The 72,089-nt window shown below is 35.8% G+C and overlaps 1 protein-coding gene across 1 annotated transcript; it reads left to right on the forward strand.

Moving 5' to 3' along the window:
• Positions 1–7,828: 7,828 nt before the first annotated feature.
• LOC148952200 (uncharacterized) lies at positions 7,829–46,176 on the forward strand. Its single transcript, XM_089088875.1, has 4 exons — positions 7,829–8,001; positions 36,471–36,757; positions 38,246–38,629; positions 45,898–46,176. Exons 1-4 carry the CDS (start codon positions 7,952–7,954, stop codon positions 45,954–45,956), a joined length of 780 nt encoding a protein of 259 aa, XP_088945001.1. The 5' UTR covers positions 7,829–7,951; the 3' UTR covers positions 45,957–46,176.
• Positions 46,177–72,089: the final 25,913 nt, after the last annotated feature.

Raw genomic sequence — 72,089 nt, forward strand, 5'->3', positions numbered from 1 at the left:
ACACAAGACTAGAAAATACAATGCTGAGCTGGAGACTGACTTAAAAGTGGCCCCCTTCCCCCAACCACCAACTATTGGGCTTTCTCCAGACCGAGTTGTTTTCTATAATCTATACAATCCACTCGATCTGAAGTAGTGTGCTGACCGGGTGGTAGTCTGGTAGTAACCTCACAACTTTCGAGCGTACATAGACTTTGTTCAATATGGTGGACATGGCCTTTTTTTTACTCGAACTGTATATTTTCTATATTTTAAAGACCGAATGGCAATGAACTTCCCTCTTGGAACTAAATTATTCTCTACACAGTTCCTATAAACACTCATATTGAAATTTTCCTTTACGTAGTGTGAAGGTACCCCCTTGCAGACTTGTTTGGATTCCACACAATACACCTTGGACCAGGAAACACACCTTTGGATACCAAGTCGCTCCCAGTCTCAGATTTTAAAATTAATAATTGATTTTGGGCCTGACGCTTCACTGGCTCCGGATAAATGGACTCATCCCATTTGGTAAAGTCTGTTCGGGTGCTAATGTGCTTACCATTTTCCAAATCTTCCAACAGATTCTCTGTTTTAACTTTCAACAGGAGTGAATCAGTGTCTCCTTAATACACTTGAACTTGCCCCTCCCCCTGCCAATGGAGCTTGTACACATTATCATAAAATTCCAACATGAGTTTTTTTTTAATTCCTAATATGGCACTGCCGGCGGCATTGTTTTTATTTAATTTAACAGTTCTTTTTTTTTCTATATAAAAGAACCATATTGGGTTATGTTTGGAAAAAGACCTTGTTACTTCTATTCAGTAGCTATTTAGTATTTTCGCTATGTGCTATATTGAACTAACAGGACTGACTGACCCGCCCTCGCACTGGTCACCCCCATGCTTTGTTTTTTAAGGGCCATTAAATAGCACAGTTACTTTACAATTACTTTGTTTTGAAATGAATTTCCCCATCCTGGAGCATCATAATTATACTGATGGGATACAATCTCGTTTTGAAATTTGTAAAACGGCTCCTCTCCGCTGTTTTACCCACTGTTGTGATATCTGACTAGGATTCAGTAAAAAAAACGTTGCGTCAGTTTATCTTTTTTGTTGTTGTGAATCCGTAACCAAACACTTATCCAATAGTTCCTTCTAATGGAAGGAAATTCAAGGCTCCTTACTTTAAGACTTAAGAATGAATTGAATACTCAGAAATTTTTGATTTTGTGCTTTGTTTTGTTTGCCACCATTTTTCCAGTCGTCCCGAGAAACTGCTAGAAAAAGGGCTTCCTATACAGAATGTTGCTAGTGGAAAGACAGTTCTGCTACATTGAATCAACATGATGGCAGTGAAAGAGATAGGAATTGTATGTCAGTATGGGCAGAATTTAAAATAATGAGTACTGATACTTCGAGATGTGTAGCGAATGCCTTAAGCCAGTCCAGATCTCAATAGTTACCATTCTAATTCTTAACCCTTGAGTTATCTGCATGAAGTAAGTTTGACTATCCCAGCATCCGCTAAACTGAGCTGTTTCCAGTAATCTATAATTTAATTTCTCCTGTTATTTTAATTAGTCTAAATGAACTTTGGGTAAGTAATAAATTAGACCGAGTCCTAACCTCCCAAATTTTTTTGGAACCTACGCCTCTAGATAGACAGGGATGGAATCATTGCTTAATAAAATTTTGCCAGATATGGCTTTTTTAGTCTCCTTATGATCCAATTGTCATCAAAGAGTGACGAAGGAGCAACACGAACTTCGTATCTGAAGCAGTATTTTTCTGGTATTCAAAATATTCCATTTTTTACTGGGTTTTAGCTATTGCTATAACCACGGGAAAGTATTATTCATGTACGTATTGTATGATGATTCTTTTATTTGATTACTTTTTGGTTATTAGAGGCTGTGGTTTGTTCTCGACTAGGCTGTAACTTCCACTGAAACCATGACAATTTTAGTTACTATGGGCCGTGGTTCGCTCTTTACTAGAGTTGGATGCATATTACACACAGAAAAAACCTTCGGCCTTTTATTAGCGGGACAAGAGCATTTTACTGTAACATCATTTATGGCAGCAACCTACGATTACAACGTCATTCTTCATCTTGTATACGAAGATGTAGTTTTTTTTGCCAAAAATTTGATTTTATTTTCAGTACTGCGTTTGTTGATTACAAAAGATGCTAGCCATTGCAATTTATTTTAAAATGAGCTCTTAAATAGCTCTCTTTGATCTTTCAGTGCCCTGCTAGAAACGGAGGAAAAAATGAAAAAAAGGAGAACTCATAAGTGCTTTCCATGAAAAAAAAGATTGTCCTTGTTGTTCAAGCGAGGGGACAGTCAGTTTTATGCACAGGGTTTTTGGCTATGGCAATTCTAATGGTGTACTTTTAATTTCCATACAATTTTCTTTCAAAATAATTAGTGTTGGGTTACTATTGGTCGAAGTTCGTCCTTTACTAGACAACAAGACTTTTTAGCCTATTCCTTTATAGTTTAAACTGCCTTAAATTGCAACTTAGATCAATCTAAGGATTGCTCCTTGTGAAGCTCAAGAGTTGATGATCGAAGTTGTTTTCAGCGTTGTTTAGTGACCTGTTGCATTTGGATGACCAGTAGCTTCACAATCGAGTTTACACTCCATCGAGGACCATACAGAATCTAGACTTCGTTTGAAAATATCCAAACGTCCGGTAGTAACTGTGTCTTCAGAGTGTTTGTTCAAATTGTTGATAACTCTTAAGGAAATTAATTGAGTGTGGACCTTCGTTAGGGTAGACTGTTTAAAAAGTTTCAGCCAATGAATTAAGACCAATAAAAGAATTAAGACCAATATAAGGTTCTTTAATTAAGACCAATAAAAGGAAATAACGCTAGGAGCGTGTTGTCCTTCATTAACTTGTAGGTTAAAATGGTATCACCTCTATTTTTCCTGTAAACAAGTGTTGGGAGGTTCAACTTAGTAAGGTAAGAAAGCTGCCACATGCCAGATATCATTTTGGTGGCAGTGGATAATTAAAAAACCTAAAAACAGATGTTCCTTGTCGTTCAAGCCAGGGGGCTTTCAGCTTTATATACACAGCATTCGGCCATGGTGATTCCAATGGTGTATTTTTAATCCAATGATGAACTTTGTGTTGAAAGCAGTGTCTTTCTGGTTTTCAAAATATTCCGTCCTTTACTGGGTTTTAGCTAGCGCTGTAACCACGGTAAGGTACTATTCATGCACGAATTGTATGATGATTCTTTTATATGTTTATTTTTTGGCTACTAAAGGCTGTGGATTGTTCTCTACTAGGTTGTAGCTTCCGCTAAAACCATGACAATTTTTAGTTTCTATGGGCCGTGGTTAGTTCTTTACTAGATTTAGATGTGTATTAAATACAGGAAAAGGACTTTCCTGTGTGTTTGATCTCTACTAGCATCATTAATAATAATGTTAAATAGAGTAAGACCCAATACTCTTCGCTGACGAACTCCCCTCAAAACTTATTTAGAAAAAGAAAGAATACGGTTACCAAAGTCATCAAAAAGCTGAACACACTAAGACCACTGGTGAAAAAAAAATAATCAAGGAACCAGAGTGTATCTCGAACAGTTTTTTTGACAAACTCTGTCGAAAGCTTTAGAAAAGTCAAGCAGAATCATGTTAGCACGCACCTCAGTAACAAGTAACTTAGTAATGTGGTCATACGATTCAAGGAGATTGACATCAACAGATTTTTTAGACCGAAAGCCTTGCTGTGAGTTTTGCAAGAGATTATTTGCTTCAAGATGCAGAATTGACTATTTTTTCAAGAACCTTAACAACCTAAGATGTCATACTTACTGATCAATAATTTTGTACAGGGTTCTCTCTATCTTTCTTAATACTGGAATGATCTGGGCAGTTTTCCAGTCTGGTGGTAGTCTAGAAAGATTCAATGATAAGTTGAATAGCAAAGAAAATAGTGCAGGATACTAGGATGAACGCAGTCAGGACCAGCACATTTGTTAGTTTTAAGGAACGTAAGTTCTTTTAGAAATATTGTATCAGTAGCTAAAATTGGCTCCATCTCAAGTGATGCATCATATGCAGGAGGAGGGGGAAAAACAGTGGTCTACTGGAATCGGCTGAAAAAACAGATGAGAATTGTTGATTGACAAATTTCAACTTTCAGCTCAGGATCAGCAAGAAGTTGACTGTTGTGCAGGATATCAGGGACTAAACGTCTGCTGCAACATTTTTGACAGGCCCAACTGAAGTTAATAGTTAATTAAAGTTAGCATCATTCCCCAATAAAACATAGAAAGTGAGTAGTGAGCTGAAATGAGTCTGACAGCTTTTTAATATAGGTAGCATTGGAATCAGGGTTGCCAACTGGACATATTTTATGTCCAATGGACATATTCCTGTGTGCCGGGACACAATGACATAATAGGGCAAAAAAGGGACATACTTTCGAAATTTGGGACATAAAAGGGACATATTTTGCAAATTTATGACATAAAATAGAATATTTCCCGGCTGGATACATATTTTTGTAAAGAAAAAATGTAGTATTTCACCAAATCAGTATTTAAACTACTTGTCTAGCACTAAGTTTGCTTAAATACCTATTTTTTACTAATTTTTTTCAAACGTTTTTATTTTTACAAACTTTATTATTTTTCAGAGTTAATACTCTTGAAATTCTTTTCAAGTTTGTATTCTTTCATCTATAAACGAATTTATTTATCCTTGCTTTTACGCTACAGTCAAAAAAATAGGCAAGCAGGCACCTTTTACGTTAACAATTGCTTCCGGCTTCCAGTAGTCGGGCAAAAACATCTATCTATTTATCAAGTGTAACTAACTGAGAATGAAAAGTTAGCAATTAATACAAATAGATACTTGATGATCTGGAATCAATTTTGATATTAATAGATGTACCAAAAGATTAACTTATTGTGCTGATTCCAAATATATACTAATTTTTAAGTTTATTGTTACCCATTAGTGGGCCTGACAAAAATTTGCTAAATTTTTGAAAAGGGTGGAAAAACACCCCATAAAAGTCAAAGAATTTTAATGGAAATCACGCCATCAGATTCAGCGCATCAGAAAACCCTACTGTAGAGGTTCCAAGCTTATATCTATAAAAATTAAATTTTATAGTGTTTGCCGGAAGAAGCATCACGGATTCGTGTTTATTTATTGTTGTTGCTTTTTCCAGGGGTGATCATATTGAACCAAGGGTACTAGAATTTCGCAAGAGGGCTCGCTCAAACGAAAATTAAAAGGTCTATTGTCCTTTTTCAGTGTCCAAAAAACCGGAGAACAACTAGCCCCCATCCCACGCCTTTTTTTCCTGAAAGTCGTCTGATCAAAATTTTGAGATAGCATATGAATGGATATGTCTTTGGAGATGACATGACCCCTCAGAACCACCAGAGGAAGGGCCACAAGTTATGAGATTTGCCCATTGTTTACATATAGTATTTGTTATAGGGAAGTATACCGACATTTTCCAAGGGAGGAAGGAGATCTTCTTGAGATGGATTTTCTATGGGGAGGATTTCCCATTGGGATGGAAGTTTCTGGGGGTGAACTTTTCAGGGGATATTTTACATGGGGAGACTTTACCAGAATTTATATACAGAATATGTGTTATTTGTCTTTTTTCTTGTTTTTGATCCCATTGTACATGTGGAGACACTTTGAGGGAAATCTCAGGGGGATGTTTTCAGCGGAGTTAGAATTCTCTTGGGATCCTTTTTTTTTGGGGGGGGGGGGGGTTCCACGGGAGAAATTTCCATGGGTGAATTATCACCAGTATAAATTCTCCATTGGAAATTTCTGGGGGATAAAATTTCCAGGGGGGCGTGTTTTCCAAACAGGGATATTCCCCAATGACCTTAAAAAGGATCTGAAACTAAATGAATACAAGTCTTTCTTCAAATAAAAGTATGGTAAGGAGTATTTTTAAGGCAGAATCGTAAGCAAAAAAATTTCTGGGAAGGATTCGCAGCAGGGATGGAATTGTCTGGGGGTAATTTCCCGGCAGAAGAATTTTACATGGGAGGAACTTTATATAGAGGATTTTTTCGTGGGGAATTTTTCCACAGAGGGGGTGAATTTCTTAGGATTATCTGAAAAACGATAGGATTATCTAAATAAATACAAAAACTAGTTTTTTTCTACCGAAAGTAAGGAGCGACATTAAAGCTTAAAACCTACATAAATTATTCCTTATATGATGGGGGCTACTCCCTCCTCAGTACACCCCTCTCTACGCTAATGTTCGACCTTTTGTCTATTTTTTTTAAGAATGATTCTTGAAACACAAGGAACGTGTAATTGAATCAAAATTTTTTTTTTTAAGTTCTTGAAAAGATTTTAGCGTGAAGAGAGGGGTATTGAGGAATGGGCAGCTCACTAATATATGGAATAATTTTTGATTGTTTTAAGTTTCAATGTTGTTTCTTACTTCAAGTAGAAAAAACTTGTTTTTTTATTTAATGAATGAAAAAGCGATAAGGTTACACTTTATTTTTTACTTCTGACCAAGGCACATCGTGTAGAAAGGGTTGTCGTTGAAACTTCGAAGGCGGCTCGATTGGAAATTGAAAGTTTTAATAAGAATCAAAAGTGATTGGACGGCAAACAGCCCCCCCCCCCACGCCCGTCATTTCCCAAAACATGTCCAATCAAAATTTTGAGATTGCCATTTTGTTCAGCATATATTAAAAGTTTCAGTAATTATGTTTTTGTGGATGACCCCCTCCCCTCCAAAAAAAGTTTGAAGGGCAAGGGCTACGAGTTCCCCATTATTAACATACAAGATTTCATTGGAAGGGTTGGTTTTATAAACTTTGGAGGGGACTCACTGGATTGAAAATCAGATGTTCTAGTGCTATTTTTAAGAGTCAGAAGTGGTGAGAGGCAAACCAGCCTCCCCCCTCCACCCAAATCTTCTTTTCCCTAGATGCATCCAACGGAAATTTTGAGATAGTAATTTGTTAAAAATGGTCAAAAGAGCATATAACAATTTCCTCAGCGTTTACACAACCCCTAAGAGCCGTGGGACAAGGGTTGTAAGTTATGCCCCAGAGGCAAATAAGGTTTTATGGAATGGGTAGTCTTAAAAACTTAAGATGGGGCTAATTTGATTTAATTTTAATGCCCTTTTTAAGAGTAAAAAGTGATTTGAGGGCAGCCCCCCCCCCCCGCCTATCATTTCCAAAAACCAGCATCCAATCAGAATTTTTTGACATCTATTTTGTTCAGCATTGTTCAAAGGTCCAGTAATTATGCCTTTGGGGATGTCACCCCCCCGTGATTGAAGGGCAATCCAGCTTGCCTAGCGCTCCGCGACGTCGCTTGACTCCTGGATTTTACCTTATGGCATGCGAAAGAAATACTCTGATTTGCATAAAGCTACCAAAAGAAGTCAAAATGCTGACCCTCATGCCGATCATACCTGTCAAGTAGAGCTCTCATAGGAAGATGAGCCTTAAGCTCCCACAATTAGTTTTTTGCTGTTTACATGTTTTCATGACTTTTGTGCTTTCGCACTAGTTCATTTTGTATGGATGTACTAAATGAATCTTTTTCGTTTCCATTATATTCGATGTTAACTGACCACTTTGAAAGAGGTTACAAGTCGTACAAAACTAGTCTCTAAAATTTTAAGATGGACATATTATAGACAAAATATGGACATAATTTGGCTGAAAAGGACACATTTTTGGATGCTCAAGGGACATATTCATTGACCAAAAAGTTGGCAACCCAATGAGACGACACACACATAGAGATGACACACTCACAGAGACGACAAACACACAGAGACGACACCGACACACAGACAGAGATGACACACACAAAGAGATGACAATTGGAATACTTCACTTCTTGGCAAGAATAATCGAATTTAAGAAACATTTTTCTCCTAATTTGATCAGTTTTTAAGCTGCTTAGATGGTGAAATAATGGAAGATAAAAATTCCGAAGATAAAATTCCCACATCCTTACAATTGAGGTAAGCTGTTTGGTGTCAATGCACTCAATCCCCTCTTCTGAAGGAAACTAATAAGAAAAGAATAAGCTGGTATCATTTGATTTCTGTATCATTAGGTTTTTCTTTCGAAATATAGCCTAGGCCTAGCGGTTATTACCATGAAAAAGTACCCCTTCCCTTTATTCATTCAGATATATCCATAAGTGACAGGTTTATTCATTGCTTGAATTGTAGTAGGGTAAAAAACGAATATCCAATTGAGCAAAATTATGTGAAACTAAAACCCTCACATCTTGTTACCAAAGAGGAATTGAGAAGAATTGTATATATTAATGAATAGCTAAAAATCTAGGTAAATTTTTACCAAATCATATTATTGATTTACAAATAAAGTGAATATACCATTTGATGTCTTTTTTTATGATGATTACAATTATAACAATCATTTCTATTGGAAATGAATTTTAGCCCCTCCCCCTATATATGTCAATTCAGGATATATATTTGCACATTTGGGGGTGGGGGTTAGGTTAGGGGGGGGGGGGCTGAAATTCATTTCAAATAGAAATGATTGTTATATTCATAATCAGCATAAAAAAAGGCATCGAATAGTGTATTCACTTTATTCCTAACTCAATAATATGATTTGGTAAAAATTTACCAAAATCTAAGCTTTGCATCAATATGGTTATTATTCAAATTATCTAAGATCAAACACTTGAAATTATTAGTTAATTGACTTACCTACAGGGACCTCTTTTTGAAAATACCTATTATCTTATGTTGATGTATATATCCTTTTAGTGTTTCAGTTTTGTTCACATATCAACAGAAAGCTGATTGTAGGCTGATTTCTTCTGATTGTAGAAATGTAACTTTTATTGCTTGATATTTATTTGTAAATCACTAATATTAAATACAATTTTTCTTTCCAATTGATTTTGAAAACAGAGACCACTTTTTTAATTTATGCTGACAAACTATTGGTGAAAATTTGATCAAGAAGGCAGGATTCTTGTTACTGCTCTCACATTGCATCATGCTGTAGTAAAAAGGGGTGGTCCAAAAGCCCATTGCTATTTTTCTGGAATGCCAAAGGAAAGTGGCATTTCTCAAAAAGAGGTCTTTTACCCTTGTACTATTCTTTCATTAATGGGTAAGCCTACCCATCCTTAACCTTTCAACAGCAGCACCAAACTATTGTCAGTGTATGACCACTTCTGGTAAAATTCTAGATTATGGGCATTGGTTCTAATTTAGTAGTAGGCCTCTCTTGAAGGAAACACCATAAAATTCTGAAAACCACTTAGAAGAAATTGTAAAATAGGCTACCCTACTTACTTGTATCATCCTAAAATGCATCACTGAACTACCACCATCCCCCATAATGGTTAAAATATTTCCCTGCAAGGTATATAGCCTGTCTAATACATTTTCCATACATGACTCTTTTTGGTATGTTTGGGGTAGTTTACATTACTGACCTATAAATAAGGTGAATCTACAACTCAATGCTTTCTTTTATACATCTCAATGCCTTCTTTAATGCTCTAAACAAATATTGTCATTTAACTTAGAAATTCAATTTTAAGCCTTTTATGGACCCTCAAAGATGATACCCTTTTCTCTTATTTTTGGCTATATAAAAGGGCTTAAAGCAACAATTTGGTAAATTTTTTGCAGATCATATTATTGACTTACAAATAAAGTAAACATACTACTCAATGCCTTTTTTTATGCTCTTTCCAAATATAATAATCATTTTTGTCAGAAATCAATTTTACCCCCCACCACTATATATACCAATATACCAATTCAGGGTATATATTTACACATTAGGGGGGTGGGGGGAAAGTTTAAACTTACCTCTCATTTACATCAGAATTAAAATTTACCCCCACCCCCCTCATGTGCAAATATATACATGGGCATAGGCAGCATATTATGCAGAATAATTGCAGCTAACACAGAAAATTTTTCTGTTCTTCGTTTTGTTTATCTTTACTTCAGATATTTTTTCAATGCCATTTGCCCTAGCTGCTTAGATTGGTTGTGTCACGTATGGCCAAGGTTTTTCATTTTCACCCATACTGCTGAAAACAGCTTTTGTAAATAGACTCATTGCACTTGGACTAAAAACAATACAACTTCTCCTGAGGCTAAAATAGGCAAACTGAGACAAAAATTCCTCTTAAGGAATTCTCTCAGACTTTTGATGTATCTAGATCATATATATATATATATATATATATATATATATATATATATATATATATATATATATATATATATATATATATATATATATATATATATATATATATATATATATATATATATATATATATATATATATATATATATATATATATATATATATATATATATATATATATATATATATATATATATATATATATATATATATATATATATATATATATATATATCATCAGCATAATTTAATAAAGACAGATCTAGACCAAGATACAGAAAACCAGGCTTAATCACTTGCTGAGCTTGAACTATACTGTTATTGTAAAAAGGTGGCAAAGAAATAGCTCCTTGATGGATCCCTTTTCAGACTGGGATAATATTAGAAAAAATTTTCATCCCACCTGGTAAACTAATCTTGACCTTTACTTTAAGTTTTCAATACAAATTGCGGAAATTCAACTACCAACTTGTCAAGACCACAGTTATTTGCACTCAGCAACAGCTGGCTATGAAGACCAGAGTCAAACACTCAACTTACATCTAAACCCAAAATAATGATAGATTCACCAGTCTGATCACACTCAAGGAGAATATTACAGATGAGGTGATGCACAAGTTTTGTACTGCTACCGTTTTTGAATCCAAACTGGTTGCTGGGTGAATAACACACTTGGTTTATTTCCTCAATAACCAGAATTTATAAAATTTACCCAAAATTGGGGCAACAGTAATTGATCTATGCAAGCTGTACTATGATGGATCCTTTCCCTTTTTTTATAATTGGATTGATGATCCTAACACAAAACAAATTGGGTACTAAATAAAATCCAAATGTGGGCACAAGACTAGCTACTTGAATTCAACACATCAAAGTGCAGTGTTCTTCACTTTGGAAGCAACAATCTCCATCACCAGTATAGCATGTCCGATCCCAATTCACTGGCTATCTTAGTAATAAAGACAAGTCCCGACGACAGAGATCGAGGAGTGCTGCTAGATGAACAACTGAAGTTCCACGGCCACTGGCAACAAGCAGTTTCAAAAGCAAATTCAAGCCTTGGTCTCCTCAAATGCACTATAACCAGCCGCTCCCATACAGTCTTTCTAAGGCTCTATAAGGCTATAGTTAGACCCGTTCTGGATTTTGGTATGTGTCTCACCTCCCCTTCTTATAAGAATGACACCAGTCTAATCGAAGGAGTTCAGAGACGTGCCACAAAATGCATAGCTGGCCTACGAGATCTCACATACAACAAGAGACTGGAACGCATGCAGCTGCCACCACTCGTCTTCAGACGCTGCCGTGGTGATATGATGCTGACCTACAAGTATAACACACAACCAAATAACCCCCTCTTTACCAAACATTCAAGTCAGCACCAGACAAGAGGACACTCACATAAGCTGTCAAAACATTTTGTTAAAACACGAGCGTGGCAACACTTCTTTTCTGAGCGTGTTGTCAACGATTGGAATAGCCTTCAAGCTGAAATGGCGACTGCACCTGCGGCTGCGTCCTTCAAGTCCAGACTTGACAAGGAATGGAATAACAAGCCATGGAAATATGAGTGGGGCTGTCCGTCCCACTCAACTGACTGATGCCAACTTTATCATAATGAGTGTCTTGCTAGGAGGCTGATGCCGCTTGTCATACCCAACCATGTCGCATACTCAATCCGAAGTTGCTGTTGTGTGGTGGTGTCAGCTCTGTACCACTGAGAATGGTCTTTACAGGCCATACCTACCTCGTGGCCACCGCTACCGAGTGGGCTTAAATTGCATCTCTCCAGCAGACCTCTCCTATGGCGTGTCACTGGGCCCTAACACAGTGACGAATTTTTGCCATCATTTGACCCGGAGCACAACAGATCCAGTATGGACCTTAATTTGCTCCAAAGTGCGAATTAAGGTAAGGTAATTAAGGTAAACCACATGACAAAATCATTTGGTATAGTAGAGTTAAGTGCTCAAATAGCAACAGACTGCCATTCACTAGATGTAAGCCACATATATTATCATCTTCCTTTGAATATATCTTTTTTATTTTATTGATGGCATCACAAAGACTGGAGACAGATACTACAAAACCTGTACTTATGGTAGGATCAGAGAGCCTTTTGTCAAGTTCCTTTTTTAAAGCCCGTTCAAGCTGAGGATCAGGTGCAGAGAACTTGGAAGTGTAGGAGTCAGTCCACTCTTCCTCTGAGGGACTTGTATGGGGAGGGTTGGAATGCTTTTCTCTTCTGTTATTTTTCATAAATTTCCAAACCAGGGAGGGGTTGATTTTGATACAAGCACTGTTTTCTTTTATAATACAAGCACAATGCTGAGCTAAGCATTGACTGAATTTGCTTTTTGTATACAATCAAATTTCATTTACTGTACCTACTTTAGGCCTACCATTGTTGCACCACAGCTGAAACCAAAACCATGACTGACAACAGGCTTCACAAAGCTCAGGGTTTTCATTCCACTTTGGTATTTTGGATCCAATCTGCACTTTTTTCATAGGCACAGTTGTCATTTCTGCCACTCTCAATGTGTACACTATTTCAGAGCAATAGGTAGTCAGCAACAACTGCATGACAGCCTGACTTAAGCCTGATCTAGGCTGCAATAGGGGGTAAGACACTTTGATTTTAGACAATATGTTGTCACACATTGAATGGTAGGTAGGAACATTAATTTTATCCCACTCTTGTTTCATGACCCAGCAGTTATTATCCTTGCAAGGAATGCAAGGATTAATCAAGCCAACCCAGAATTTATTAAACACATGTAAGTGGTCAGAAACACTGATTGCATTGGTAACACAGGAAATCGCAATCAATTTTGTTGAGACAAAAAAGCCAAGGTTGGATATAGACCCACTATTATGTACATATATAAATGCCAGGTGATTGTTCATTACACTGAGTTCAGGACAAGAACTAAGAAGGATCTCTCTCCTAGAGCTCTTAGTATCACTAAGGTTACAATTCATATCCCCTGCAACAATAGCATTAAGGCCTTGTTTCTGTGATCTTGCTACATCATTTGCAAGCTTACTGCATGCTATGCTGAACTTTTGCTCTAAATTTAAGTCATGGTAATCATTTGGTATGTATGTAGAAAATATAGCAACATCTAGCAGCTGAAATGACACAAATGAATCAGAAGACAGAATTGGTATGGGCAGACATTCAGCATGAACAAGCAGAGCAACACCACTGGACAGTCTTCCTCTCTCACTAAATACTGCAGGAACACTGAAAACTGTAACCAAACTGTCGAGTTGGAGCAGGTCTTGTCCTTCTTTCAATAGGAAATGTTCCTGTAGACAGCGCATTACAATCGGCCATGAGCTGACACAGAAGAAGTCTTCTATTAATCACTGAACCATTCATTTTCCAGGTAGGGATTTTTAGAGAGCAACTCATTTGAATAGCTTCTGTGCAACAGGGCACTTATACACATAGCATGGGTGGTTAGTCTTACCACAGAGTGCACACTTCAGGGGCAACTGGAAGGGGGTGTCTTTGGAGTTTTTATGCAGACCAGCACACTGTCAGTATTTCCCTGAATTCACACAGTTAGCAGCAGTGTGGCCAAATGCCTGGCATTTGTAACACTGAGGGGGAAGGAACTTATATTCTGACACAGGTAGCCACTTGTAGCCAATCTTAGGTAAAAATTCTTACCAACAGAAAAAATTGATTGATTTTAATCTTTTGCATGAATTGATAGATAATAAAGACTGGACCCCCATTTTTGATTCAAATGATGTTAATGATGCTTTTTCTTGTGATGCTTTGATGCTTGTTAATGATGCATAAACTGTTCTATTATAAGATATGCTAAAAGAAAATATTTTTCCAATAAATTTTTACAGTATAAGTCAAATATGAAAAAGATATGGCAGCTAATCAATGAAAAAATCTGTCCCAATCATCGTTCGAGTTCAAGAGTTAATTGTCTTGAATTTGATGGTTGAAAAGTGACAGATCCAAAAGAAATTTTGGATGTTTTTGGAAAGCATTTCAGTACTATTGGGTCTAGGATTGTATCAAGTACAAATAGACAAGAGAGTCAGTCAACTGATTTTGTTGTTGAAGATGAAGCACAGAACTCATTTGATTTTTCTGAAATTGCACCTCAGGAAGTTAAAGGGCATATAATGAAACTAAAGCAAAGTTTTTCATTGGATGATTTTGGGTTTTCTACACAAATTGTCAAACAAATAGCTCCTAATATTGCCCCATTGTTGGCACATATTTTTAATTTGTCTTTACAAAATGGAGTTTTTCCTGATCTTTTAAAAAATGCCCATGTTTTAGCCTTGCATAAAGGTGGTGCTTCTACAGATCCTTCAAATTATAGAGGAATTTCACTGTTATGTTTTTAGTAAAGTTTTGTACAAAATTGCTCTTAAGCAACTTCAAAATTATTTATGTAATAATAAAATATTGCATCCTTTGCAGCATGGATTCATTAAAGGAAAATCAGCAGAACTAGCAGTACATCAGCTTTTAATTGAAATAAATAATGCGCTGGACACTGCTCAGGGCGCCTTGGCTATATTCTTGGATGTGGCCAAGGCGTTCAACTCGGTGGATCAAAAATTGAATGCCATGATAGTAAAAATGGAATCTGATCTAAGTCATTTTCCATAAATCGTGGGGTTCCTCAGGGCTCTGCTTTGGGTCCTACCCTATTTCTTCTCTTTATTAATGATTTGCATGAGTTTCTTCCTATCTGCAAAATTGTTATGTTTGTGGATGATGTTGTGATTTTTCTTCCCATTCAGATTTAAAACAGCTTTTCCTGAACATCCAAAGTACTCTATCAACTACTTCAGAGTGGTATTGTCGAAACCTTCTTCTATTAAATGAAAGGAAATGCCAGTATATACTATTTTCACGAGTTGGTTCAGTCAATTCTGATGTTTTTTCTCTTTATTTAAATAGCGTGGAACTGAAACGAATACAACAGTTTAGATATCTTGGGATAATTATTGATGAAAATTTGTTGTTCCATGAACATGTTAAAACTCTATCAGTAAAAGTTTCTAGGCATGTTGGGATTATGTGCCGTCTCTGCCATGTTTTTCCGGTTAATATGCTCCAATCAATTTACTTTTCTCTGATCTACCCTTTTTTTCTACATTGTGTTTCAGTGTGAGCTTCAACATTTCCTTAAGTTTATAAACCCCTTCAAATATGGCAAAATATAGCAATGAGGATAGTTTTTCAAGTTGATAATAGTTCTTCTGTAGCTCATCTTTGGGAATCAGATGGAATTCTTTCTTTACATCAACATCCTTTCATTGCAATATCCCAGATATGTCACAATTACATTTTTGGCCAGTTAGCATCACATTTCCTTCGAATTTTCCCTCTTAACTCGCACCATCATTCATATCTGACATCACTCAGGTTCAATTTCTCACACGAGTTTAGGCGAACAACTAGAGCAGGATTTAGTTTGAGGCATATTGGTCCGAAGGTGTGGAATTCTATTCCCCTGGATATTAGAGAGTGCGCTGATTACCAGCAGTTTCGCAGAATGGTGAGGAAGATGATCTCTTAAAGTTGAGTTTGGTTTTATTTACCTTGTTTGTATTTGGGCAGTTGTCCAAGAGGCTTGTTTTTTTTTTTTCTTTTGTTGTTTTTTTGTTTTTTTTTTCTTTTTTTTCGTTTTTTTTTTTCGTTTTCATTTAAATTTCTAATGGTGTCTAATAATTTGTTGTAATTTTTAATGTGCTCAATTATGCCACTAGGCATGTGCGCAGGTGTATTTTGTAGCGTTATGTATATTTAATAAATAAAATATCTAACTATCTAGGTGGACTTTCTATTGCTTTTAGTAGGTATTCTTTACTTTCAAATTTTAGGCGGAAAGATCTGGATGACCGTATTTGAGGCACTTTTGTACAGTTCTGTAGACAACTCCGAGTGTCAGCAGTCAACGTTCTGGGGGGAGTATGCTGGATAGTGCCAAAATATGCACTTAATTTCACTATGGCATCTGCACCTTGGTTAGAGTTAGCTATAGCTTCAGCAAGTGTAGTTGTGTCAGCTTTGTCAGACATGACAACATGCCATTCACCCTTCCCAGGCTTTAAAGTGATAATACTTGAACTAGAACTGCCAGCTATAGAATCCAGAAACTCTTTGTGAGCATTGGGATTGTCAAGATTTTTTGGAGGATTCTTGATTACCACTGCATAAGTAGGCGTTTCAGGTACTATAATAGGTACAGAGGGCTGAGGGACAGTCTTGACACTTTTTTGTTCAGCAAAACTTTTAAATTCTATATCAAATTCATTTAACTTGCAACTAAGTATTGTGGCAGTTTCCCCTGGAATCACGTTTTTCTTGTCACACATATTGAATGCTTGCACAATGTCTTGGATATTGTTGCTATCTTTCTGTTGTTCAGTTGGTTGCATTGACATTGCAAGGGCCCACAACGCTTTCTTAGCCTCAACAATTTCTTCCGCCTTATAGAAATTGCAAGCGATTTTCGTAATCGAGTCTGTTGCACATCCCGCTTTTCTCGCTTTTAAAATAAAATTCAGCACAGGATTCAATATAAGTTTCTTGCTTGTCATTTTGCTATGGAGTGATTCTGGAGACATTGTGTAATGCCGAAATGTAATGAAATGCAAAATGCCGTGGATGAATAATATTCGACTACTGATATCTTCTGTAAAACAGTTAACAAAACCTGTGGGAAGTGCCGGTATCCAAATCGCTTATCCCCAGCAGTTTAAGGATCAACGTCCAGCTGGTACCAATACAGCTCTTGTGTTTGTTCCCGCTGTCTTCTGCACAGACTGTCACTGAATTAGTGAAAAATTGGATGAAATTTGGCTATTAAATTATTTTCTAGAATTTGAACTAAATAATTGCTTAAGACACAGAAATGTGTCTTCAGAAATGAAGACACAGTGATGCTACCATATTATTAATTAAAAAAATTTTCCGCAAAATAAGTTTTTCAAAGAAAAGTAAAGAATTTCATTAAACCGAAAATGTGAAAAAATCAAATCAAATAATCTATCAAACATAAAACTACTACAAATCACCATCAATAAATAAATAAAACCCAAAACGAATAAAAATTACAAGAACTAACCAAATCAAACTCGAAAGAAGCAGAAATTAACATGAATAGGGCTCATCCCTATGCCTTCCCAAGGCCAAAAAATAATTTGCACTTTAATGAAAAAATATAAATGTGTTTACTTTTATAACTTTAATTGATCAAATAATATTAACAATTTGATTACTAAATATCAGTATATGTATATTAAACTCACAATGCACATTCATTTTTGTTTATTTCAGTAAAGTGCAAATTATGCTCTGGCCTTAGGAAGGCATAGGGGTTTTGAGCCTTATTCAAGTTAATATCTGCTTGTTTTGAGTTGGACTCGGTTATTTATTGTAATTTCTGTTTGTTTTGGGTTATTTATAAATGCTGATTTGTTGTAGTTTCTGCTTGCTAGATTATTAAATTTTATTTTTGCTCATTTTTGGTTTAATGGGGTTCTTTACTTTTCTTTGGAAAACTTATTTTGTGGAAAAAGTTTTTTAATTAATTTCTGTTCATTTTATATTGACATAGCCTTTTCAGGGAAAAAGAAAATAATTCTTTAAATCTGTTCGTTTTTTTAAGACTTTATAGTTTGGCCTGCTATTTGTATGCTGGAGAAAAATTTTCTGCAATTTTTAACAACGTACACCCTTTTAAAAAATCTGGACACAAATAGTAGTGTTTAATTTAGTTTCGTACCTCCTCTAGTTGACCTGAAATAGAAAACTTGATACCATTTGCTAAAAAAATCTGTACTTTCTTTGATAGCTTGAATACACTTGCGCTATTTTGATTTGGTTAAATTTTAAGAGCAGAAGTAGCCCCGAAAGTCTGAACATAATACCCTCAGTCGTTCTTGGGATACTGCTGAGATGTCTTATTGGTAATTAGCATTAACACAGTGCATGTTGATTTAATCTTAAGGCAACATTTAGTTTTTAAGCATTATGGGCGATTGGGAGGGGGGGGGTGGGAGGGGGACTAGTTGACCTCCAATCAATTTTGACTATTAAAAAGGGCACTAACCCTTTCTATTTTCATTCGAATGAGCCCTTCTTGAAGTTCATAAGACAACGCATTCGATACGAAGTGCCCTGGTCGAAAAAAAAAAGAAGAAAACAATAGTAATACAATGTACCCACATCAATATTTACTATAAAAATTTCAAGCCTTCCAATCACTTTTAACTATTAAAAATGGCAATAGCCCTTTCAATATCCAATTGAATGAACCCTTTTTGAGTTTCTACAACAACGCTTTCTATACAATCCTTATATGCCCCCAGGGCATAAATTACAATCCTTGCCCTGAGGGGTGTGAGGGGGTTGTCATCCTAAAAGACCTAATTTCAAGAACTTTTATCTACGTTAAAAAAATTGCTATCTCAAAATTTTGATTGGATGTGATTGGGGAAATGGTTAGCGTGACTGGGGCGTTTGCTGCTCTCCAATCTCTTTCAATTATTAAAAAGGTACTAGCCCTTTCAATTTCCAATCGAATGAGCCCTTTTGAAGTTTCTATGACAGCGCTTTCAATAAAAACCTTATATGCCCCCTTGGCATAACTTACAACCCTTGCCCTGAGGGCTGAGGGTTGTCATCCTCAAAGACCTAATTTCCAGAACTTTCATCTACGTTGAAGAAAATGGCTATCTCAAAATTTTGATTGGATGTGTTTGAGGAAATGGTGGGAGTGAGAGGGGAGTTCTTTGCCCTCAAATCACTTCCGACTATTAAAAAGGGCACTAGCCCTTTCAATTTCCAATCGAATGAGCCCTTTTTTAAGTTTCTATGACAACACTTTCTATAAAAACCTTATATGTTCCAGGGCATATCTTACAACCCTTGACCTGAGGGCTGTAAGGGGGTTGTCATCCTCAAAGACATAATTTCTGGACATTTCAACTACGTTGAAAAAAATGGCTAAATAAAAATTTTAATTGGACTTGTTTGGGGAAATGGTGGGCGTGGAAGGGGTGTTAGTTGCCTTCCAATCACTTTCGACTATTAAAAAGGGCACTAGCCATTTCAATTTCCAATCAAATGAGCCCTTTTTGAAGTTTGTCTGACAACGCTTTCTATAAAAAACCTTATATGCCCCCAGGGCATAACTTACAACTCTTGCCCTGAGGGCTGTGAGGAATTTATCATCCTCAAAGACCTAATTTCCAGAACTTTCAACTACGTTGAACAAAATGGCTATCTCAAAATTTTGACTGGATGTGCTTGGGGAAAAGGTGGGCGTGAGAGGTGGGCTGGTTGCCCTTCAATCACTTTCGACTATTAAAAAGGGCTCTAGTCCTTGGAATTTTGAATCAAACAAGTCTCTTTTGAATTTTTTACAACATTGATTTCTATAAAAAACCTTATATCCCCCCAGGGCATAACTTAAAACCCTTGCCCTGAGGGCTGTGGGGGAGTGTCCTCCTCAAAAACATAATTTCTTATTGGAAATCAACTAAGCTGAACAAAATGGATATTTCAAAAATTGATTGGATGTGTTTGGGGAAATGGTTGCGAATTTCAGCATCTTACGCCTCTATTGTCACTTGCAAGTTCCGCTTCAATCGTCATCTCTTAGCTAGCCTGTCCAATTCAGTAGCCCTCCCGCATATATTGTTCATCGCCCCATTTTGGAAAATATTTACAAAATCTGAAAAGTCAAAAATCGGTTTGCTGTTTTTCCGTTTTGTAAAATATTTACTACGTCTACCACCTTGGCAAAGAAATTCACCTATGGTTAAAACATACAAAATTGCAGACCCAGAAATAGCTATCTCTCGAGTTATTGGAAAACATAATAGAAAAGTAGCTGGTCATGAGCTAGGCCCACTTCTAGTGCAATAACTTCGTCTGTTGTTGATTTTTTTTTTTTCATTCTTTTGTTTATTTTTTTCTTATTTATTCTAATATTTAATTATGTATGAATATGTTCATGTTTTATGTGTGAATTTGCTTTTGGTTTGTTTGATTTTGTTCCTGTTTTATACTTGATTTATTTATAATTAACCTTCTTGTTTGATATTATTGGTTTTGTCGATATTTATCTTGTATTATTGTTTTCTTTTCTTTTTATTTTCTTATATTTTGCTCCGTCCTTTTCAAGTTTTTGTAGATGGGTTTCAGTTAATAAAATATATATATATATATATATATATATATATATATATATATATATATATATATATATATATATATATATATATATATATGTATATATGTATATATGTATATATATATATATATATATATATATATATATATATATATATATATATATATATATATATATATATATGCTTTGTGTTATAAACTGCTTTTTGTTATATGTAATTAAATTCTTGCTAACAGTAGTTTAAAATCACCACTTATTCCTAGACATATTGAAACAAAGCACCCAACACTCAAAGATAAACCTCTTGAATATTTCAAAAGAAAACTAGTAGATATCAAGAAGTGCAGCCTTTCTTCTTTCTTGACTTCAAATAAAGATAGTAAAATGATCCTTGAAGCTTTATTTTGAGTAAGTTACAGAATTGCAAGATCTGGACAAGCACATACAATAGCAGAAAAGTTAATTGAACCATGCGCAAAAGATATCGCCAAATGTATGCTTGGGGAAAAGGCAGCAAAAAAATTGAGCTAATTCCCTTATCAAACAACATGGTATCATATAGGATTAATGACTTGGCTAATTATATGGAGAAATAAATTTTAAAAAGAATACAATTGAATTGTTTTGCAATTCAACTTGACAAATCAACAGATGTAACAAATGCTGCATTCTTGCTTGTCTACATTAGATATCTTTTTAGAAATTATTGTTCCAGAAGCTGTGCTATTTGCAAAACCTTTGACAATGTATACAACTAGAGAGGCAATTTTTGAAAAGATTAATGGGGATTTGAAAATAATGGAATAAGTCGGTCTTATTGTGCGGATGCGTATACAGATGGTGCAAAATTTATGACAGTAAAGGTTTCAGGTTTTGTGGCATGGGTGAAGAAGATCAATGAAAAAATTCAATGGACTCATTGTTGTATTCATAGATAAACTTTAGTATACAAGCATATTCCTGCCGAGTTATCTACTACGGTACTTTTAGTGATGCTGTGAAAATTGTGAACTTTATAAAATTGCATGCTATAAATTGCTGTCTATTCCATATGCTTTGTGAAGATTTTGGAAGTCTCCGCGTTTCTTTACTACTTCACACAGAAGTTAGATGGCTTTCCCATGGTAAAGTTTTGTTGTGTTTGTTTGATTCAAAGTCTTAAGTTCAAGGAATTTTTATTGATCATCTGTTTCATTTGTCTTCTTGTATATGCGACGTTCTTTGGCTGCAAAAGATTGCATATTTAGCTGACAATTTTTTGTAAACTGAATGAATTAAATATGTCTTTGTAAGGCAAGGGTGTTACTATTTTCAGTGTACATGATTGAATTGAGGCTATGTTGAAAAAGATCTATTTTTTGATTCAATGCCTGCAGATGAATGAGTTTGGATGTTTTGATTCTGTCAGCACTTTTTTCATAAGAAAATTCAATTAAGAAAAAATATTAAAAGTAGTATATGTGAACATCTGAACTATCTTCGATTATTCTTTTATGACTATTTTTCCACCAGATGCAATACATCCATCTCAAACAACTGGATATGTAATCCGTTTCAAGGAAGTGTAAGTTCAGAAACCTATCTAAATATACTGGAAAAAGAAAACTTTATCTTTAATTGACTTGTGGCTGAGTATTCAAAATGAACATTCTGTTCTGTCAAAAAAAAGCCATTGAAGTTCTATTACCATTTTATACAACATATGTACCATATACGAGAAAGGATTTTCAACATATACTTATCTGAAAGATAAATACAGAAACAGGCTAAAGGCAGAAACTCATCTAAGACTGAAATCAGAGATTCATCCTAACTTTGAATTGCTTTGTTCTATCAAACAGCCACAAATATCCCATTAAGAGTTTTCCAAGAACCAGTTTGTTAAATTTATCTTGTTTTCAATTTTTATAGCTGTCATTTTAGTCTTATTAATATTTTATTTAAATTTTTCATAATTACTATAATCAATTATTCTGCAATATGAAAAATATATTCTATCAAATTTTATTGCTGGTGTACCTTTCATCAACGACTACATAGGGGGTTCATCACATTTTTTCGGACCATTCTTTTGGTTCGTGACAAAAAAATAAGGTTGGGAAAGCATAGGGCTTACCTGCCCCCATCAGGGAGGGGAGGGAGGTTGGAATGCAACTGAAACACCAGTGATTATTACATTTAGAAAGAATGTTGAATGGGGAATTGAATGCATATTTCTTTGTATTTATCTAATTGAATGTATTTAATTTCTGTCTTGCAGCATAAATTTACCATGACAAAATTGAATCAAATAAAATATAAGTTGAAGATTCAAAACAGAATAAAAAGAGAAAAAACAAAAAGTGAAACATGCCTTACCGAAAATGAGACAAATCACTTTTGATATACAAAATTGACAGACAACTGAAACTGCAATTTCAGCACATAAATTAATGGTAAGAAAAATGCAAAGCACTATTTGACAGTGCAATTTTGGAATCACTGTCAAAATTTTCCTTCAAAACAGGATAACTCTGCTTTGTCAGGACTGAGCACCATCTCTTGAAGCCGTCATTATATTTTCACAATGCAAAATGTGGACACTATATCCAATACACCCAGATAAAAAAAAAGAATATTCATTACAATCAGTTTCCTGTTTTCAACACAAAATAAGCTCCCAGCAATTTTTTAGTTATGTAATGTTCAAACTGTCATTACTTGATTATATTTTGCAAAAAAATCGGCACCAATGCGTCAAGATACATCTGATCTTCTCTAAAATGTAGCCACATTGTTTATATCTTGGTAAAATTAAATTAAAATGGTAGCAAATATTCTATCGACAAAACTATGTTCTAAGTGTTGAAAATTCTTGTCTGGTATAGCCTAGTGGAATACCAGGCCAATTAAAAATGTTCCTTCAGCAAAATTCAAACGTAGGTATTGGCTTCTATCAAAGGATTCATTTCTTTTGAGAATATCTCGTAGTAACATTGTCAAAATTTTTGACAGACAGCAACAGGCCCTGTCAAAATATAGGTGACTCCGTCAAAACTTCACTGAACATGTAAAACAGATGAGAAACAATTGGTGTCGAAATCCAAGGGTTCTCTGACAAAAACAGTTGTCGAATTTACAGCTACTTTCTCAATAACAAGAGATTTTGATGATTATTATTTCTAATAATATTTCAGATAAAAAAACATTAAAAAAATGTTTTTTTTTTAAAATGGCAGCTTTGTTCAAATTGTTCAACTTATACCGAGATATATAGCTACTCTTGATACCCAATATAGACTATACCAATTGGCTTATTTACACACAACTTCTCAGAACTAGTTCATTTACTTGCTCTAAGAAACAGTCTGGGAGAAGATCCTTGACAAAGTCATCAGATACAAAATTTTATTCTGTGATGGCGGATATGACACCCGACGCTCCAAATTTTGATAAGCTTGCAGTCATAGCTCGCACTGTCAGCTCTGAAGGGACACCTAGAAAATGACTATTGCAAGACTAATGACAAAACTGAGCAGGGTATGGCAGAAAGTATAATAGGAATATTGTCAAGGAGAGGAATTTCTCTGCATAAACTAGTTTCCCAGTCTTATGACTATGCAAGTGCAATGTCTGGTCAGTTTGATGGAGTCCGGAAGGAAGTATCTGAACTTCTTGATTGTTGTGTGCTTCGTATTCTCTGCCAGGCCCAAAGACCAAACACTGTTGTAGAACATACTGCAGTCTATGACATGGTGGACTGCAAGGGCTGAAACCATACAAGCAGTAGTTACTTCGTTTGAAGCAATCTTTTCAGCTATTGACGAATTTAAACAAATAAAAAATGCCAATACGAAGAAGAAGGCACAAGCTAGCGGCCTTCTAAAAAATAATTCTAAATTTAGACTTTAGCGCCAGCCTCATTTGGGATCTCACCCCCTGGCCTCGTTGCTCCGAGCCACCCCTGTGGGGGGTGGGGGTGTCAACCCCAGAGGAATAGTTATTTTCCTTTTGGATTATTTTGAACAAAATGGCTATCTCAAAATTTCAATAGGATGCATTTGGGGGAAAAGGATGTGGGCGAGATAGTTGCCCCCAGGATCGTTCTTTACTCTTAAAAATGGCACTAGAACTTCTCATTTCCAATCAAATGAGCCCTCTCTGAAGTTTACACGACCACCCCTTCCATAAAAACCTTGTATGTTAACCATGATCAACTTGCATAACTTACAGCTCTTTCCCCGGGGGCTGAGGAGGGGTGTCAAACCTGGAAGCAAAGGTATTTGACTCTCGGACTATTTTCAACATAATGGCTATCTCATAATTTTTATTCGAAGCATTAGTAGAAAAAATGGCATGAGGGAGGGGGCTGGTTGCCCTCTGATCACTTTTTACTCTTAAAAGGGAACTAGAACTTTTGGTTTCAAATCGAATGAGCCTCCTCCGAAGTTTATAAGACCACCCTTTCCATAAAACCTTATGTTAAAAATGGGCAACCTCCATAATTTACAAACCTTGCCCCGGGCTGGGGGGGGGGGGACTTGTCAACCTTTGGAAAAATTGAATGAGCTTTCGGTTTCAAATTGAAAGAGCCTCCCCTGAAGTTTATACAACCACTTCTTCCGTAAAATCTTATATCCCTTGCCCCAAAAGATGTAGGGATGTCAACCCTGGAGGCATAGTTATTTGGATTGTCTTGAACAAAATGGTTATCTCGAAATTTTAGTCAGATTCATTTGGGAAGGGGGCATGGAGGACCTGGTTGCCCATCAAGATTATTCTTGACTCTTATAAAGAATACTATAACATCTGATTTCCAATCGAATTGGCCACTTCCGAAGTTTACATGATCTCCCCTTCCTTAAAAACCTTTTATGTTAACTTTGAGCAACTTGCATAACTTACACCTCTTGCCCCGCGGGCTGGGGAGGGGTGTCAAACATCGAAGTAAAGTTATTTAACCTTTGGACTATTTTGAACATAATGGCTATCTAGAGTTCGGAAGATAATGGCTATCGGAAGCACATGGAGAAAAAAGAGCTGGGAGGCTGGTTGCCCTTTGATCATTTTCGACTCTTAAAAGGGGAACTAGAACTTTTGGTTTCAAATAGAATGAGCCTCCTCCGAGGTTTTTACGACCAACCCGTCCATGAAACTGTATATGTTAGCAATGGGCAACCTTCATAACTTACAACCTTTGCCCTCGGGCTGGGGGGATGTCAACCACAAAGCCATAGTTATATGGCCCTTGGACAAATTGAATGATCTTGAATGATGGTTTCAAATTGAATGAGCCTCCTCGGAAGTTTGTACAATCACCTCTTTCATAAAATCTTATGTGTTAACAATGGGCAAGTTGCATAACTTAAAGTATTTGCCCTGGGAACTATGGGGGGACTGCCCTCTTGGCTGGTTGCCCTCCGATCACTTTTGACTCTTAAAAAGGGAAATAAAACTTTCGGTTCCAAATCGAATGAGCCTCCACCGAAGTTTATACGACCATCCCTTCCATAAAACCTTATATGTTAACAATGTAACTTCATAACTTACAGCCCTTGCCCCCCGGCTGTGGGGGTTTTGTCAACCCCGCAGGCCTTTGGACTATTTTGAATAAAATGGATGGCTGTGTTAAAATTTTGATTAGATGCATTTGGGAAAAGGAAGGCTTTGGGGAGGGGGGACGCCTGTTTGCACTTTGATCACTTTTGACTCTGAAAAAGGGCACTAGAACTTCTGCTTTCTAATCGACTGAGCCCCCTCCAGTGTTTATAAGACTATCCTGTTCGGGAAAAAAATTAATAATAAAACATAGAAGCCTAATGGCTCTTTAGTAAAGGCAACGCTGTTAACCACTGATTTTGTTGCTTGAAAGCAATAAGTAGTTTGTCTCATGCTCTATCAGTTTTGACAAATAAAAGCAATAGGGCTTTCCCCAAACCTCAATTTGCCCATTGTTTTTAAGAGGAATCATAAATGGGTGTTAGATTCACCTGGGAAATACTTGAAAAAAAAATTGATAATTGGATTTAGATCAAATTGAACATTTCTGAAAGAAATTTAGAGATATATGGAAGAATTGTGGTCACCTTGTTGAATAAAGGCAGCATGATGTTATTTTTATATCTTTGGGAGCAACAAATTATGATTATCCTTCAATATTAATTTCAGTTTCAAGGGTATACTATCAGTGAATAAATGGAAGCCAAGAAAAAACAGAAATTAAGATGAAAAAATATCAGAAATAAAGACAACAAATTCTTCTATAGATGAATAAATGTGTCCAATTTAACTAACGCTTTTGTATTTTATTTTGGTGCAACTGTTTGTGCGTTTAAATAAATGCTCGTCTAGGTAATTTCTGAAAGAGTCATTTGTATTGTCTTGAAAGATTTAAGATATTGTAAATCAATGCAACCACATTTTTCCCCAAAAAAGCTTTCATCTTCATTGAGATACTCTTGACCCTTTCAACATGTCCTGTAACTTTAAGCTCCTTGGTGGAAATAAATTGAATTCTTTGTTTTATGATTTGTTATAATCAAGTGTTCTTTTAAAATGATTTTATCCTCGTTGAACTAAAGTTTGTTGTGTCAACTTATCATTTACGTTTCAAACCAATCAGCAAAAAGCAAGTTGAAATTTTACATCACAAATTAAGATAATTATAATGCATACTAAATAGACATGATGTAGCCTATGCAAACATTGCTCATTTTTGCTTCTTTTTGCTCATTGACAATGTTTCCCTGCTCATTGAAGTGGTCTGTCAAGGAATCGGGAAGGAGTCCCTATTTATTCATATTAAATCCCATGGCAATGACCTTATTGTTTGTAATGTTAATAGATTGCTCTGTCTGGATACCACCGCCGCTATACATCTATAATAGAAATTGAGTATCCCCTCGCTTGTCAAAGCCATCCCCTAAGACACTCATGAGGATCAATGAACTTCTACCTAACTGATTTCTCTAGCCTGGAGTGTCAGTTGTGCAATGATATAGCCCTAAGGCATTCTTGAGGATCAATGAACTCTGTCAAGGGCATCCCCCCAAGGCACACTTGAGGATCAATGAACTCTATTAAGGCCATTACCTATGGCACTCTTAAGCATCAATGAACTCTGAAAAAAACCCGGACAAGGTGATTTTAATGGCGTACTTGAAGACCAATGGGATCTGAACAAATCTGATCTTGGAGATTTCTTAAGGCGCTCTTGAGGACAATGAACTCTGAACAAACCCGGACAAGACGGTTTTCCTTTCTTACAACTATTGTGAAACAGATTGCGTTATGATCTAAGATGTTCGCTAAGCATTTTTCGATGATTTCAGAAATATTTGACTGGAGTAGGATTTGAACTGGGAAGTCCTGAGAATCTAGGAATGAGTGCTAGTCAACTGAACTAACAAGTAAATGCTAATAAATTGTTCTTAGAAATATATTGACAAAAACCCTCACATATCACCTTATGAATTAACAATTAAATGAAATGTGTAGTATCCTATTAATACTTCCGACCACACCCACTGAATTTATCAGTTATTTTCCAGGTATAGGTATCGGATGTTATACTTGATATTTCTGACAATAAAAGAACGATGCGTTAACAATCTGCAACAATAAGTAAATGATTTTTTGTATTCTTACAAATAAAGTCTAAGCAACAATCTTCATGCACTTGTTATGCCATTGAATTGTATTTTTTTTGTCGTATGCTTAGTGGGAGGGGTTGTTTTTCATACAGTTTTGTTTTATCGAAACGCATTTACAATCCCTTTAGTTACCAAATTGCAGGTAAATTGTATTTCATTTTTCATTTAAAGCATTCCCCTCCCTACTAGTTATTCTTAAACTTTTGAATTCAGCCCATGGATTGTTTTTGAAACCCAAGCCTTAACATGAATATTAGTAGAATGCGTATTACGAGTACGACAGGGTCCATCTCCTCTTAAAATATTTTTCTGGTTGTGAACAAGAAATGGATAGACACGGTATCGTAATGGGTATGACTGGCCACCACAGCCCTCCCCCAATCTCTAGTTAAAAACTTAACAAAGAAAAAACGTCTCTAGTTTAAAAAACAGCGTCTCGAAGAAAAAAAGTCACGAAGAAAAAACTTAAAGTTAATGCAAAAACGTCTTCGTTTTTGAATTTAAAAAAACTTCTCGAAGAGAAAAATGTCTCGAATTTAAAAACAACGTCTCGAAGAAAAAAAACATTACGAAGAAAAAAATGTCTCAAAATTAAAACAAAAACGTCTTGAAGTTAAAAAACGTCACGAAAAGAATGTCATGAAGTTAAAAATAAACGTCTGAAAGTTAAAAAAACCGTCACGAAGAAAAAATATCTCGATGAAAAAACAACGTCTTGAAGTAGAAAAACGTCTTGAAGCCAAAAAATATATCAAAGCTAAAACAAAAACGTCACAAAGAAATAAAAGCGTCTCGAAGTTAAAACAAAACTTCTCGAAGTTAAAAAATGTCAGGAAGAAAAAAGTTCTCGAAGTTAAAAATACCTCAGGGAGAAAAAAATGTCACGAATCTAAAGCAAACGTCTCGAAGTTAAAAACGTCATGAAGGAAAAAACGTCTCGAAGTTAAAAACAACATCTCGAAGAAAAAATGTCACAAAGAAAAAGCAGTATCTCGAAGTTCAAAACGTCCCGAAGAAAAAAAATGTCTCGAAGTAAAAATAATATCTCGAAGCAAAAAAACTTCTCAAAGTTACAAAAATATAAAAAAGGAAAAACGTCTCGAAGTTAAAACAAAACGTCTCCAAGTTAAAACAAAGCGTCTCGAAGTTAAAAAAGTATCGCGAAGAAAAAAAAATATCTCGAAGTTAAAAAACCTCTAAGTAAAAAAGCGGCTCGAAGTTAAAAAACAACACCTCTAAGAAAAAAACGTCACAAAGTAAAAAAGAAACGTCTCAAATTTAAATAAAATCTTTTTTGAAAAAAACGTGTCGAAGTTAAAGCAAAACGTCTCGAAGTTAAAAAGACGTCATGAAGAATAAACGTCTCAAAGTACAAAAATATCTCTAATAAAAATCGTTAAAAAAATCTCGAAGAAAAAACGTAAAAAACATCTCAAACAAAAATTTCTCTAAGGTAAAACAAAAACTTCTCGATGTAAAAAATTGAAACGAAGAGAAAAAACGTCTCGAAGTAAAAAAGAACGCCTCGAATAAAAAATTAAATGCCATGAAGAAAAAATGTCTTAAGTTAAAACAAAAACGTCTCAAAGTTAAAAAACGTCACCAAGAAAAAAATTCTCGAAGATGAAAAACAACATTTCTAATAAAAAATGTCACAAAGAAAAAACATTATCTTGAAATAAAAAAAGTCTAAGTAAAAAACGTCTCAAAGTTAAAACAAAAATGTCACAAAGAAATAAAGTGGCTCGAAGTTAAAACAAAACTTCTCGAAGTTAAAAAAATGTTACGAAGATAAAAGTGTCACGAAGCTAGAACAAAACGTCTCAAAGTTAAAAAAAACTTCACGAAGAAAAACAACTACTCGAAGTTAAAAATAAGCATCTCGAAGAAAAAAATGTCACGAAGAAAAAAAACATAACCAAGTTCAAAATTACGCGAAAAAAAAAGTCCAGAAGTAAAAAAAACGTTTCGACGAAAAAAAAAATGTCTCAAAGTTAAAAAAACATCTCGAAGAAAAAGTGTCTCGAAGTTGAAACAAAATGTCTCAAATTTAAGAAATATGTCACGGAAAAAAACATATCGAATTTAAAAAACGTTTCGATGTGTAAAAACGTCTCGATGTTAAAACAAAACGTCTCGAAGTTAAAAAACATCTCGATGTTAAAACAAAACGTCTCGAAGTTAAAAAATATCTGGAAGTCAAAAACGTCTCAAAGTAAAAAACGTCTCGAAATTAAAAACAACATCTCGAAGGAAAAATGTCACAAAGAAAAAGCAACGTCCCAAAGTTAAAAACATCGTGAAGAAAAAACGTTTCGAAGTTAAAAAAAACATTACTAAGAAAAGTGTAACGAAGCTAAAACAAAACTCAAGGTTAAAAAAAAGTCACGGAGAAAAACAACTACTCGAATTTAAAAAACAGCATCTCGAATAAAAAAATGTCACGAAGATAAAACAACATCTTTAACTTCAAAACGTCGTGACGAATAAAAAGGTCTCCAGGTAAAAAACTTCTCTAAGTAAAAAAAACGTCTCAAAGTTAAAAAACATCTCGAAGAAAAAACGTCTCGAAGTTAAAAAAAATTTCTCAAATTTAAGAAATATGTCACGGAAAAAAACATCTCTAAGTTAAAAAACGTTTCTAAGTTAAAAAATATCTCTAAGTTAAAACAAAATGTCTCGAAGTTAAAAAACATCTCGAAGTTAAAAAATATCTCGAAGAAAAGTTTTCACAGAAAAACTACATCTCAAAGTTAAAAAATGTCGCGAAGAAATAACGTTTCGAAATAAAAAAATGTCTCAAAATTAAAAAAAAACATCTCGAAAAAAAACGTCACGAAGGAAGAAACTTCTTTAAGTTAAAAAACGTCCTAAAGTAAAAAACGCCTTGAAGTAAAAAAAATGTCTCAAAGTTAAAATAAAAACTTCACGAAGAAATAAAAAGGTCTCGAAGTAAAATGTTAGACCTCTTGGAGAAAAAAAAACGCCTCAAAGTTTAAACAAAACATTTCGAAGTTAAAAAATGTTACGAAGAAAAATAACGTCTCGAAGTTGAAAAACGTCGCAAAGAAAACGACTCGAAGTAAAAAAAATCTCTCGAAATAAAAAATGCCTCAAAATTAAAGCAAAAACTCCAGGAAGAAATAAAAACGTCTCTAAGTAAAAAGAAAAACATTGCGAAGAAAAAATGTCTTGAAGTTAGAATAAAAGCATCTTGAAGTTAAAAAAAGGGATTAAGAAAAAAAAGTCTTGAAGTTTAAAAAAACGTCACGAATAAAAACAACGTCTCGAAATAAAAACGTCACGACGGAAAAATATCTCAAATTAAGAAAAATCACAAAGAAAAAAAACGTTTCGAAGTTAAGAAAAAATCTCGAATGTCACGAAAAAAAACGTCTCAAATTAAAAAAAAGTTCTTGAAGAAAAAAGTCACAAAGAAAAACAGCGTCGTGAAGTTAAAAAACGCCACGAAGGAAAAAAGTCGCGAAAAAACGTCTCGAAGTTAAAAAACGTCACAAAGAAACAATTTCTCGAAGCTTAAAAACTGTCACTAAGAAATTTGTTTTTAAACTTGTTACCAGAAGCAATCGCATTGATATTTTAAAGCTATGATGGATGACAATATGGAAATAGAATTATTTTTACTGCATGTGTAGCATCTGTAAAGACTGTTACCCTCAAATAATAAGCTTAAGACACGACACAATCCTAAAAAGGGGAAAAACCCAACAAAACAAACCCAAATCTGAATGTCCTAAAAATTGAGTCCTTTAATTGATGACTGAGCATCAAAAAATTAAATAAAAGTACTTTTGCATACAACAAACTCAGCTACTAGTTGAATTCCGAAATTTTGATACTCAGCGTCTGACTGAGTATCAAAATTTAGTAAAAGCACTTTTGAATACAATAAACTCAGGTAGTTGCTAAATTCTAAGTGTTTTAGTTGCTGGCTGAGCACCAAAAAAGAATAAAACGCTTTGACTGCAACAAACTCAGCTAGGTGGTAAATTCTGATTGTTTTAATTACCGACTGCATATCAGAAAATTTAATAAAAACACTTTTGAGAACAATAAACTCAGCTACTGGGTAAAGAACTGAGAACTGTTCAGGAAGATGTCCGAGAAATATGCAGTTTTATGGAGTTGAAGCACTGTACGTAAAAGATAATGTGCCTACAGATAAAGTTTTAGTAAAAAACTGTGACCCTAAAATTCCACTTTTCAATTTAGAAGAGTTTAAATGTCCTAAATTTGAAGGGGCTTATCACTGTCCCGAAGACGAGGTTAGGTTCTTCGCACAGTGAATACGGAGGGACATACCTGATCGTGATAAGTGCATACGACACAGTAAAAACAATTCTATTTCATGGGATCCTCGTTTGTTGATGTTTGACAGTGAATTTTAAGTATTAATTTTATGTAAATATGTGTTTTTTCAAAAAATCTTTTTGAATATGTTTAAGCAATAATTATGTTTAAGCTCAACTTTTCTTAATTTTTTAGAAACGTTCTAGTTCACAGGTAAAATTTTACTCTAGGTATATCTCCCCTCCACCAGTAGTCTGAGATAGGCGAACAGGGTCTTTTTCTTTCAAAGTCAGAAACGAATGAATTGATTTTTTTTCAAAATCCAGAGACATGTCAGTAGGAATTTTCAGGGTTTTATCTATATTTCAGGAGAACCCACCCCACTTCAGGGACTTGTTTCAGAGAGCCTGTTATCAGAAGCAATCACTGCTAGTTTCAAACTAGGCTATGATAGACGAAAATATTGAAATAAAAAATATTTTTTACTGCAATCGTAGCATCTGTAAAGGCTGTTATCATGATTTAAATAATTCTTGAGTCTAATGCAGTCAATTTAGAACACTTGAACAATGGAAAAGATAAGGAGAATCTCGAAGAGACGAGAAGAAAAATATTGAATGAAATGAAATCAACTAGAATGATGAGAAACTCAGTTTTAGGTTGGCCAAGTGAGAAACTAGTGGACGAAAGGATGCCCTTACCACCTCAAGAAGACTCCAAAGCACAACAAAGGTTTGGAAAAGGAAGTACAGTATTCTAGAAAGGGATCACGAACAGACAAATAAAAGATCAAGAAAAGCAGTCACCCTACAGGAATTCTTCAAATTCTTTGAGAAATGACAGAGAAGATTCATGTAAAAAAAATTGGGCATACAAAAATTCATTATCGCTCTGGAAGAACTCTGGTTTGTCAATTTATGCCAAATCTCATTACTGATATAAGAACTCTTATAAGAACGTTTTTGCTTAATATTTGCGATAAATCTTTTTTTTCCTGTTAAATTTTTCTTTGATTTTAATTACAGCAGGGTTAAGGAGTAAAAAAATTTATACAGACTTTTAATTGTGGGAGATGTAAGAACAGGGATTTTCAGAGACAAAGTATTAAAAATGTTCCTTTGCATCACATTGTTGTTTCCTTCATTTGTTTGGGGCGCTTTTTTTCTTAACGACATTCCATTGATATTTTTGAAATAAGAAATGAAAGTGGTATTTGTCTGCTGTTCATTTTTTTTTTGTTAAAGGTGAACAGAATATATTGTGTGTACTGCATCGTTTTTTTATCAGCAGTATGAGAGTCAATTCATTATGAATAAATCAGAAAAAAGACATCTTGTGAAGTCTTGCTACTTTGGATTTTTTTTTCAAAGCCAGACACATGAGCATGAATAACAGGATTTTCAAATATTTCATTCGATCAAAATGAGAATCAATTCAAAATATATGAAGCAGAAAATCTTAATGTCTTGCTACTTTGGAGTTTTTTTCAAAGATATTTTTGAAATAAGAAATGAAAGTGGTATGTGTATTTTGTTCATTATTTTTTTGTTAAAGTTGAACAGAATATTTTTTTGCGCTAGTTCGTTTTTTATCAGTAGTATGAGAGTCAATTCAAAATGAATAACATGCAAGACATAACTTGAATTGCATTCAAGTTAGGTTAATTTAGGTTCACTTAGCGTGGCCCGCCATGCTAAGTGAACCTCGACGAACCTAACTGATTATTGCAATAAAAAATGTTCCTTTACGTCGCATTGTTGTTTCCTTTATTTGCTAGGAGCACTTTTTTTAGACAATGGAACGCATTTTGTTCTCTTAACGACATTCCATTGATATGTTTTGGAATAAGAAATGAAAGTGGTATGTTTTTGCTGGTCTTTTTTTTCGGTAAAGGTGAACAGAATATTTTTTTGTGTGCTACTTCGTTTGTAATCAGCAGTATGAGAGCCAATTCTAAATGAATAAAACGGAAAAAAAATAAAAAGTCTCGTGAAGTCTTGCTACTTTGGATTTTTTTTTCAAAGCCAGACACATGAGCATGAATAACAGGATTTTCAAACATTTCATTTGGTCACTATGTGATACAATTCAAAATGAATAGAGCGAAACAAAATTGAAAAAAAATCTTGTGAAGTCTTCCTACTTTGGATTTTTTTGTTCTAAGCCAGAGACACATGAGCGTGAATAGCAGGATTTTCAAATACTTCATTCGGTCAAATTCCTACTGCTGCCCTTTATTCATCTTCAGTCACAGAGACGATGCGTTTTGACTATCTCAAATGTTAAGAGTTAGAGATATATGAAGTGGGCATTTATCAAGATTCGGATCTGACGGGATTATTAACTGATTCATATTAGAATATCTACTGCTGCCATCCATTCATTTTCAGTAGTGGATGACGGCACGTTTAGGGGCTCTCTTGTTTTAGACAATGGAACGCATTTTTTTCTTAACGACATTCCATTGAAATTTTTTTGGCAATAGTATTCAGAAAGGAAAACCGTCTTGTCTGGGTTTGTTCAGAGTTCTATGTTCCTCAAGAGTGTCTTAGGAAATCGCCTTTACCGAGTTTATTCAGATCTCATTGGTCTTCAAGTACACCATTATAACCGCCTTGTTCGGGTTTGTTCAGAGTTCATTGATCCTTAATAGTGCGCATTGATCCTCAATAAAACAATTTTTTGGTCTATTTTCAGTCTTATTGTAGGTGAGCTCGGGTCTCGACCTTAAAATTTGTTTTTGCATTTGGATTCCCTTGGCCAAGGAACTTATATACCGTATGGAAGTTTCCAGCTGTTTGAAGAAGAAAGTGTTTTGTGCCTCACTGTTTGGCTGGCCGACAATTTTCTTCAATTTTATTTGGTTTGCATTGGGGTCCCCTTGGCCCCAATAATCCCCTTGGATAAGTTTCAAGCCGAGCACAAAACAAATTTCAGTTCTTTTTTAACCTTATTTTTGGGGCCCAACTTAAAATTGTGTTGTAAATTAACATCGCCCAAACCGAAGTTTTTACGAATGTGAGGTTCAAACCGAACAGAGACGGAAATTTTTTAAGCCCATGTTCAAACCCCTTAACGCCCTCACCCATCACCTAAAAATGCGAGACTGTTTTGGCTTAGGGAATGATTCTCGAAACTTTCAATTTGATCAGATAGCCAAGACATACCGATCCTAATTTTTCCGCAAGAAAATATATTTGTGAACAACAGGAATAAATGAGTGACATATCGCTCTTTACTAATTCTAAACTGGCGCGTAGACTCTTAATCTATGAGGATAAGTTGTTCCTGTGTTCTAAAGGGAATTTTACAGGAAAGGCCGAAAAAATATTAAACATGACAATGAATTCTATTATTAATAAAGAGGTAGAAGAAATACCAGACGAAATCAAAGAATAAGTTTCAAATCTCTCATTTAAATTGAAAATTGAAAATTTATGTTTGTCAGAAGAATCTTCAGTAATTTAGTTTGTATGTTTTTTATTTAATTTTTTCGTCATGGCTTATGTTTTGTTGTTTCTATGAATAGTGTTTACTGATAGTGTTTTCCCAGTTTAAAGCTATGTAATGTTCAGAACTGCACCTTGGCCGAATGGCATGTTCGTTAAGTCCTGGGTCCTCTCATAATGTATGTTGTTTTTAAAAATAAAGTGTTAGGTCTGAATAATAATTGTAACGCATTTGGCACCAACACCTGCCAACATTTCTCATGTCTACAAAAAAATGAGAAACTCATATTTGATGTATTTTTTGTTGTTGTTGTTGTAGCTTATTAACGGAATCCTGGTGGTTTTTACTTATTATTATTATTATTATTATTATTATGTTTTTACCATTTGATGCCAGTTGACAAATTCGAGTTGTGCACGCAATGGCTGCAGTATATGATGTATGATACTTTTGTTGATTTACTCACAAATCAAAATATGTCCAATTGGAGCTCTCATATACTGTAGTGATATTATAACATGCGTGACTGGTCTGAAAAGTTGCATTGTCAGTTGTAGCGAATATCAGTTTCTAAACCTGTAATAAAACTGCAAGGCGACTATTGCATACAATCTGCATCAGTTCGATCCATTTTGCTGTAGCTCTCTCTTCACTGCTTGTATCATAATATTTTTTTTTCTATTTTAGAGCTATTAGAGTGACGGTTGACAATGTTAAATTGAAAAGAATCAGCAATGAAAATCTTTCATGTCTTCCAAGTCGTTTGAAACAGTCAATTTTGGAGAAGTTGCAGATATCCGGCTTCTACAATGTAACACTGTCTCAAGTTCTTGCGTTACTCAACCCGTACATGACTTGTATTGATCTGAGCAACTTTGAAGCAACTGATGCAGACCTTCTAAAGCTCACACCGTTTTCGACAAGACTAAAGAGTTTCGCCGTCAACCTTTGTCATGGCTCACCAACTATATCAGGTTCGATTTCTTTTCCTTTTTTATGTATATTCGAACATACACATACACAGAAAGTAATAGAAGGAATTTTTTTTTAATTTTGATACTGCTGTGGTCTGCCTTAGTCAGCTGTAGATGAGTTTGTAATCTTTACAGCTGGAAATTTTGAATTGCTAATGCTAGTGGTGCATCATCAAGTAATTAATGATGATGCAAATCTTGCCAGAAAATAAAAAATAAGTCTGTCTAAAGGCAAACTTATTTTTAACCCCCCCCCCCCTCTTTCTTGCACTAATAGGGAAAAAACTAAGAAGAAGCGCACAAAAGTGTGTAGAATTTCCAATACGTTACCTAAACTGAGCTCTTTTTAAGAATTAGACTCTTATAAACACTTTATTTTTTTACCATCATTTCATTATCATGGTTGTATTGTGAGTGTATTCATCTGTCTTGTTCTGTATTTTACCCATGATCCAAGGGTTGCAATACAATAATTCCATGCTTGCATTGTTGGCCAAATTGTCTTTGGCATTATTTTAAAACAGTCAACTGGTTCAGTACAAAAAAAAATACTTTAGTCTTCCATTATCCAATATTTGAAACTTATAGGGTAGGTGTCTTGGGCCAAAGGGATATGAGAAGGACGATTTACAGAAGTATGCCCCCATTTTTAGTATTTTTGAAAAAGTGCTCTGACCTACTTAAACTTATGGCACTACAGTTGGCCTCAGGCCTCTTGGTGCTGCAGTGAGTTATTAATAGTAGTAGTAGATACCAGTACTTGGGCTAAATGCTCTTCGCAAAGCAAAAAATATTTGTTGTGGATTGGATGCTTTTTGTGTAGTTAAGTTTTCCAAAAATGAATTTTTATAAGAAAGTAAACAGCCATATTAAAAAATAAGACGAACAGAAATAAAGCCATACAATAATTCAAACTTAGAATGAACTGAAATTACAACCAATGATCAAACCAAACCCCAAAAGAACAGAAATTAAAATGAATAATCACATGAAACATAAAGATATGATTTTATCTGAGTTTGATACCATTGTTGGTCAAGCTTTTGCTAAAGTTCTTTTCTTTTTTATCATATCTTCTCGAGTAATTGCAAAGGTTTACTGTCCCAAATTAAAAATTTTAAAGAAGAATTTTAAAAGCTGCAAAGTGACTATAATTCAGTTTGCCTTTTAACAGACAAAATTCGTTTATTTTATTTCTTTATAACACGGGCTGCTTTTTCTTGGCTTCCAGGTAAAAGGAAACATCAATACCGAAGTTTAATTTAAAAATTTGTTCTTTGACAAGCATAAAAGAAATTTTGGCTTTTAGAGAAAAAGATAAATTCCTTGAAAATTTTGAGAAGCAACCGAGACACTGGAAATTGTGGAGGTCCGTCGACCTAGCGCGCATAGTATAGGGGACGGAGTATGAACACATATTTGATAAACTATTATCACAACTATCTTGACAGTGTACTAGTTGTGCTATAACTTCTACTTTTCTTTAAGGAATGTGCTCATTCTTATCCAGATGCAGCGTTTTGAGGAGCGCTAGCTTGATCAACTTCGAGAAATCAATCGATGATGTTCTGGCTGTAATTGGAAATACATTAAAAAAATTACAAATTTTAGACATTTCTGGGTGTAAAAGTTTTTCAATCCGTGGGATTGCTTCCATATCAACCTTAGAAATGATTGAGGCCATGAATCTTTCCAGAACTTGCTTGGACGATCAGATGGTTGATAAAATTGTAACGAATTCAGTTGGAAGGTCAATAAAAGAATTTCGCTGCGATGATTGTGCCAGTTTAACATTACTGAGCATAGAAGCTTTGTATTATTTGCCCAACATGGAAAACATTAGCTATCGGAGATGTTCAAGAGTTAACGAAGGTGAATATAGACCCAACTCTTTTAAAGATAGTTTTCAAACCAGGTGCATTCGCAGCCATTTGTATTAAAACGGCAGCTGTTTTTACAGCCATTGTATTAAAACGGCACATGTTTCTAAGTAATTAATTAAAAAAAACTTTCCGAAAAATAAGTTTTTCAAAAAAAAGTCAAGGCCATTTTAAACTTAAGCTCAGAAGATATGAATACCTGTTAAAATTCAAACTCAAAACGACCAGAAATAACTATTAAAGAATAAATGAAACCCAAAACGAACAGAAATTAAGTAAACATTCATAGCAAAAAGAAACATACAATAGGTAGTAATATAAATGAATAAATATATATTAAAGAAAGTAATGCTTAGATTGAATATGAACGTCAAGCTTAAAACGAAAAAGAATAGTTTGCTATTAAAGCATAAATCAAGCTTAAAACGGACCGAAATTAAATAAACAATCAATGCGAACAAACATACAATATATATTAATGTAAATGAATAAATAAATCTTAAAACGAGTGAAATTTAAATTGGATATACAAATCAAGTTTGAATCGAATAAAAATAACTACAAACAAGAGTTTGGGTATCGCATCACTGCAGAGGCCTAAAACCTACTGCGTCATTGGTACCTTACTGAAAACTATATGAGTCTTGAACAGCCTTGGAAAGTATAAGCAAAGTCAAATTGAATATTAGATATATTATGATATTAATTGTTGAAAGATCCATCAGTTCAAGATTTTTTTTTTACTGTAATTTTTATTTTCATTTTCAATGCTGTAAGAACTGGAAAAGAATAAATTTTTAATATAAGAGTAATTCGTTTTCAGTGAAGCGCCAATGACGCAGAAGGCTTTAGGTTTTTGCAGTTAAAGAAGGAGGCAGTATCCAAATTTTGTTTATAGTGAAACTATATTTGTCTTGACCAATCTTGGAAAGAAGTAATAAATTAAACTGAATATTTGATGTATTATGATATTAATTTCTGAAAACTCATCAGTTCAACATTTTACTGTAATTTTAATATTTATTTTCTATATTAAGTACAAAAGAAAACATTTGTAATATAATTCGTTTTCAGTAAAGCGCCAATGACGCTGTAGGTTTTAGGCTTCTAAAGTGAGGCGATACCCAAACTCTTGTTTGTAGTTATTTTTATTCGATTCAAACTTGATTTGCTTATTCAATTTAAGTTTCACTCGTTTTAAGATTTATTTATTCATTTACATTAATACATATTGTATGTTTGTTCGCGTTGATTTTTTTATTTAATTTCTTTTCGTTTTAAGTTTCATTTATACTTTAATAGCAAAGTATTCTTTTTCGTTTTAAGCTTGATTTTCATATTCAATCTAAGCATTACTCGCTTTAAGATATATTTATTCATTTATATTATTACTTTTTTTATGTTTTTTTCTATTATTGTTTATTTAATTTCTGTTCGTTTTGGGTTTCTTTTATTCTTTAATAATTATTTCTGGTAGTTTTAATTTTGAATTTTAACGGTTATTAATATCTCATGATCTTATTTTTAAAATGGCCTTTAATTTTCTTTTAAAAACTTATTTTTCTGAAAGTTTTTTTTAATTAATTATTGTTCGTTTTTGATTGCAAAAAGTTTCAATTTTTTATTGCATGGGGAAGGGGGGGGGGTTGCTTACTGTCCGATTATTCTTGACTTTAAAAAACGGATCTAGAAATTTCAATTTATAAATCGAATGAGGCTTTTTTCAAAGTCTATACGATTACCTCTTTTGTAAAAACTCTATATATGAACTATGGACAGCTTGCACAACTTGTGGACAGCGATTGGTAACAATGAATGGCTTGAAAAAATAGCTCCTATGAGGGTGTTTTGAACGTTTTACTTGCTGAAACATAAGGATCACGACTGTTTAGAATGGTCCTTAACAGTATTTTGCGAGCCAAAACAGTTTTGCATCTATCACAGAGTATGTATTTTAACCTTGTAAATGGATAATTATAATAGATATACTATGTGTTCTTCCCATGCAAAAATTTACCTGGTCAAAGTCTTTTGGGTGGGGGCAGCGGAGTTGGCAAAAGGAAGAAAACTTGAGCGTAGGTAGGGGGAGAGGGGGAGGGTGGTGTTGGAGACTCCTCCAATACGGGGCGGAGCATTACTTGTATCTCCTGTTCCTGATTAAGAAGATCAAACACAATCATTGGGCAGTAGAATATTTGACTATTTGATCTTTGGAAGAAGTTAAAATACGCCAAAATGCTACTTATTTTCAGTTATTGCAGGAATGATTTCAAAGATTTTGGAATGGTGGCCCCCTGGACCATCATTTGGGTGAGCCTCAACTCGTAATATTCAATTCTGATCAATTGTTCCGTGTTATGTGCATATATCTTTCTATATACGTTATTTTTATTAATAGTTCTATCACATTGCGTTCATTTTAAGGCTTCAAATAAAAAATGAAACTTCAACGGAGACAGTGGTGGGGGGAAGTCTCCCCGCTCACATGCATAATTGAGCAGCCACAGAGAAAGTAATACAAATGAAATTAATCTGTCTTTTGAAAATGTCTTTTTTCAAAAGACAGAGACAGCGACAGAGAAAGTAAAACAAATGAAATTAACCTGTCTCTTGAAAATGTCTTTTTTCAAAAGACACGAACAAAATCGTCTAAATGATCCTGTAGTGCTATCTTTGACATTTCCGTTGATTCCTCATTCCCGTTACTCTCAAATGTAAAATTTTGAATATTATTGAATGGGTTTAGTCATACCATCCCTGAATGATTCAAATTTGGAAAACCCACCCCTGGGAAATTCCTTCCCCCTCAAAGAACATTTTTTCTTGCTGATAAATCCCCCGCGTTAAATTCAACCCTGCAGAAGCTTCCCAGGCGTGGAATATGCTCCCCCAAATTTATTCCCCTCAGATAATTTCGGATATTCATAAAAATGGAAGCTGAAATTTCTACTCAACTTTTTAGGTCAGAAGCAATGCTATAGCATTACCTAAAAAAAGAGCCATAAGGGTTCAATGAATTAATACTTATTTATTTTTCCAGGATCACTTCATTTGGAAGAGTTGGTTGCATAAACTTTGGAACGGGGTTCATTGAATTACAAATTAAAATTTATAGTGCCCTTACACCAGGGGTGGATCCAGGATTTTTTAGGGGGGGGGGCAAAATAGGGTGAGCCAAAAAACATGCGTGAAGAACAACTTTAATTTACGCAAACTTGCGTTAATTAATTAAGTTACAATACTTTAGACTACGATAGGGGGAGGCGCCCTCCTCACCCCTCCCCTGGATCCGCCACTATCTTACACTCTGTTTCTTTCCTTGTTAGGGAGGAGAGCAGATGCCTAATAGGTGTGTGTTAATACCAAATCATTCTAACTCTCATTGGGCCTTCAGGTATAAGCAGAATTAGTTCAAAGGGAAGGGTGGGAAAAAAGGGTTTTGGGGGGGGTATATGCCCTTCGATCGATTTTGACTCGTAAGAGCTGGATTAGAACTTCCAATTTCCAATCAAATGAGCCCTCTCTGAAGTTTATACGAGAATCCCTTCCTGCCCCCGGGCCCGGGCCCGGGTTTCGTCGACGAGTTTTGTTACTAAACCTTTCAACTATTTTGAACAAAAATTTTATCTGATGCATTTAGGGCTTGGAGGAGGGGGGGGGCTAGTTGCCCAGCGATCTATTTTTAAACTCCAATAGTGAACAAGAAATTTAAATTTACAAAAACATGTGCCCTCTCCAAAGTTTATACGAGCATCACTTCCATAAAATATAATATGAAGGATTCGGAGAATCCTTTAATTACAACCCTTGCCCTGAGGGCTGTGGGAGAGTTGTCATCCTCAAATACCTAATTTCCAGACCTTAAAACGACGTTTAATAAAATGGCTGTCTCAAAATTTTGATTGGATGTGTTTGGGGAAAAGGTGGGCGCGAGAGGGGGGTTAGTTGCCCTCCAATCACTTTCGACCATGAAAAAGGACACTAGCCCCTTAACTTTCAATCAAATGAGCCTTTTTTGAAGCGTCTAAGACAACTATCCCTTTAAGTTTCTGATCTAATCAGCCTTTTTTGACGTTGTTACGACAAGGCCTTCTATAAAACCTTATATTCCCCCAGGGCATAACTTAAAACCCTTTCCCGGAGGGTTCTTGGGGATTTTCCTCCTCAAAAACATATTTTCTATCTGGAAATCAACTACGCTGCACAAAATTGCTATCTTAAAATTTTTATTGGATGTGTTGGGGGAACTGTTGGGCGTGGGGGGGGGGGCTAGTTACCCTCCAATACATTTCAATTACTAAAAAGGGCAATAGGCCGATGAATTTCCAATCGAAACAGCTTTTTTTGTAGTTTATATGACAACGCCTTCTTTAAAAACCTTATATGCCCCCAGGGCAATACTTAAAACCCTTGCCCTGAGGGTTGGGGGAGATTTTCCTCCTCAAAAGTATATTTCCTATGGGGGAATCAAATACTCTGAACAAAATGGCTATCTCAAAATTTTTATTGAATGTGTTTGGGAGAATGATGGGTGTGGGGGGGGGGGCTATTTGCCCTACAATTACTTTGGGCTATTAAAAAGGGCACTATCCCTTTGAATCTCCAATCGAATGATCTTTTTTTTAAGTTTATACGACAACGCCTTCTATATAAAACTTATATGCCCCCAGGGCATATCTTAAAACCCTTGCCCTGAAGGTTGTGGGGGAGTGTCCTCCTCAAAAATATATTTTTTTTATCTGGAAATCAACTACGCTGAACAAAATGGCTATCTAAAAATTTTGATTGGATGTGTTTGGGGAAATGATAGGCGTGGGGGGGGGGCAAGTTGCACTCCAATCACTTTCGACTATTAAAAAGGGCACTAGCCCTTTTTAATTTCCAATCGAACGAGCCTGTTTTGGAGTTCCTACGACAACGCCGTCGATAAAAACGGTATATGCCCCCAGGGCATGACTTAAAACCCTGGCCCTGAGGGTTGGGGGGGAGTGTCCTCCTCGCAAAAATATTTTCTATCTGGAAACCAACTACGCTTAAACAAATGGCTATCTCAAAATTTTGATTGGATGTGTTTGGGGGAATGATGGGCGTGGGGGGGGGGGCTAGTTGCCCTCCAATCACTTTCGACTATTAAAAAGGGCACTAGCTTTTTGAATTTCCAATCGAATGAGCCTTTTTTGAAGTTTCTACGACAACGCCTTCTATAAAAACCTTATATGCCCCCAGGGCATAACTTTAAAACCCTTGCCCTGAGGGTTTTGTGGGAGTGTCCTCCTCAAAAATATATTTTCTATCTGGAAATCAACTGCACTGAACAAATTGGCTATCTGAAAATTTTGTTTTGATATGTGTGGGGAAATGATGGGCGTGGGGGGGGGGGGGGGCTAGTGGACAACTCATCCATTTAGACTGTTAAAAAGGGCCCTAGACGTTTAAATTCAAAAAGAATGTGCCTTTTTTGAATTTTATACGACAACGCCTTCTATAAAACCCTAACATGCCCCCAGGGCGTAACTTAAAACCCTTGCCTTGAGGGTTTTGGGGGAGTGTCCTCCTCAAAAATATATTTTCTATGAGGAAATCAACTACACTGAACAAAATGGCTATCTCAAAATTTTGATTGGATGTATTTTGGGGAATGAAGGGCGTGGGGGGGGGGGGAGGGCTAGTTGCCCTTCAATCACTTTCGACTATTAAAAAGGGCACTAGCTTTTTGAATTTCCAATCGAATGAGCCTTTTTTGAAGTTTCTACAACAACGCCTTTTATAAAAACCTGATATGCCCCCAGGGCGTAACTTTCAAACCCTTGCCCTGAGGGTTGTGGGGGAGTGTCCTCCTCAAAAATATATTTTCTATCTGGAAATCAACTACGCTGAACCAAATGGCTATCTCAAAATTTTGATTGGATGTGTTTGGGGAAATGATGGCCGTGGGGGGAGGGGGGCTAGTTGCCCTCCAATCATTTTCGACTATTAAAAAGGGCACTAGAACTCTCTATTTCCATTCGAATGAGCCCCCTTTGAAGTTTCTACGATGATCCCTTCCATATGAAGTGCCTCTGGGAAAAAAAAATAATAATAATAAAACATAGGAGCCGTATGGCCTTTACTATAGGCAACGCTACAGCGTTGCCTCTGATTTTCTAATTCTGATTGGGGTTGTCTGAATTCTCCGTGTTCACTGTCTGGTTGTACTGCTGTTTATAACTTGAAATATGTGGTAATTTTCAATATTCATTTGATGAACCAGGACTGAACTTCCTGGTTGAACATCGGCCGAAAAATCAAACATATTTCGACAAAACCTATTTTTTGCTTTTTAAGAATTATTTATAATTTCAATATTATGTAGTATTGCATTGTAGTGCATAAAACAGCTTTTTCTTCCTTCCTATAATAGTGTTTTCCATTTTGAAAAAAGTGTGCTTCATCTTAATGCGGAGGCTTCAAAACAAATATGTGTAGAGTCCCTGATTTTCATTCATTTCCTAATTTTAGATGTCTAGTACAACTTAAATCCAATATTTTGTGTTGTTTCCATAAATAAAATTTTTATCCCCGAGATGTGATCACAATAACGTGGTTTAACTAGGTTGGTTGTTTTCAGAAACACATATTTTCTGTGCTTTCCTAGAATCATTTTTAAGCAATAACTTAAAGTAATTTTAAGCAATAGCTATAAAGAATAGTATATTTAGCATATATTCCCCAAATAATCTTAAAAGCACTTGTTTTTGCACTGTTGACTAGAGTTTTTGTGAATTATCTCAAAAATTTGAAGAAGTTGTATCTTTGATATAATTTAACAGCCTCGACTCAAGCAGATCCAAGATTGGCAGTCTAAAAGGCTGCTTAACGAGAAATGTTCTGGATTAGCAGCTAGAATACTAGGTGCACAACAAGGCTAATGTTGGAGTCGCAAATGTCACTTTGTATTTTTTTATGGACTAAGGGTCATACTATGCTATACATAGACAATATAACAAATGCTTGCAATGATCAGACAGTTTAATCTAATCCTGGTGATTAACCATAATGCCCTAGATTTGTTGAGAGCTAAAATATGTTGAAATATGTTAGGATTATATAGCGTATTTATTAAACTGCCCAATTTTAGTGTACACTGTTCATACTGAGTGAATGTTCTAATAATGCTTAGATTTAATATAAGGGTTGTAATACCCTTTTGAGACTTGTAATATATTTTTATTCTATTGTTATTATTTTTTCGTATCGTATTGTTTTTGTTTTCTTTTTCAGGTGAAATTAGAGAACCCAATAGACAGCTAAGAAACATCGCTTATAGCATTGGTATTTAATTGTGAATTTCTTCTGTCATTTATATTTTACTGAGTTGGTGCTTTATTCTTATAATGGCTGACATCCCAGTATAAACATTCCAAAAATAATGAGATGCTAGCTCAAGTAACATTATTGCTTGCACTTTTTAACTCTTCCTTCTTTTTGTCATGATGTGGAAGTGTTATAGATTTTATTGTTCCTTGAAAATAATTTAAATACAAAGCAAAATTAACTCCTTTACGGCTGTAAACAAAGCGGTATTTTGACGTTTAATCCTTCGCTCCATAGAAAACTGTTTTTCATCTTTGTCGTGCTTATCTTCGAGTGATTTCGAGGCTAAAAGAGAATTTTGTCCCCCTCCCCATTAGTCCTCCTTCTCTTACTACCAATTTACTTTCTATTAATGTATTACGTTTGCCAGACATTTTTACAATTAAGCTAACCATATTTTCTTTTTTTACACTAAATAAACTAAGCAGAGCAAGCTGAGCGAGGTGGCAAAAAGCCTGAAAAACGGGTATGGCTTGAAAAAAGTCAATTCTTTGGCTTGTAAAATATAGCTATTTGAATAAAATTGCTGTTTAAGAAAGTGTTGTGCTAGAGTGTCATGATAAATAATGTGCTGGGTGAGAAGCTAAAATATTGACAAAGGAAATTTCATGTGGATTACCGAGTAGTTCAATATTGGTGGTTAACGTCAGGTCTAGTTGTCTTTTTAAGTTTAGTTTTTAACTTAAAGATGCTACGAAGTCCTTAAAAATAATTGAATGTTCCTGCCAGGTTATATCGCTTAGACTAGGAATAATTGAAGGTGATGTTGGGTAACGAGACGATCAGTCAAGTGGATAGCTTCACTTACTTGGGTAGTAATATTAGTAAAGATGGTGGATATAGTGTAAATATAAAAAGTAGAATAGCTAGGCCCAGTGTGTTTTTCCATGGCTTGGAAGAAAAGGAAGATAAATCTATGAACCAAGATTAGAATATTGGAAGCTACAGTGATGACATTGTTGCCGTCAGTGGACATGGGTGCTTTAGAATACGGTGGAGGATTTGTTAAATTCATTTTGCGGATAAAGGATAATAGATTGCCAAAGACTGTACTTTTTGGCCATCTATCTAAGGCCAAACGATAAGCAGGTTGTCTCCAAATGGGGCGTGAAGATGTCGTAAGAAACAATTCAAAGAAATTCGAACTTGTTGAGACGGCGTAAAGGGTAGCTTAGAACAGACTGGGATGGAGGAAGAGCGTGTGCAGCTGTCTAAGCGCCAGGTAGCTTGGTGTTACAGTAAGTTTTTAATAGTAGTAATAGTATAGTAGTGTCGTTATTACTGCTAAGTCTCTACAAAAGTTTCACAGTCTCATTTCAGAAATTTGCCAGTTCACTGCAAATTTTTTTTTTCGAAAAGTTCTTTTTTAAGTTTGGAACTAACCTCTTAAAAAAAAAAAAAAAAAAAAAGAGACACGCTAGGAACTTTCTAGTGTATAACTAAAGAAAAAATACATTGATAAAAGAAAAATTGAGATTGATGCCAATAATATGTTTTAAATTAATAATCTCTTTTTTGAGTATTGCAGTGCATGGACTTAAACTAAATTTCGAATTGCGAGTAAAAAGAATTTCGTAAAATATCGTCTACAAAGAAATTGAATCACTCCTTTGTAAGTTGTACTGTACAAATCCTGAATCAAGTCCCCTCATCAAAATTGGTAAATTTGAACTTATCAAAAAAGGACGCCTTCCTTGTGTCTTTTTTACAGGGTTTAACCACTTTTATATCTTTTAATTTGTTTTTTTTTTTTTTTTTTTTTTTTTTTTTCACTAACTTCACAGCCTCTTGCCAAAATGGTGATGAAGAGACCAGTTTCATGCATTTTCAAGGACTTCATTCTGGCAGATTGTTTTTTTTTTGGGGGGGGGGGGAAGGGCCATGTCCAATCACCTACTAATATATATTGAGCAACTCATTTCTTTTTACTATCCTAGGAATTCAGGGAAGTAAACAAATAAAAATATAGGATTACGTAACAATTCGTAAAAATTCTGATTTAGACGGTGGACTAGAAAAAGTAATAAAGCCCGAGTATTTTAATTTTAGATATGGAAACCCTTATCGACGATAAAAAGGCTTTACAAAAAACAACTACTAAACCAATACGACAAAAACATATAAAAAAGAGTTCCAGACTCCTCTTAATGATAAAACACCATACAGAAATACATCGGGGGCTAAGTCCCACTCCTTATCTCTCTAGAGGAGTATATGGGGTACCCTCCTCTCAATACCTATGTAAATGACGCCACTCCCTAGCAAAAATGAAGTATAGTCGCCTTAAATGGACTGGAAAAGTATGTCAAATTTTGCGAGACTAAATTTCCAGGAAACAAGACAAAAGACCATTTTGCTTATAATGTAGTTGATATATAGTGAATAGATATATATTATGAATTATTACAAAGAATTTAACTTAGTCATAAGAGTAAAGATTAAGTAAGAACAAGAGTAAGTAAGTAAGAACAAAGGGTAAGTAAGTATAATTTTTCGGAATTCGAATATAAATCCTATGTTCTTCAATAGTTTGGGAATTCTGAGAGTGTATTGACTCTGTCCAAGAGTATTTATAAGCGACATGTGGTTTTTCTGTTCGAGGTGTTTTGTCACATAAATCTGCGGGTGCTGAAGGTTCAGCTACAATACAGGACCCCCGCTTATTCTTAGCCAGTTACTCTTGTTTACTTGCCTGAAATTACCTTAAATCGCATGTACAGCGAGATGAGGTGGTGATGAGCCTCCTGGTGTGACATAACTAAGGTTTGGCATCCCAGGTTAGCCTAAACTCTGCATTGGCCCAGTCCTTATCAACTCTTTTCTTGAACGCAGCTATGGTTTGGGACTGGATGGTGGCTTCGGAGAGGCTGTTCCAGTAAGGGATGGCCCGTACAGAGAAGAATTGCCGGCGCTCACGTTGATGGCAACGGGGGACTTGCAGCTTCTTTGCGTGACCTCTTGTCGTACTTGCAAGGGATGAGGAGAAAACTTGACTTGAGAGGTAGTTTCCTAGCAATTTGCGAGTATTGATTGCGTGTCCTTTCTTCTTCGATAGACTAGGGTGGGGAGTTTCAGGGATAAAGGGCGTTCCTCATACGGCTTGTCTCGCATAGCTGGTATGAGCTTTGTTGCTCGTCTTTGGGTACTCTCAAGTGCTTTAACGTTCATTTTATACTGGGGAGACGCCAGGGTCATTCCAAATTCCAGATGTGGACGTACAATAGCTTTGTACAGCTTCTTGACCACACACGGCTTCCTAGTGGTAAACGTTCGTTTTATGAGCCCTAGGGCTCGGTTTGCTTTAGCAACTTAAGCTTGTGCGTGGCTGTGGAACTTGAGTTTGTCATCGACAATATCCCTCAGGTTCTTCTCCTCATTTACAGCTTCTAGTAGTTTATCTCCAATATGGTAGGGTTGTCTAGGCTTGTTGTGTCGAAGATGCAGGACTTTGCATGTTGACATGTTGAACTGCAAACCCCATTCAGATGACTATCTAGATAGTTGATCTAAGTCTTCCTGCATTGTTGAGTGATTGGGGCTAATTTGGACCTGTCCTAAGAGCTTGCAATCGTCATCATATAATGTCAGTGGGTTATTCAGGTTAGTTGTACAGTCGTTAATATATATGCTAAACAATTTTAGACCCCAACATTGTGCCCTGTGGGACTCCACTAATGACAGGAATTTCATCTGAATGAACAGTTTTACTGGTGGCGTCATAATCTACTACCCTCTGAGTTCTTCCGGTAAGAAAGGCTTCAATCCAGGCAACTATATCCTCATGTATCCTGTATGCTTCCATTTTCAAAAAAAAGAAGAAATCTGTTTACTTTCTTTGATAGCTTGGATACAGTTACGCTATTTTGATTTGGTGAAATTTTAAGAGCAGAAGTAGCCCTGAAAGTTTGAATATAATACCTTCAGTCGTTCTTGGGATACTGCTGAGATGCCTTATTGGGAATTAGCATTAACACAGTGCATTTTGATTATAATCTTAAGGCAACATTTAGTTTTTAAACATAATGGGCAAATGGGAGGGTGGGCGTGGGAGGGGGATTAGTTGCCCTCCAATCACTTTCGACTATTAAAAAGGGCATCAGCCGTTTCTATTTTCAATCGAATGAGCCCTTTTTGAAGCTCCCACGACAACTCCTTCGATGCGAAGTGCCCTGATCTAAACAACAACAAAATAATACATTATACCCACATCGATCTTTACTATAAAAATTTTCAAGCCTTCCAATCACTTTCGACTATTAAAAAGGGCACTAGGGCTTTCGATTTCCAATCGAGTGAGCCCTTTCTGAAACGACAACGCTTTCTATAAACACCTTATATGCCCCCAAGGCATAAATTACAACCCTTACCCTAAGGGCTGTTAGGGTAGTTGTCATCCTCCAAGACCTAATTTTCAGAACTTTCAACTACGTTAAAGAAAATGGCTATCTCAAAATTTTGATTGGATGTGTTTGGGGAAATGGTGGGCGCGAGAGGGGCGTTAGTCACTCCAATCACTTTCAACTATTGAAAATGGCATCAGCCCTTTTAATTTCCAATCAAACCCTTTTGAAGTTTCTACGACAATACTTTCAATAAAACGTTATATGCCCCCAGGGCATAACTTACAACCCTTGCCCTGAGGGATGGGGGGTTGTCATTCTCAAAGACCTAATTTCTATAGCTTTCTACTACGATGAACAAAATGGCTATCTGAAAATTTTGATTGGATGTATTTGGAGGAATGGTGGGCGTGAGAGGGGGGTTAGTTAGCCTTCAATCACTTTCGACTATTGAAAACTAGCCCTCTCAATTTTCAATTGAATGAACCCCTTTTGAAGTTTTACGACAACTCTATCTATAAAAAAAACCTTATATGCCCCCAGGGCATAACTTACAACCTTTGCACTGGGGGCTCTGAAGGGTTTGTCATCCTTAAATACATAATTTCCAGAACTTTTAACTACGGTGAACAAAATGGCTATCTCTAAACTTTGATTGAATGTATTTGGAGAAATGGTGAGCGTGACAGGGGGTTAATTGCTCTCCACTCACTTTTGACTATTAAAAAGGGAACTAGCCCTTTCAATTTCCAATCAAATGAGCGCTTTTTGAAATTTCTACAACAAATTTCTATATAAAGCTTATATACCCCCAGGGCATAACTTAAAACCCTTGCACTGAGGGCTCTGAGGGGGGTTATCATCCTAAAAGACCCAATTTCCAAAACTCAACTACGTTGAAACAAATGGATATCTCAGAATTTTGATTGGATGTGTTTGGGAAAATGGTCGGCGTAAGAGGGGCGTTAGTCGCTCTCCAATCACTTTCAACTATTAAAAAAGGCACTAGCTCTTTCAATTTCCAATTGAATGAGCACTTTTGAAGTTTCTACGACAACGCTTTCAATAAAAACCTAATATGCCCCCAGGGCATAACTTACAAGCCCTGCCCTGAGGGCTGTGGAGGGGTGTCATCCTCAAAGACCTAATTTCCAGAACTTTAAACTACGTTGAATAAAATGGGTATCTCAAAATTTTAATTAGATGTGTTTGGGGAAAATGTGGGCGTGAGAGGGGGGGCTAGTTGCCCTTCAATCATTTTCGACTATTAAAAAGGCCACTAGCCCTTTCGATTTCTAATTCAATGAGCCTTTTTGGAAGTTTCTACGACAACGCCTTCTATAAAAACCTTATATGCCCCCAGGGCATAACTTAAACCCTTGCCCCGAGGGCTATGGGGAGTGTCCTCCTCAAAAACATAATTTCTATCTGGAAATAAACTACGCTGAACAAAATGGCTATCTCGAAATTTTGATTTGATGTGTTTCGGGAAAAGGTGGGCGTGGAAGGGGTGTCAGTTGCCTTCCAATCACTTTCGACTATTAAAAAGGGCACAAGGCTCTCCGTTTTCCAATTGAATGAGCCCATTTCGAAGGTTCTACGACAACTTCTTCGATACGAAGTGCCCTGCTCTAAAGGAAAAAAATAATAAATAATAGATTGTGCCAGCATCGTTCTTATATGCCCCCTGGGAATAACTTAAAACTCTTGCCCTGAGGGTTGTGGGGGAGTGTCCTCAAAAACATATTTTCTATCTGGAAATCAACTACGCTGAACAAAATAGCTATCTAGAAATTTTGATTGGATGTGTTTGGGGGAATGATGGGCGTGGGGGGTGTTAGTTGCCCTCCAATCACTTTCGACTATCAAAAAGGGCACTAGCCACTCCAATATCCAATCGAATGAGCCCTTTTCGAAGTTTCAACGACAACCCTTTCGATACGAAGTGCCCTGGTATGGAAAAAAAAATAATACATTGTGCCAACATCGTTCTTTACAATCCTTGTTGTAAGGGCATAACTTACAACCCTTGCCCTGAGGGCTATGAGGGGGTTGTTATCCTCAAAGACCTAATTTACAGAACTTAAAAACTACGCTGAATAAAATGGCTCTCAAAATTTTTATTGGATGTGTTTGGGGAAAAGGTGGGTGTGAGAGGGGGGTTAGTTGCCCTCCAATCACTTTGACTATTAAAAAGGGCACTAGCCCTTTGAATTTCCAATCGAATAAGCCGTTTTTGAAGGTTTTGCGACAACACCTTCTATAAAAAACCTTAAATGCCCCCAGGGCATAACTTACAACCCTTGCCCTGAAGACTGTGGTGGAGTGTCCTCCTCAAAAACATAATTTCTATCTGGAAATCAACTACGCTGAACAAAATGGCTATCTCGAAATTTTGATTGGATGTGTTTGGGGGAATGATGGTAGTAGGGGGGGGGGTGTTATTTGGCTTCCGATCACTTTCTAACCACTCCAATTTCCAGTCGAATGAGCCCTTTTCGAAGTTTCTACGACAACTCCTTCGATACGAAGTGCCCGGGTATGAAAAAAAAAATACATTGTGCCAACATCGTTCTTTACTTAGACAGTGCTATTGCGCTGCCTATGATAAGAAAGAAAAAATAACCGACAAAATAAAAATAAAGAGCAATATATAACATCTTAACGAGATAAACACTACCAAACTACTCATAAAACAACAAACTAGACGCAATCTGAAAGCGAGTTAATTCGACGAGTAGCTCGCTCACCCGGAAGCATTGCGAGGACCTGGCCACGATCTGGCCATACCTTTGTCACGCCAAACGTGTCTGAGTGTCTCGTGACACTCAGAATATCGCGATGGCACTTGGTTCGAGACTTAGATAAAAAGATTTTCGAACCAGCCAATTTTGATTTACTCACAAACACTTTACGGAACGTCTCATAGGTAGAAAATCTCAGGAACACTGGCGCAACTTTATCGTTTGTCGACCCTAAATTATTCAATTTCAATTTCGCAATCTGAAAGCGAGTTAATTCGACGAGTAGCTCGCTCACCCGGAAGCATTGCGAGGACCTGGTCACGATCTGGCCATACGTTTGTCACGCCAAACTTGTCTCTCGTAGCACTCAGAATATCGCGATGGCGCTTGGTTAGAGACTCAGATAAAAAGATTTTCGAACGAGCCAATTTTGATTTACTCACAGTCTCATAGGTAGAAAATCTCAGGAACACTGGGGCAACTTTATCGTTTGTCGACCCTAAATTATTCAATTTCGACCTGTAAACCATAGCAAAATCACAATCAGAGATACCGGAAAGCCCCAGCTTTTGCGAGGCTATATTCAGGATAGTCGACTTCAAGTTAACACCCGGCTGCTGCTTAACAACGTGAAAAAACTAGAGTTCCAAGCTGTTTTTCTTATTCATAATCATCAATTTTCACTTCTAATTTTGCAATTCGGTTCTCTAAATTGTCAACCAGTTCTTTGATATTCTTTACTGACACCAACAATTGCTCTAGCTTCGGATTAAACTCAAGCGCCACTGACACGTATATTTCACCCACGATAGTCTCAACAGAAGTTTTCAGATTTTGGTCGTTTCCGCACTTATCTTGAACTTGCATAGTAATCGCGCTCATCATTGATTATTTTGTCTTTGCGATTTATTCCTCAGTTACGACTATTTTAGCTAGCAAATCCGCGGTAGATGGTTCAGAAGAAACTGCTTTCAGCGACGCAAAAGTTTTGGAAGCCGTCTTATAAATGTCTGGGTTTTGGTTAACCTCTTTAAACGCACTTCCAACATTTTTATCAGTTTTTGTAGGTGATTCACCGTAATTGTCCTCAAACGAGATGAGACTTTTGTCCGTGAGGCGCGACTCTGTGTGATCTCCATGCGCAAAAACTAAGTAGTTGAAAATTCCTTTTTATCCTTTCAAACTTGGATAATTCGTACGGGCCACAGCGGGAATCTTTTGAAATTTGCTAACGCAAGCTGGAACTGTTGGAATTTTGACATTACTTTGCTACTACGAGAAAAATCAACAAAAATCCACTTATCTTTCAGTGGGCAGGCCCACGGCAGTAGTATTGGTACAATTAAAGGTAGAAGACAGATAGGACATTACTGTGTCAATTTAAGGTAGAAGACAGATAGGACATTACTGTGTCAATGATAGGTAGAAGACAGATAGGACATTACTGTGTCAATATAAGAGAGAAGACAGGTACCCAATGTAGTTATAATGATAGGTAGAAGACAGGTACCCATATGTAGATATAACGATAGGTAGAAGACAGGTACCCAATTTAGCTATAAAGATAGGTAGAAGACAGGTAACCAATATAGCTATAACGATAGGTAGAAGACAGGTACCCAATGTAGCTATAACGATAGGTAGAAGACAGGTACCCAATGTAGTTATAACGATAGGTAGAAGACAGGTACCCATATGTAGCTATAACGATAGGTAGAAGACAGGTACCCAATGTAGCTTTAACGATAGGTAGAAGACAGGTACCCAATATAGCTATAACGATAGGTACAAGACAGGTACCCAATGTAGCTATAACGATAGGTACAAGACAGGTACCCAGTGTAGCTATAACGATAGAGACAAGACAGGTAGCAAATTACTGTATTAATGATAGAGAGCGGACAGTCCCCCCATATAGCTATAATGATAAGTAGCGCACAGTCCCCGCATATAGCTATAATGATAAGTAGCGGACAGTACACCCGCTAATACAAGCAGACAGTGTGATTCCCTGATTCAACTACCGTGAAAATTCGTGTTGACCTCTGTTCAAAGTGTGTGATGTTTTCATGGTATGGTGATTCGTTCACTCTGACATTGAGCGTGGATATAAAAAGTCCGATACCGAGTTAGTATCTCAGTCAATAAGTTGAATTTCATTAGTTTACATTATTTCAAATTGGAGATATAAACAATCAAATATTGTGAGAATGAGTAGTTTCACACTAATACACCTCGAAGGAGCCGACAGTGATTTTGTGAAGACAAGGGCCCCCAATGTAGCAGTTGAAATTGGAAAGGATTCCCGACTAAAATTTGAGTGGGATGAGATGTTTGGCAGATACGTTATATCATTGAGTAAATTTAAGTCAGATGAACAGTTATGCTTTGCCACAAAAGTGAATATAATGCATTTATCAAGACTACAACCTGGATTGAATGCTATTATGAAGAACCTTGAGAAAAATAGATTGACTCACCTAACGCAAAGAGAGTGAAAATATATTCTTTTATTACATTTCTGTCAATAAAAATGTTTTTTCTTATAATGTTTTTTTTTATTAGACACACTAGATGATCGTTTACTCCACTCTCTCTCTCTCTCTATGGTGGTTGGTGGTGGTGGTGGTGTTGTCCAATAGCTATCGAGATTATGCACAAAGTAGAAACTTGTAATTGTTATTTTAGTCTATAGTTGGTAGTGGGAGTATCAAGAATGATTGGATTTGAGAAACAGAAGATCTTACGGAATCTAGTCAAATTGGAAAAATGTTTAGTGTTTGATGATGACTTTTTGAAATTATCTCTTCAACGGAAAATATTTTCTCTAGAAATACGTAACTGTATAATGGGATCTGATTCTCCATCCTTGGATTATTGTATGAAGCTCATGCATTGCGAATCAAATGCATTTACTCAATTTATTGATATATTAATTGAAACGAAGCAAAATGACATTGTGATTCTGCTTTTAACCACTACCTAGAAAATCATTCTTTAAAACAGTAGGAAATAAGTTTTTGTGACGATAATTGATTACTCCTCCTCCTAGAAGACAATGTTATTTTTTTTATTGATTTTGAGTCAGTTTCTTTTTTGGCAGTGAGAGGGACAACTTCGAAAAAATGTATCACACATGTTCACTATGTTTATATATATTGGGTAGCTGGTCCTCATGTGAGAACTGTATTACAGTTGATGACTATAATCAAAAGTGTAGATTATGCAATCCGTGTAAATTGCATAAAGGATATGCTGTACAAATTAAGGACTGTAATACCTGTCTAGAAGAGGCTTGTGACTCTCACCCTAAAGGATATCTATGCTCCAATTGTCATTTTGATATGTGTGATCAATGTGAAAATATTTACCCCGGCATGATTGAAAAAAATCCTAAACGTGATTTCAGTTTATTTCTAAGGGATTGGTATCGTCGCGGCTTTAAATTGTATTGGGAAGAAGAATTTGGAGCACGTTTCAATTGTAAAAACATGAAGAGAGTATGGTTCCTGCGTCATCGTTGTGATGACAATGCAAGTAATGATTATAAACCTAGCGATTTTTATTTGGCTGTGACAGAAAGTGATTCTTCATATGAGAATATTGTGTACGACATTACTTCAAAAAATCAGATAGAAACATGTGAATTTTACAATATGAATCGTAATAGTATCATTGACTTCACAAGGAGATTTAATAAAAATGAAGTTACAATATATTGTGGTAAATGTGATCCGGACGTTGCACAACAGGATCAGTAGAAGTTGAATCCAAATGATCTGCCACCACTAATCGTTGTCGACGACGATGACTATGATGATGACAATCTAAATGACTATCAAGAAGAAGAAGAAATCTAAACAAATGAAGACAATAGACTTTTTTATAGTGCATATATATTTTATTAATAGACAAATTCACATACATTTTTAAAACACTTTATTCTTAGGGCACTGAAATCAATACTGTACAGGTCTGAGAGGATATTTTCTACTAGAAAGTCATTCAGACGTAGACTGTGTACATAAATGTTGAGAAATTCACTGAAAGTATAATCACGACATCGAAAAATGAAATAAAGTAATGCATGAAAACCACAGCTCTTGGTCGATAAATCTTGTACTCGCGTCCGATTTTGAATAATTGTCTTTCCACTTCCTTCAAGGTAGTTTTTGATGTGTGGTTTGTAAAATGCATATGGTAGACCAAGAGGATCAAAAAATTCTATATTCTTCGCTGTTTGATAGATGCATAGCCAATGACCCGTCTGCACAGTCGAAGGACCACTATTAACAATGATAATGGTTTTGTTAACAGTATGAATATAATCAAGGAAATCTGAGGGTATACAATAGGATTTATATTTGGACATAAAAGGATCCATGTTAAATACATTGATTATTTGATTGGTGTTCATGGTGCGAAGTCTAAAAGAACACTACCATCGGGGGTAATTTCCCAATAGGTTTCAAATTGATTGAGTGAGATTAATGTTACACTCTCTGTCAATGGTTTGTCAAAGGGACACTCCAAACGTACAGTACCCGTTGGGACAATACTCATATCTTGAATACCAGACAAGTCCAAAACAATGATACCATGACTTTTTGTAAACATTGAATCGGTAATACCATTTTCATATAGTTGAGAATCTCGATCTAGGGATTGCATTGTCAACTCATATAGGGTCCTATAGGATTTATCAAAGGACAAATTGTAGAGAGGAATTCCATTTACTTTACAGACAAGAGAGGAACGTCCAAATAATTCAAATTCATTTGGCGAACTTGTCCACGATCCTATGGCACTGGCACTTTTTACAAAAGCCAAGGCAAGTTTCGATGGAATTTCACTATTGATAAATGAAGAATCGGTGTAGGTACTTGATCCAGTGGCAATATGACGTTGATTTGTGATTGTCTGAGGAAAGAGTATTTTGATATTATTTCCAGAGGCTCATAGTTCTTCAATCGCCAACGCAAAAGAACTCTTGACTTGTTTTTTCCGCGCATGAAATATTGCCGAGGTTAGATTGATATTGGCATCGGGTGCTACATCAAATGTTTTTCTCAAGATGAAATTGGACGGTGCAAGTTGTAACTTTATATCAATTTTAACATTGGGGAGCATCCATTGGGATATATTGAATATTTCATGTTTGAGTCTACCAACTAAATGATACTCTTTGCTCACCGCCGAAGTGAGTTCGACATCAGTATCAAAATTTGATCTATATTCATAGCCCATTGCCTGAACACTCAGTTTCTTATATGTCATTGGAGTCATCAACATAAATTGTAAGTAACTAGCATAGTTTGATAGACTGTTTCTGGTGATCACCAATATTCCATTTTTGTAGACACATATTTTTTTAAATAATTTGTGTAATATACCATTTTCATAAGATAGTTCATCAAAATTGGAGGGAGGTGAATTTTCGGACGTTTTCCTCACTACAACTTTTAAATCGATAAATGTGGACGATAAATCTATGAAGTAGTCTTCATTGGAATAAATTTGAAAATGTATGTTTTCAGAGAGGGGTTGCTGTGGATAGAATTGTTCATAGTACCCGTGTTTTACACTGACATCCACACTTTCTGTTTTGAAAAGATTTAGAGATGTGGTGACAGTGGGATGAGATTCCTTGTGGGGTAGATATGCCATCTAGGAAAAGAAATCCCTTTTCGATCTAACAATTTTTCTTCTTGGTTTCTTTTTCTTACTTTTCTTTGACAAGAGTGATGATGATGTCTTTCGCTTCTGACCTGAGTAGAGACTGATGAGTGATGAGGTGTTTCTCTTCCTTTTAAAACCTTTTCCACTTTGTTTCAATCGCTCGCCATGGGATCGTGCGCTGGACCTGAGATTTTGTGAAACACTTTCTTTAAAATCTTTACCATCCCCACAATTGTGTAGCGTAGAGGATGCAAAATCTGCAGCAACCGGCGCAATATATTTTTTAGCCAGCAGTATTGCAGAGCGAAACAGCTTAGCCAACCAACTGCCAAGACCGTAGCCCGACATTGACGAACGGCCTTTATAATAGTCCATTTCATGACCCAATTGTCGTGGTTGGAGAGCAGTAACATAACAATCAATATCAGGCCATACAAATATATTTTTTCTATTAACCATTTTGTTGTTGTTGCTGAGAGAGCTAAAAATCGATAGTAATCACGGCCAATTCATTTGTTATGCCTCATAGTACGCCCAATTCACTTTTTAATGTTAACTGAAAGATGTGCAAAAACTACGTGTTTACAGGTTTGTACATGATGGGCTTTATATTATAAATATGAACATTATCGTGAGTGGTTTTTCGTCAAATAACGCTTAGAAGGGTAACAATTTACTTGAAGACTTTCAATATTTTTACAAGGGATTTATAAAGATACATGCAAGAATTCGAGGCAAAACCGGGTAGATAATCAGCAAAAATAACATGATCCATCCCGCTAACAGTTCCTGCGTTTTCCCCATTGATCATATTCTGTTTAAAGCCAAGAACATCTCTCAGACTATCATTGAGATGAATCAGTTCAGTGTCAACAGGTGAGGTAATGTAAATCCTATCATGTTCCATTGAATAATTAAAATGGAATGTACCATTCCTACGATATGAAATTTTTCTATTGATTGCATGACACAAGTCCGTCATAGTACCATATTCTTTATATCTCAATGTAACATCCGGGTATTCACTAGATTTAAGTGCTTCAACCCATTCATACTCGACAAAGAGTGACCAATCGAATGGTATAACTTTTATCCCATACACAAGATCCTTTCTCAGGATATGATTGATATTTTTGAGAATGCAGTAGACAAGAGCCGCTTCATATTTTCCATCATTTAATTTGATGGTGGGGGAGAGTTTTGTTCGAAAATCACTAGTTTTATTCAATTCATTTTAGAGATGGTTAGAGACATTAGACATAAAAGTCACATAAAAATCACTGGGTTTCTTCAATATCTTCAACACTGATCCAAGAATCAAAATCAGAGTTGTATCCTAGCCAACGAACAAGCAACTGTTTCATGCCCCTGTGAGTACGAGTCTTTAATATCTCTTCAATCTGATAGATTCCAGTGTTTTTAACTTTTTGTAATTCATAATCATAAAAGCGGCCAAGAATCTCATCGTATTTCATGCCACGTAGACGATACGTTATAGGTGTAGTGTCCAAGAGTTTGGAGGCTTAAAAAAGCTCAGTGGAACATAAGTAATTACCCTTTTCAAAAACATTAGTAGTTCGATTGATTCGAACAGTATCATCAACAGTGAATTTCTTCTTTTTCTTCTCATTACCAACACCACCACCACCACCACCATTGGAATACTGTTTAAGAAAAGTGTCAAATGTCTTGGCATCATGATGAACTTGTGTTGGGGTTGAGTTGGACTGGGATCGATGTGGCCTCTATTATAAATCAACATTATTTTATCCAAATCATGAATAAAAGCAGCAGTATTTTTTAAAGTGTAATATCTAGAAATTAAAAGTCGAATAGTTCTTATCAGTCGTTTGGCCAATGCTGCCTTTATTGGACTATAAAACACTGATTGCAAGTAGAATGTACTTGTATGGGTGAGTGTGACACCGTTGAATTTCATCCAGAGTCAAAAGATCTGCTTGTAGTATTTGTAGTGGGAAAAAGGCTTTAGTTTTTCGATAGTGATTACCACGAACTCTACGATTACGATGTAGAGTGTAACTTGATTCATTCTGTAGATACTCTGCCCCCGATTCTTTTCAATTCCAGTGACTTGAGCAAGTATGGTGGGTGAACTTAATCGTCCCTCTGCACCAATAGTTTCATAAGAATGCGTTGATACTTCATCCTTACTGAACTTTAACACGTAGTGAAATGTTCATTGTCCATTCGCTTGATAACTAGTTATGGCGAGCGAGAGGAAGTAATTGTCAGACGCCTCCGCTTGTCTCCCCCTTTCATAGCTCTTTTCAAATCATTCCCACTTGGCGTGCTAGCAGTATTTTCCGAAAATGATGTAAAAACATCTTTAAATATTTGAATAAATTCCTTTAATCGTTTTAAAATATGCTTATTGGCAATAAGGCTTTTGGGAAAGTTTGATGAGTTTAAAAATGTATGCAGGTGACTGTCGAATGATACAAGTCTTTTACGATTCGTGACCAAATCTGATAATAAATCAAGTAAAATATAGGTCTTGCCATGGATTACAACTTGATTCCCCTTGGCATCAATTTGAACATGTTCACTGTCATTGAGATATGTCAAGAGTCTTTTACACTGTTCACGATAGAAAAGTGGCATTAGATCTGCAACACTTGTCATAACTTTAGACAAATCTTCTTCTTCTTCTTTTGGTATTATCGTTGTTGATGATGATGATGGAGTCATTTCCTTATTAGGATCAATGACATTTACTTTGAGGGGTCTCTCACGATAGGGCTTGTGTTTGTCCACTCGGTGAAGTGCATTTTGAAGCAGAATTAGTTTTTCATCGTCGGCAATTGTCTCATTTTTAATGAATTTATTGAGATTGTCCTCGAAATGTTCCTTTGGCAAAAGCATGAGTTAAATTTGAATCAATCTATAGGGTTTAATCATTCTGTATTAAGAGAAAAATAATTGCAAATCCTACGGAGACTGACAGTAAAGATGTAAAGAAGTTACCGCCTGCCTGAAAAAGTCATTTTCTTTCAAAATCGTTTCCTTTATTTTTGCTTTCCGCTGATGCTAGGGAGCGTAAAAGGGAACGATGTTGCTTTGTCTGTTGCTTCACACCTTCTGGCAGTTGAACATTGCCTTTGGTTAGATTTAAACAAAGTTCAGATACGAGATTAATGAATTCTCTGACGACACCAGGTTTGAGTATGACCTTCCTAAGTCGTGGCTTTGAATTACCTAGGACGGTGAAGAAATGTCGATGATCATGTAGTTTCTTCAGTGTCATGATTGCAACTAACGACCTTTTTTACTGTTCACCGGCAGATATACAGTAATTTCATTGTCAAAAGTATCGGTGACTACACGCAGATCCTCTGGTGTGTTCTGATTCAGGTCCAATAGAATATATCCGTAGGGTTTGTTGGGAGCCTGATTGTAGGCCGAGAGTAGGAATTTCGGTTCACCCGGATACACCTGTCTGTTTAACGTTATGAGGGAACTGGAATCACGAACAGCCCTGTAGATAATATAGTAGGTGCAATTCAAAGCAAGTGTTCTCATACACTTGCTCTGCTGAAACAGATTGTGTAGAACTAGGGTTACGGAGATTCGTTGATGATGAGATCGGACAGTGAACAATATCTTGAGACCATTTTTCAATGGATTCAGCCAGATCGTCAATAATCAACCAAGAGTTTGATTCAATACTGTTGAAAATGTCGTCCATGTATGAATTTCGTGTCTGGAGCAATAGTTTTTATTCTATCATAGGATTCTTGCCGAACACTATAGCAATAGTAAATTTTAGTTGGATTTTCTAAAAACGTTTTGTCACAATTTTGAAATATATTTGTTAACATTTTCATTTTGTCAGACATTTACGGCCTGAAGAAAAACAATTTAAACGGAGTTTTAAATTGATACACAGCTTGCATCGATGTCAAAACACAACTGATTGCAGATAGTATCATTCCCTTCATTAAATAATAATAGTATTTTCCCTAGTCAGATTCGAGAAGAAGACGACGAACAAGAACAAGAAAACATTTGTTAAGAATGATACATGGTTTTTATTTACAGAATAAAAACATCACTACAAAAATACTACATGTTTCATTAATACATACGCACACACACACATGAAAAAGGCACTATCACATAACAAATTCAATAAAAAGACACTAAAACAACACTTATCACAATTGGAAAAAGGGGTCCCAACACCCCCCACCCCGGAAGGGCGCGGCGGCCGGCCGAAGGCCGGTACCCCCAACCCCCCCCTCCGGGACGGCCGCCGGCGCGGGGCAAAAAAAACAATTTGAACACTTTTTTATTTACAAAAAAAAAACAAAAAAAAATACGACTCTGCCTTGCTATAAAAAAAAAACTGCCGAGTTGGGAAAAAAAACTACTGTTGAATTGGGTTAAAAAAAGGCAATGTTCAACTGCCAGAAGGTGTTAAGCAACAGACAAAGCAACATCGTTCCCTTGTACGCTCCCTAGCATCAGCGGCAAGCAAAAATAAAGGAAACGATTTTAAAAGAAAACGACTTCTTCAAGCGGGTGGTAACTTCTTTACACTTTTACTGCCAATCATTGCAGGACTTGTAAATAGTTTTCTCTAGAGAGAGAATGGCCAAACCCTATAAATTGATTCCAATAGAACTCGCCCTTTCGCCAAAGGAACATTTCGAGGACAATCTCAATAAATTCATTAACAATGAGACAATTGCCGACGATGAAAAATTAATTCTGCTTCAAAATGCACTTCACCAAGTGGACAAACACAAGCCCTATCGTGAGAGACCCCTCAAAGTAAATGTCATTGATCCCAATAAGGAAATGACTCCATCATCATCATCAACAACAATAATACCAAAAGAAGAAGAAGAAGATTTGTCTAAAGTTATGACAAGTGTTGCAGATCTAATGCCACATTCCTATCGTGAACAATGTAAAAGACTCTTGACATATCTCAATGACAGTGAAAATGTTCAAATTGATGCCAATGGGAATCAAGTTGTAATCCATGGCAAGACCTATATTTTACTTGATTTATTATCAGATTTGGTCACGAATCGTAAAAGACTTGTATCATTGGACAGTCACCTGCATACATTTTTAAACTCATCAAACTTTCCCAAAAGCCTTATTGCCAATAAGCATATTTTAAAAAGATTAAAGGAATTTAGTCAAATATTTAAAGATGTTTTTAAATCATTTTCGGAAAATACTGCTAGCACGCCAAGTCGAAATGATTTGACAAGAGTTATGAGTGGGGGAGTCAAGCGCAGACGTCTTACAATTCCTGACTCTCGCTCACTATCGCTTGTTAGTTTGCGACTGTGCAGTTGAACCTTCCCTATATACTTAAGTTCAAAAATAATGAAGTATTGAAACTAGCTTTTGAAAATTTTGGCGATTTGGGAAGCGTAAACTCAACCACTACACCTGATTAAGTCACTTGAAATAACAAAGATCGGCGGCAGAGTATCTACATAATGAATCGAGTTGCGCTCTACATCGTAATCGTAGAGTTCGTGGTAATCACTATCGAAAAACTAAAGCCTTTTTCCCATTACAAATACTAGAAGCAGATCTTTTGACTCTGGATGAGATTCAATGGCGTCACAACCACCCATACAAGTACATTCTACTTGCAATCAGTGTTTTTAGTCGCTATGCATATGCCGTTCCACTGCGGTCAAAGAGTGGCGATGAAGTTGCTAAAGCTCTTGAAATCATCCTTGAACAGGATTGCTATAAGAAGATTCAAACAGGTCGGGGTAGTGAATTTGTTAATCCCCATGTAAAGAAGGTTCTACTGAAATATAATACAATACTCTATCATAGACATAGTCCAATAAAGGCAGCATTGGCTGAACGACTGATAAGAACTATTGGACTTTTAATTTCAAGGTATTGCACATTAAAAAATGCTGTTGCTTTTATTCATAATTTGGATAAAATAATGTTGATTTATAATCAACGTCCGCATCAATCCCAGTCCAACTCAACCCCAACAGAAGTTCATCATAATGCCAATAAACTTGACACTTTTCTTGAACAGTATTCCAATGGTGATGGTGTTGGTGGTAATGAGAAGAAAAAGAAGAAATTCAATGTGGGTGATACAGTTCGAATCAATCGAACTACTAATGCTTTTGAAAAAGGTAATTAATTATGGTCCACTGAGCTTTTTAAAGTCTCCAAACTCTTGGACACTACACCCATAACGTATCGTCTACGTGACTTGAAAGATGATGAGATTCTTGGTGACTTATATGATTATGAATTAAGAAAAGTTAAAAACACTGGAATCTATCAGAATGAAAAGATATTAAAGACTCGTACTCTCAGTGGCACGAAACAGTTACTTGTTTGTTGGCTTGGAAAAAACTCTGATATTGACTCGTGGATCAGTGTTAAAAAGATTGAAGAAGCCCAGGGATTTTTATGTGACGTTTATGTCTAATGTCTCTAACCATCTCTACAATGATTTGACTAAAACTAGTGATTTTTGGACGAAACTCTCCCCCACCATTAAATTCAATGATGGAAAGTATGAAGTAGCTCTTGTCGACTGCATTCTCAAAAATACCTATGATATTCTGCGAAAAGATCGTGTGTATGGGATAAAAGCTATACCGTTCGATTGGTCACTCTTTGTCAAGTATGAATTGGTTGAAGCACTTAAATCCAGTGAATATCCAGATGTTACATTGAGATATAAAGAATATGGTACTATGATGGACTTGTGTCGTGCAATCAATAGAAAAATCTCATATCGTAGGAATGGTACATTCCATTGTAATTATTCAATTGAACATGATAGTATTTACATTACCTCACCTGTTGACACTGAACTGATTCATCTCAATGATAATTTAAGAGATGTTCTTGGCTTTAAACAGAATATTGGCAATGGGGAAAACGTTGGAACTGTAAGCGGGATGGATGAAGTTATTTTTGCTGATTATCCACCTGGTCTCGCCTCGGACTCTTGCATATTTCTCTACGCGTCCTTTGTGGAAACATCGAGAGTTGTTAATTAAAATGTCACCCTCCTACGTGTTCTTGAACGAAAAACAACCCATGAACACGTTCATCACTATAATATAAAGCATCTTCAGTATGTTCCTGTAAACACTTCGTATTTGGAACTCTGCCAGTTAACATTAAGAAGTGAATTAGGTGTACCTTTAGCAATAACAAAAGGTTTGGCCGTAATTACCTGTGCTTTTCGACCCATTCGGCAACAACAACAACAAAATGGCTAATAGAAAAATATATTTGTAGGCCCTGATATTGATTGTTATGTTACTGCTCTCCAACCACGACAATTGGGTCATGGAATGGACTATTATAAAGACCGTTCGTCAATGTCGGGCTACGGTCTTGGCAGTTGGTTTGCGAAGCTGTTTCGCTCTGCAATACTGCAAGCTAAAAAATATATTGCGCCGGTTGCTGCAGATTTTGCATCCTCTACGCTACACGATTGTGGGGATGGTAAAGATTTTAAAGAAAGTGTTTAAAAAAATCTCAGGTCCAGCGCACGATCCCTTGGTAAGCGATTGAAACAAAGGGGAAAAGGTTTTAAAAGGAGGATAAACAAATCTTCACTCATCAGTCTCTACTCAGGTCAGAAGCGAAAGACATCATCATCACTCTTGTCAAAGAAAAGTAAGAAAAAGAAACCAAGAAGAAAAATTGTTAGATCGAGAAGGCATTTCTTTTCCTAGATGGCATATCTACCCCACATGGAAACTCATCCCACTGTCACCACATCTCTAAATCTTTTCAATTCAGAAAGTGTGACTGTCCGTGTCAAGCACGGGTAATATGAGCAATGCTATCCAAAGCAATCCCTCTATGAAAATATACATTTTCAAATTTATTCCAATGAAGACTACTTCATAGATTTAACGTCCACATTTATTGCTTTAAAAGTTGTGGTGAGGAAAACGTCTTACAATTCAACTCCCTCCAACGTCAATGGACTATCCTATGAGAATGGTATACTACACAACTTATTTAAACAAATATGTATCTACATAAATGGAACATTGGTGATCACTAGCAACAGTCTATCAAACTATGCAAGCTACTTACAATATATGTTGATGACTTCAAAGGCCTATAAGAAATTGACAGTTCTGTCAATGGGATATGACTACTGATTAAATGTTAATACTGACGGCGAACTAACTTGGGCAGTGTGTAAAGGGCATCATTTAATTGGTAGACACAAAAATGAAATATTCGATATATCCCAATGGATGCCCCCCATTGTTAAAATTGATATAAAGTTACAACTTGCACCATCCAATTTCATATTGAGAAAAACACTTGATGCAGCACCCGATGCTAATGTCAATCTAACTTCGGCAATACTTCATGTGCGAAAACAACAGGCTATGAGTTTTGTTGCTTTGGCAATTGAAAAACTAAGAGCCTCTGGAAATAATATCAAACTGCTCGTTCCTCACACAATCGCCAATCAATGTCACATTGCTACTGGTTCAAGTGCCTACACCAATTCTTCCTTTATCAATGGTGGAGTTCCATTAAAACTTGCTTCGAATTTTTTAAAAAGTACCAGGGATATATGATCACAGCCAAGTTCGCCAAGTGAATTTAAACTGACTGGACTTTCTTCTCTTGTATGTAAAGTAAATGGAATTCCTCTCTACAATTTGTCCTTTGAAAAATCCTATAGGACCCTATATGAGTTGACAATGCAATCCCTAGATCGAGATTCTAAACTATATGAAAATGGTATACCGATTTAATGTTCGCAAAAAGTCATGGTATCATTATTTTGGACTTGTCTGGTACTCAAGATATGAGTATTGTCCGAACGGGTACTGTACGTATAGAGTGTCCCTTTGAAAAACCATTGACAGAAAGTGTAGCATTGATCTTAGTCAATCAAATTGAAACCTACTGGGAAGTTACCCCTGACGGTTGAGTTCTATTAAACTTGGCGCCATGGAAATCAATCAAATAATCGATGTATTTACCATAGATCTCTTCATTCCCAAATACAAATTCTACTGTGTACCATCAGATTTCTTCGATTATATTCATACTGTTAAAAAAAACATTATTAGTTTTAATAGTAATCCATCAACTGTGTAGACGGGTCATTGGCTATGCATCTTTCAAACAGCGAAGAATATAGAATTTTATGATCCTCTTGGTCTACCATATGCATTCCATACACCTCACATCAAAAACTGCCTTGAAGGAAGTGGGAAGACAATTAATCAAAATCGGACGTGAGTACAAGATTTATTGACCAAAAGCTGTGGTTCTCATGCATTACTTTATTTCATTTTTGATGTTGTGATTATACTTTCGGTGAATTTCTCAACATTTATGTACACAGTCCACGTTTGAATGACTTTCTAGTAGAAAATACCCTCTCATACCTGTATAGCTGCGATTTCAGTGAACTAAGAATACACTTTTTTAAATTCCAGGTGGATTTGTCCATTGATTAAATATTAATAAATTATAAAAAGTCTTCTGCATTAAATGTTGTATATCTCTTCTTCTCCATTTTCATTTAGGTTTCCACCATCATAATCATCGTAGTCATCGTCGCTGACAACGATTAGTGGTGGCAGATCATTTGGATTCAACTTGTATTGATCCTGTTGTGCAAAGTCCGGATCACATTTACCACAATATATTGTAACTTGATTTTTATTAAATCTTCTTGTGCAGTCAATGATACTATTACGATTCATTTTGCAAAATTCACCTGTTTCTATCTGATTATTTGAAGTAATGTCACAAACAATATTCTCATATGAAGAATCACTTTCTGTAACAGCCAAATAAAAATCGCTAGGTATATAATCATTACTTGCATTGTCCTCACAACGATGACGCAGGAACCATACTCTCTTCATGTTTTTACAATTGAAACGTGCTCCAAATTCTTCTTCCCAATACAATTTAAAGCCGCGACGATACCAATCCCTTAGAAATAAACTGAAGTCACGTTTAGAGTTTTTTCCAATCATACCAGGGTAAATATTTTCCCACTGGTCACACTTATCAAAATGACAATTGGAGCATAGATATTCATTAGGATGAGATTCACATGTCTCTTCTAGACAGGTATTACAGTCCTTAATTTGTGCGGCATATCCTTTATGCAATTTACACGGATTGCATAGTCTACACTTTTCATTATAGTCATCAACTGTAGTACAGATCTCACATGAAGACCAGCTGCCCAATGTATATAAACATAGTGAACATGTATGATACATTTTTTCGATGTTGTCCCTCTCACTGCCAAAAAGAAACTGACTCAAAATCAATAAAAAAAAATAACATTGTCTTCTAGGAGGAGGAGTAATCGAGCATCGTCACAAAAACTTATTTCCTACTGTTTTAAAGAATGAATTTCTAGGTAGTGGTTAAAAGCAGAATCACAATGTCATTTTGCTTCGTTTCAATTAATATATCAATAAATTGAGTAAATGCATTTGATTCGCAATGCATAAGCTTCATACAATAATCCAAGGATGGAGAATCAGATCCCATTACACCATTACAGTTAAGTATTTCTCGAGAAAATATTTTCCGTTGAAGAGATAATTCCAAAAAGTCATCATCTAACACTAAACATTTTTCTAATTTGACTAAATTCCGTAAGATCTTCTGTTTCTCAAATCCAATCATTCTTGATACTCCCACTATCAACTATAGACTAAAATAACAATTGCAAGTTTCTACTTTGCGCATAATCTCGATACCTATTGGACAACACCACCACCAACCACCATAGAGAGAGAGAGAGTGGAGTAAACGATCATCTAGAGTGTCTAATCAAAAAAAAATATTATAAGAAAAAACATTGTTATTGACAGAAATGTAATAAAAGAATTTATTTTCACTCTCTTTGCGTTAGGCGAGTCAATCCATTTTCCTCAATGTGCTTCATAATATCATTCAATCCATGCTGTAGTCGTGATAAATACATTATATTCACTTTTGCAGCAAAGCATAATTGTTCATCTGACTTAAATTTACTCAATGATATAACGTATTTGCCAAACATCTCATCCCACTCAAATGTTAGTCGGGAATCCTTTCCAATTTCAACTGCTACATTGGGGGCCCTTGTCTTCACAACATCGCTGTCGGCTCCTTCGAGGTGTAATAGTGTGAAACTACTCATTCTCACAATATTTGAATTTTTATTTCTCCAATTTGAAATAATGTAAACTAATCAAATTCAACTTATTGACTGAGATACTAACTCGGTATCGGACTTTTTATATCCACGCTCAATGTCAGAGGGAACGAATCACTACCATATAAACATCACGAACTTTGAACAGAGATCAGCACGAATTTTCACGGTAGTTGAATCCGGTCATTACACTGTCTGCTTGTATTGGCGGGAGTACTGTCCGCTACTTATCATTATAGCTATATGGGAGTACTGTCTGCTACTTATCGTTATAGCTATATGGGGGGACTGTCCGCTCTCTATCATTAATACAGTAATTTGCTACCTGTCTTGTCTCTATCGTTATAGCTACATTGGGTACCTGTCTTCTACCTATCGTTATAGCTACATTGGGTACCTGTCTTCTACCTATCGTTATAGCTACATTGGGTACCTGTCTTCTACCTATCGTTATAACTACATTGGGTACCTGTCTTCTACATATCGTTATAGCTACATTGGGTACCTGTCTTCTCTCTTATATTGACACAGTAATGTCCTATCTGTCTTCTACCTATCATTGACACAGTAATGTCCTATCTGTCTTCTACCTTTAATTGACACAGTAATGTCCTATCTGTCTTCTACCTTTAATTATACCGATACTACTCACGGCAGCAGTGGCAACCAGCAATTGACGGCTGGCCCGGTGGTCCGCGGAACCTGCGTTGTTATTCACCACCGTACTCTGGCATCCTTATTCAGCTAATCCAAAATAATTCAAACATCACACAAATTAATAGGACACTAAAATAGTCCTTCAAAATCAAAAAATTTCAGTCTGAAAACTTGTGCCTTTCACTTGAGAAACGAATATTGGAAAAATATCCAAAGATTATAACTAAAAATTTGACATTACTCTTTGCGAAAATTCTATGATCACTGGGAAATAATCACTAGCAAAATCTATAATCATAATCACTGACAAAAGGTATCGGATTCCAAAATGGTTGACCCAGTATTGTTCTTGGAAAATGTGGCTGGTGTTAAAACACTGACAGGATGTTGAAAGTTTGAAAAAATTTAGCAAGTAGTCCGGCTTCTCCTTTGCCTAACATTTTTTAAGGTTGTAGTTAAAAGACTCTTCAGTCTTTTAAAGGGGATGCAACTGGGGAGCGTAATCGACTGGTCGGTATTATGTTGTGTACAACTTTGAAGGCGAAGCAAGGACTTAAGAAATAGGAAAGAAGTAGCTTAGTCCTTGATGATTTTCTTTAAAACTTATGAAATGGGTCAAATAAAAGAGCAGCCTCAAAATATTAAATACTGAAGAGTGTTTAGTCATTAGGTTTGAAAGTTGAGGAAATATTAGCACTAACAGAAGTGAAATCTGCCTTTGCAGATAGTAGCTTATGACCTTTAGAATCTTTGTTTGTCAACTCGTATTCATCTTACGTAGCTTAACTAGCTTCTAATCTCGTAACTTAACTAGCTTATCCCATTATATAGGAAGTCCATCTTGCAAGGACAACACTTTTGAAGAAGTAGTGTGAGGCTACTGTAGTCTTTTTTATTTACGAAATATCTCTTATCTAGCTATGTTTTTGTGTTGCAGAGAAACACCACTGCTTTCGCGGCTTCTTTCTCTTTTTTTTCTAGGTTTTCTTGGAAATAGTTATGGAAAAGTCGACCCCGAATACCCGATTCTAACTCTTTGGGTTGTTTTTTGAAATTTTTGATTTAATGCCTCTTGTATTTTAAACAACTAGTACTATGATAAGTACGCAGCATAACATGAATTTTCTTATGAAATTGCTTCGTTCACTTAGAAATAATTTCCAAAGTTATCATGACACGTCAATTTTTTTTATCCTGGAGTTTTTTTTTTTTAGACCGACTGGATTTTTTTTTCAGAACATGTAGGCAGGTTTTGTTCTTATAATAGCTGGAGCTGACAATAGTTTTTCGAAATTAAAATACCTTCTGTGACTCTATGTTTTGAAGTTTTAATTCTGCTAATTCGATACATTTTTTTTCAAGTAAAATGCCCGAGCTTGAAAGCTTAACTTTTTGGAAATCAAATAAGCTTGAATACATAATTTTACTTTTACGACAATCTAAGCAAAACAACCTTTTTGTATCTCTGACAACTTTTTGGGGGCA

This window comes from Artemia sp. Qi Xiang Cuo, chromosome 5 (assembly GCF_049724085.1).
Source record: "Artemia sp. Qi Xiang Cuo chromosome 5, ASM4972408v1, whole genome shotgun sequence".
NCBI lineage: Eukaryota > Metazoa > Arthropoda > Branchiopoda > Anostraca > Artemiidae > Artemia > Artemia sp. Qi Xiang Cuo.

What these genes read in the sequence shown, in the direction of transcription:
- LOC148952200 (XM_089088875.1), top strand. Translation starts at nt 7,952, where the DNA reads ATGGAAGATAAAAATTCCGAAGATAAAATTCCCACATCCTTACAATTG. An exon ending in CCCACATCCTTACAATTGAG is followed by an intron (nt 8,002 to 36,470) that starts GTAAGCTGTTTG and finishes TTTCTATTTTAG; the next exon opens with AGCTATTAGAGTGACGGTTG. An exon ending in TGGCTCACCAACTATATCAG is followed by an intron (nt 36,758 to 38,245) that starts GTTCGATTTCTT and finishes CTTTTCTTTAAG; the next exon opens with GAATGTGCTCATTCTTATCC.